The sequence below is a fragment of the Callorhinus ursinus genome, unplaced genomic scaffold, assembly GCF_003265705.2.
Source record: "Callorhinus ursinus isolate GAN/ISIS: 27379988/994484 unplaced genomic scaffold, GSC_fseal_2.0 scaffold8, whole genome shotgun sequence".
Classification (NCBI taxonomy): domain Eukaryota; kingdom Metazoa; phylum Chordata; class Mammalia; order Carnivora; family Otariidae; genus Callorhinus; species Callorhinus ursinus.
In genome coordinates, this window is record NW_027397070.1 from 25,142,912 (window position 1) to 25,205,334 (window position 62,423).

Here is a 62,423-nt window from a genome sequence, read left to right on the forward strand (position 1 = left end):
AAAATCCTCAAAAAATATTAGCAAATCAAATTCAGCTACATATTAAAAGGATTATATACAATTACCAAATAAGATTTACTCCCAGAATGCAAAGGTGGTTCAGCATATGAAAATCAATGTAATACATCACGCTAATAGAATGAAAGGGGGAAAAAAACCCACATGGTCATCTCAACTGATGCAGAAAAAGCATTTGATAAAATTCAACACTCAGTAAACTCAGGATTGAAGGAAACTTCCTCAACATAATAAAGGCCATATATAAAAAACCCACAGTTAACCCAGTGGTGAAAGACGGAAAGCTTTTCTCTTAAGATCAGGAGTAAGACAAAGATGTCCACTTCTATTCAGCACAACACTGGAAGTTCCAGCCAGCACAATGAGGCAACAGAAAGAACTAAAAGGCGTTCCAGTTGGAAAGGAAGGAGTAAAATGATCTTTGGTCACAGATGATGTGATTTTATATATAGAAAAATCCTAAGGATTACACACACACACACACACACACACACACACACACACACACACAACTCGAACTAATAAACAATTCAACGGTTGCAGGATACAAAATGGCACACCAAAATCAGTTACATTTCTGTACAGTAGCAATGAAAACTCTGAAGTTGGGGCGCCTGACTGGCTCAGTCGGTAGAGCACGAGACTCTTGATCTCAGGGTTGTGAGTTTGAGCCCCACTTTGTGTGTAGAGATTATTTAAAAAAACAAAATGTTAAAAAAAGAAAGAAAAGAAAACTCTGAAGTGGAAATTAAGAAAATAATTCCATTTACCATGGTATCAAAAAGAATAAAATACTTAGGAATAAATTTCTAACCTGGGAGGCTAAAGACCCATACACTGAAAATTATAAATCATTGCTGAAATAAATTAAAGAAGACATAAATAAATGAAAAGAGATCCTGTGCTCATGTATTGGAGGACCTAACATTAGGATGAATACTACCCAAATGGTTCTAAATAGTCAAGGCAATCTCTATCAAAATCCCACTTTTTTTAAAGAATAGAAAAACCCATTTTAAAATTCACATGGAATCTTGAAGGACTCTCAATAGTCAAAACAATCTTGTAAAAAAAGAACAAAGTTGGAGGTCTCATACTTCCTGATTCCAAAGCTTTCTATGAAGCTACAATAATCAAAGTAGCACAGTATTGGCATAAAGACAGACAATATAGACTGATGGAATAGAATAGAGAGCCTAGAAGCAAATCCTTGCATATAGGGTTAAATGATTTTTGATAAGGGTGCAAAGACCATTGAATGGGGGAAAGGACGATCTTTTTGACAAATGATGCTAGAGAAACTGGACATCCACATGCAAAGGAATGAAACTGGAACCCTTACCTGATACCATCTATAAAAATTAAAAATAGATCAAAGACTTAAGAGCTAAACTATAAAACTCAAAGAAGAAAACATAGAAAATAATCACAACATTGGATTTGATAATGATTTCTTACACATGACATTAGAAGTACAGGAAAGAAAAGAAAAAATAAAACAACTGGACATCCACAAAATTAAAAACTTTAGTGCATGGAAAGACTATCAAGAGAGGGAGAAGACAATCCACAGAGTGGGAGAAAATATTCGCAAATCATATATCTGTTAAAGGATAAGTATCCAGAATACATTAAGAACTCCTATATCTCAACAACCAAAAACTAAAACAACCTAATTAAAAAGTGGACGAAGGACTTGAATAGACATTTCTCCAAAGAAGATATATGTATAGCCAATAAGCACATGAAAAGATGCTCAACATCGTTGGTTGTTAGGGAAATGCAATTCAAAACCACAATGAGATATCGCTTCACACCCCTTAGGATGGTTATTCCAAAAACCCAAAACCAACCAAACAACCTCTCACCCTGTGCCAGACAGAAAATGACAAGTGTTCATGAAGATGTGGAGAAATTGGAACTCTTGTGAACTGCTGGTGGGAATGTAAAATGGTACAGCTGTGGTGATAAACAGTATGGTGTATCCTCAAAGATTAAATATAGAATTACTATATGAATTTCACTCCAAAGAATTGAAAGCAGGTACTGAAACTGATATTTGTATACCAGTGTTCATAGCAGCCTATTCACAATAGCCAAAGGTAGAAAAAACCCATCTGTCCACCAACAGATGAATGGACAAACAAAATGTGGTATATAGATACAATGGAATATTATTTAGCCATAAGAGGAATAAAATCCCATACATGTTGTGACATATATGAATCTTGAAAACATCATGCTAAGTGAAGTCAGCCAAACACAAAAGGGCAAATATTGGTGAGTCTATTTTTATGAGGTACTTAGAAAGTAGCATAGAGGTTACCACGAGCTGGGGGAAGGGGTATGGGGAATTACTGTTTAATGGGTACAGAGCTTCTATTTGGAATGATGAAAGAGTTCCAGAAATGCATAGTAATGACGATGTCTCCACATTGTGAATGTACTTAATGCTACCAAATTGTACATTTCAAAATGGTTAAAATCATAAATTTCATATTATGTATATTTTACCATAGTAAGAAAAATTTTTTTAATACACATACCAGGGCCTTACTATTAAAGAGGCTGAGAGGCTGCTATAGTAAATATGAGTTGGGAACCTGGAATCTGGATTTTTTTTTAAGATTTTATTTATTTATTTGAGAGAGAGAGAAAGAGAGAGGGGGAGGGAGAGGAAGAGAGAATCTGAAGCAGACTCCGCACTGAGAGCAGAGCCTGACGTGGGGTTCAATCCCATAGCAGGAATATCATGACCTGAGCCAAAACTAAGAGTTGGTCGCCCAACCAACTGAGCCACCCAGGTGCCCCTAGATTTTTTTTTTAATGCCTTCCTGTCTTTCACAGGCATAGCCAGGCTTAGAAATTTATGATTTAGTATCTGCCTGTTCTTTCCAAAGGGGACTGGTGTCAGTCTGTGAGGAAATGTTCACCAGTCTTTGTGAAATATGTGTATTATTTGTAAATCTAAGTGTATCAGATTTAAAGTGCTGTTTTGGAATCCGAGATTGCCATGACCACATTGTTTTGGTGTTAAAGTGTCTACTCATTTAAGAAGGGATGGTGACAATAGCTCAGGTTGTTTTTTAAATGCCTATACTTGGCAAAATAAAAATGAATAATCCAGGGGTGCCTGGCTGGCTCAGTCAGTAGAGCATGAGACTCTTGAGCTCCGGGTCCCGAGTTCAAGCCCCAGGTTGGCCTGGTGCGTACTTAAAAAAAAAAAAAGAAGAAGAAAGAAAGAAAAGAAAAGAAAGAGCAATCCTGTGTTAGTCCTCTCAAAATTTTTTTGAAAATTTAGCAGCTCGTTAAATTCCAAAGTCTGGGAACCTTTGTAACCATTTGAGAATATTGTAACAGAGACTGTTCCTGCTATTAACTTATTTGTACAATAAGAAATTGAAAGGATCCATGCATTTTCCTATTGTTCATAGGATCCTTGAACAAAAAATGGCCTCGTTGAAACTGACAGTATTAAGATGCTATTTCTCCGGCTGCCTGTTGCACTGTTCTTCCTCAGATGAGGGAGGAGGTAGGTAGAGGTGGGCCCAGGAGAGTGGCGAATGATCTAACTCTTCTGGAGAACATACTGTCAGAAGAAGTTGTCGCCCTGTCCTGGGCGCTGCCTCGAAGGCCCTCCTCACCCTGCTGAGTTTGGGGGCTGAGGTAGGACAGGGGCTGAGGAACACCCATTTCTAGAGGATGTCTTTGCTTTCTGGAGAAGGGCAGCTGGCAGCAGGAAGTGCCCCATCTGTGGGAGCCACGCCTGCCCCGGCCATTTGGCGGATTAGTTATTGAAAAAGTGCTTTGGAAGCACAAAGATCTGGAGAGACTCCACGTGCTGTTGCTCAGGCCTGTGTGGGAGCCGGCATTTCTGAGAAGCTGAGGCTCTTCTAGGACAAGAAACAGTTCTTTCCGGGTGGGGGGATGGGTTAGCCTGGTGATGGGTATTAAAGAGAGCACATTCTGCATGGAGCACTGGGTGTTATGCACAAACAATGAATCATGGAACACGACATCAAAAACTAATGATGTAATGTATGGTGATTAACATAACAATAAAAATTATTAAAAAAAAAAGAAACTTTCCTGTTGTGGTGCAGTCCTTTTGGGGTCTGTCTCAGGATGCAGAGACAGTTCCAGAAAATTCCCATGCAGTGCATTCTATCTCAAGAGAGAAGTTCTTTTTTTTTTTTTAAGAGAGAAGTTCATTTTTGTGGTAGGACTTGTCAGTTATTTAGATAAATGAACCACATCAGATTTTAGTTTTGTATTTATGTTTGAATCTTTTTGTTTATATTCAAGGCATTTATACATACACAAGATCATTTAACATGTTCTATTCTGTGACTTACATTTTTTTACTTAACAATGTTCCCTGGAGATGTTTCTGTGTTAGTGCATTTAGGTTTCCCCATTTTCTTCAATGGCTTCATTCCTTCCCGACTGTATAGCTGTATGACAGTTTCTTAACCTACCACAGGACACAGCCGGAGAAATAGCATCTTAATACTGTCAGTTTCAACGAGGCCATTTTTTGTTCAAGGATCCTATGAACACTGCTCCATACCATTACAAACAGTATAACAACAAACATTCTTTACACAAATTTGTGTGCTTATGTATAAATATTTCTGAAGGATGTATTTCTAGAAGTGGAATTTCTGGACCAAAGGGCATGCACATTTCAGTTTTTGGTAAATAAGACAAAGGTTCTCTCCGAAAATTCTGTTCTAATTTATATAGCTACCATGACACTCCTCAGCACTGGACATAATCAATTTTTTAAATAATCGCTAGCATCACATGCAGAAAAAGGAACATCATTTAAAATTGCATTTCTCTGGTTTACCAGTTAGGTTATGCATCATTTCACATGTCTATTGACCATTTGGGTTTTTCTGAACTTTTTTCTTGAAGTATAAAATTACAGAAAAGGTACACAAGTCATAAGTATACTGCTGAATGAATTAACACAAGGTGAACTCTTCTTGTATCTGCCCCTCCGGGTTAAGAAATGGAATGTTATCAGACTCTTTCGCAACACCCCAAAAGTAATCACTATCCTGATGTCTAACCCCTATCGATTAGTTGTGCCTGTTTTTGGATTCCATACAAATGGAATCATAAAACATGTACTCTTACACCTAGCTTCTTTCATTCAACATTATATTTCTGAGCCATTCATGTACTTGCTTATTGCCATAATATATTCATTTACATTGCTTATTATATTCCATTATGTGTATATACCACAATTTGCATATCAATAGACATTTGGGTTATTTCCAACTTATAGCCATTTGCAAATAACAATGCTGTGAACATTCTTATGCATGTCTTTTAGAATACATGTGCATACATTTCTGTTGGGTATATAACTAGGAATGAGATTTTGGGGTCACAAGCCATGTTCTATTACCCTGGCCATTTATATCTGTGAATTTCCTATGACTATTCCTTGCATATTAATTATTGTGTGGTTTGTGTTTTATTATTGATTTGTATGTGTTCTATTTATCTTGGATGTTAATTCTGTGTTATTCTATTGTAAATATTTTCTCTTGGTTTTTATTTATATTGCTTTTTATTTCACAAAGTTTAAAATTCTTTTGCAGTCGAATCTGTAAATCTTTTTATGGTTTTTGAGTTTTATTTCTTGCTTAGAAAGTCCTTCCCTATCTCAAGATTATAAATATTTATGTTTCCTTCTAAAAATCATTTATTTTGATTTTTATTTAGGCTTTTTAATTGACCTGAAATTTAATTTATTTTTATTCATTTTATTTATTATTATTTCTTAAGTAGGCTCCATACCCAGTGTGGAACCCAATGTGAGGTTTGAACTCATGACCCTCAGATCAAGACCTGAGCTGAGATCAAGAGTCAGATGCTCAGTCAACTGAGCCACCCAGATGCCCCGATCAGTCTGAAATTTTAATCAGTCTGAAATCACCCTTTGTGAGGGTGAGAGACAGAGGCTAATTCATTATCTAACACTCAGAGAGATGAATAAAGTGATACCATTTGCTGTGTAGGTTTTTAAATACTTATTTTTTAAAATAGGTGATAATACCAAAGAGCTAAGAAACTGTCAAAAATAAACTTATTTATTTATTTATTTTACTTTGGACTAGTCTCCTCTAAGTTAAGCCTGAGTTAGATTCTAACTGGAGCAAATGTTCTAAATTGATGTTTGCCACCCCAAATACCAGGCATATACATGGTCAATGACTATTTATTCACTTACTATGTATTTATGGAACTTTAAAGTGGGTTCTCATGGACTTATGGTCCAATGAGGAAGAAGAAAAACCCCATTCTGGCATCTTCAAGGTAGCCTGACTGCACACGGGATATAGATTCTTGGGTCAGGAAAACCATGGCTGCTTTTTTTTCCTCCTAAGTCCCCCCCACTCTCCGAATCTGAGTAGATGCCCCCAAATCGATTCTGTGCTCTGAGCCCCTCCTCAGTATAGACAGAGGCCCAGCTCGAACTTTACTGACACTCTCCTGGGGCAGCTTCTGGTTAGAGACATGACTTCCCCAGCCAAGCTGCCCACTTGATGAAAACTACTTTCTTGGCTGCTGGGTGATTGGTATTGGGCCACTACATGGGAGAAGGGTGTTTGAACTCGGTCTGTCCTCCCCCCTTTGTCTGAAATGAGTAGCAGCCTGTCGTGCCTGTGGACCAGCAGGTTCACTGCTCAGCATGGGATGGTTTGGTTGTGGGCTGCCTCCCCAGTGGCTCAGTGAGAGGCGGTTGTGTTCACTTTGTCCCTCCTCTTTCATTCTTCTTGACACATTTTTGGGAAGGCCAATTGCCTGTGACTTGGCAAACATGTTGTAGGCCTGGAGCTTGAGCTAGGGGAAAGAGAAGCGGCATCTCCCTTCGCTTGACAAGGAACTTGGTTTTAGGCTGGTGAGCTGACTGTGCAGCCGTCAACTGTCTGCTTGGAAATTGCTCTCCTGGCCAAGCTCCAGAAATGTAATCAAAAGTGGCCTCAAATCACAAGTTTTTTTGCTTGCATTCTGAGTTTCACAATTTAAGGAGTTGGCTGGTGCCTGTCCTAAAAGCATGGAATTTTCTACTGTTTGTAACACATGATGTGTGTGTGTGTGTGCGCGCAGTGCACACTGGCTTATTGGCACAGGCGTGTTTTATAGCTAAACCATTTATACCTACAGGCAGGGAATGATTAAAGAACACAGTGTATGGCAGATTTTCTTTGATTTCAAGTATCATGTATTTGGATTTGTAGGTTGGTGTCTTTGAAGAAATGCCATGGAGAATCTTGCATATAAGTGCAACTGAACCACTAGGTACAGGACCTTGCCTCAGAGATATCTACGGATAATTTACTTAGGAGAATTCAGTGTGCCATTTTTGGAGGCACAGGTGTATTTGGCCCCACATTGGGGGAAGTGAAGACCTGAACTTTGAGGAAGTCAAGTTTGAGGCCATTAGAGGCTGTTATTTATATCAGAGTGATGTGTATTGAAAGCCGAAGACTTTCATTCCACCACCGTCACGGAACTAGTTTAGAGAAGAGGAAGGGCGTGCATTTTGCCTTGTTGAATATCTATTGCACTGAGAGCTTCTGGTGTGGTTCAGAGTTCGGGTCATTTGTATCCAGGCTCTGTTGTGGACAAAAGGTGCTTATACACTCTCTTCCTTCAGCCTTCCTTGTGGATAAAATGGCTCATTTCTGATTCGTTGATAGATGTGTGACTTGATTCCTGCCCCCTTTCCCAAGAAGTTAGCAGCCTGGATTCCTGCCCCCTTTCCCAAGATGTTAGCAGGACTGGATTCCTGCCCCCTTTCCCAAGATGTTAGCAGCCTGTTTGGGGGAGAAGAGGGACCTTGCACCTCTAAACTCAGAATGAAGACATTGGACTCTAACAGCCAAGAAAAACAATACATGAGGAGCTCTTGTGTTTGTTATTATAATACATGAAGTCTCACGTAACTAGCTTCTATTTTTATATCTTTTGAGTTCTAAAGATTCCCCCCGCCCCCCGCCCCGCAACACACCACAAGGCTCTTTGGTTATGGGAAATAAGTGTGTCTGGGGACAAACATGTCAGAATTATTAGGGAGAAGCTTGGCAATGGAAGAAACAATGCAATATGCTTGACAAAAATTGAGAAACAATACATCTCAGAATTTCTGAGACAGTCTTTAATTTTTGGTTCAGAAATATGACAAAGAAACCACAGAAAGGGAAGCACCATTGCAGCCCTATTAAGGTCATTAACAGTTAATCTTTCCTAAGGAGCCAGCCAAGGATATTTCTTCACAGAAAGATCAGGTGTCTGTAGGGCGCCTGGGTGGCTCAGTTGGTTAAGCGTCTGCCTTCAGCTCAGGTCATAGTCCCAGGGTTCTGGGATCCAGTCCCGCTTTGGGCTCCCTGCTCAGTGGGGAGTCTGCTTCTCCCTCTGCCCAACGCCCCTCACCGCCATTCATGCTATCTCTCCCAAAAATAATTAAATAAAATCTTAAAGAAGGAAAGAAAGAACAGGTATCTGTAGGAGAAGAGCTTAGTCCCAGGATTGGTGGAAATTGGAAAGAAAAAACTTGTAGGGTTTTGCTCTAAATAAGACCGGGAGATAGATGTCCAAAAAGCAGAGTGCCCAGAATGACCCCAGTAAGGAGGTAGTAGGTGGCGGGAAATAACAGTACATTTGCATAAAGGTTGAGATTTTTCTGGGCTTGCCTAACCCCAGTCCTTTGGAGTTGGCCTTTTACGAGGGTAAACATGGTTTACATAGTGAGCAAATATTAGTTCACATAATTAAAACCTGTTGAGTGGAACAGGAAACCTTCAAGGGGAATCTGCAGGTGCCTGCAAGCAAGGGTGACACTAGAAAGATCTTGGTATGTCAGCTCCTTCTCCCCCAAGGGGAGTGTCTCTGGAATGAAGCCACGAACGGCAGGAGAGGAAACAGACGGCTTGTAAAAATAGGAGCAGCGTGGCAAGATTCTGAACTTATTAATAATCTGCTAGCCCTGGGGAGAGTGTAAAAGGCATCTGGAGTATTTGCATTTTTGCTTATTGAAGGGAGAAAGGCACTTCACAACTCTCTCTCTCTCTCTCTCCTATTCATTCAGGACAGGAAATTTCTGAGTTGACTGCCATCTTAGGCGTTGAATCTGTTCTCAGCTTCACTCTGGGTTTCACCACACGTATGAAAGAAAGACGATTCCAGTAGGACTTAAAAAAGAAAAGCCAGCCTGACTTCTATGATCCAATTTTGCATTGTGGATGCGTTTTCTTCCTGGAGGGAGTCATGTGATTTCTCCCCTTCTCACCATCCTGCATTCTTTTCATTCTGAGGCCTGGTCACGTCAGGACAGAAGCCCTCATCCTCAGGCTCTGGGGGATGAGTGGGAGGCGTGCCCCACTCTGGCTCTGCCTTAAGTTTTTTCCAAACAAGAGTGGAGACAAACGGTGTGTAACTCAGCATAATCCGGGGCAAGATATGATCCAGACCATGAGAGAAAAATAAACAGTGTGCTGATAGAAAATTAATCTTATTAGAGAAGATTTATTTGTGGTGACATTTGAAATGAGCCTGAAAAACTAGTCGGATTTTGACAGACGGTAAAGAGTGTCACTAGTATTATTATGGTATTCATGTCCAATAATAGCTAAATGAATCTGTATCTGTTGAGGACATTTGGAGGCTTTTGGCCTCCACACGATGTTCTACTGGCAGGAATACCCCAGCTATCCTTTGGAGGATCACTTTTCTCTCTCTCACTCTCAACCCAAGTGGTTTGAGTTGGGCTGATCCCGCCCCCTCCACCTGCTCCCTTAGGCATGTGACCCAGACTAGCCAATAAGAGAACCACACTCTCTTTACCACAGTGATCGGTTTGGGGGTGGGTGCGTGACCCAAGTTGGACCAGTTCTGGAGCTTTTTCTAGAACCATTGCCCAAGGGGCATCATCTTTCTGTTGGGATTGTCATACTGGTAGGTAGTAATTTAGGAGGTGCAAGGGGCCTGTTTTGTTACCACAGAGGAGAACCCGAGAGATGGAGAGATTCCTGAGCACCTGGATCCAGTCATGCCTGAAACTCAGCTGTTGGAGGTTTTAGTCAGTCAAGCCAATAAATTCACTTTAGCCACTTTGTGTTTTTTTCCCTTGCAAACGGAAAAAGTCCTAACCACTACAGAATTATTTTTCTTTTTTAAAGATATTTTATTTGAGAGAGAGTGCGAGAGCGCAGAAGAAGGGGGGAGGGGCAGAGGGAGAAGCAGACTCCCCGCCAAGCAGGGAGCCCGATGTGGGGCTTGATCCCAGGACCCTGGGATCATGACCTGAGCCGGAGGCAGACACTTAATGGACTGAGCCACCCAGGTGCTCCACCAATACATAAGTTTTAAATAAGCTGCTTAAACAAACCAACACAACCTGTGGGGGTAGAGGATTGCAGATTCACAGAGCAAGTTTCCAGCAAAAAGAAACCTTTCTGTTGCTAACGTTTTCCAGGTCAGCTTCCTAGATTCCAGTAATGAAGACATTGGAAACTGTATTCTTAAACCCCCCGGTCTGAGGCTTCTCACCAATCTAGCCGACTCCTGTGTGCTGGATATTTTTCCATGAATCAGAAGTGAAATATGCAGCACTCTTGCCACAAAGGAATGAAAACAGTTCATTTGCCTTTTGTATCTCTCCAAGCTTTGTTTTTTCTGGGTCACACGTTGTAAGTGAAGGGTCATAATGATAATGCTGTTTGGATTTATGAACAGTTGAATAGACTATTGAGAAAAGACTCGTTAATCATCAGAAGCAAATTCACTGTGGAAGAATTGCAGAGAGCAGGACAACTGCCTTGAGCCAACTAATTTTCTGCTCCTTCAGGAAAAACGGCTGGATGCTTGAGTTAAGCGCCACATCTGCAAATCCAAGAAAGAGAATGATTTTTATTGAGTGCTTACTATGTCCCTGGTACTAAGAAAAATATTGTGCCCACATTCCTCTCTTAATCTCATCCACTGTTCGAGGTAGGTCCTCACTCTGTTTTGCTGGAGAATGAGGCAGACATTATCAGTGCTTACCCAACATCCATTCTTTCCATGTTTTCTACAGAGACAAATCCAAGTGGTTACTGCTTCTCGTTTAAAGTTCAGGCTCTCTGGGCAATTACTGCAGATATTTATCATTTTGCAAACATTTTTTTCATTTCTGCCCCACAGCTTTTGATAGCCAGGTGATATGGTTCTGGCCAGTGAGTTTTGAATCGAAGTCTTCTGAGGATTTTTGTAAAAGTGTTGCTTTCCTGATTTGGGCGTAGCCCCTTCCTCCTTGTTCCTTCGTTCTCCTGCTTGGACCGTGGGTATGAGGCAGGTGGTGGAAGAGCCATTTGTGACTTCAAGGCAACCATGGGGAGGGCAGCCATATTCTGAGGGTGGTAGAGCAAGAAGATAGAAGGGAACCAGGATTTTCTGACATTGCAAAACCAATGTTTCTGTCCTGGAAGGCCTACTTCCAGACTTGTTATATGAAAACAAACAAACAAACCATTATTTGGCTAACTCAGTGAGGTTGGGTTTCTGTTACAGACAACTGAATGCACTCCCTGACACATAGAAACTGAACTAAAGCAATTTAAGGGACTTACTTGCATTTCCATATAAAGTGATGCCTCAAAGCTGAATAAGATGTAGAACCCACCCTTAAATAGGTCAAGCCTAGTTTGGGAGGCAGATATGTAAAGAAACAATTACAATGTAATGTCATTAATGCAACGATAGTGATTTGCCTGGGGTATCATGGGTGTTAGGAAAAACAGAAAATAAGACAAAAGTGGAATAAAAGTTAGCCAGGCAGAGGAGAAAGGTGGGAAAAGGTGGGAAAAGAACCCAAATGGGGGGTGTATTTAGATGGAATGGCAAAGGGTTCTCTCATGCTTAAAGACATGGAAGTGAAACACAGCCTAGTAGGTGCAGAGAGCCACAGGCTGGTCTCAGTTGTTGGAGCATAGAGTATAAGGCAGGCAGTGGTGAGCCCTGCAGCAGGAGAGGTGTTTCATCTAGCTAGTGCTGCAGAAGAGGCCAGCCCCAAGTCTTAGTGGCTAAAAATTATAATATTTTATCCTTTCTCATAATTCTACAATCTGAGCTGAGTTCTGCTGGGTGGTTCTTCTGTTCATGGAATATTTTTGGGGGTTGGAACATTCAAGAAAACTTCCTAACTCCCATGTTTGGTGCCTCTGCTGGGATAAATTAAATAGCTGGAACTGGCTGGCCATCTCTCTCTCTCTCTCTTCTCCTTCTCTCCTTTTTTTTCTTTCCATGTGAGTATCTAGGACTTCCTCATAGCATGACAATCTCAGAGTGGTTGGACCTCTTACATGGTGGATGGCTTCCAATTAAGAAGAGGAAGCTGCCGTGCCTTTAAGGTCTAGGCTCAGAAGTACCAGAACATCACTTCTACTGCACTTGGTTGATCAAAGCAAGTCACAAGGCCCATCCTGAGTCAGGGAGAGGAAGTAGCTTCTACTTCTTAATGGGAGGAGCAACATGACCATACAGGGAGAGATGAATTAACAGTGACCATCTGTGGAGACTACCTACCACAAAAGTAAGAAGGGTGCAGATGCAGGACAAACTTTTCTGCTTGTCAGGTAGGTTGATGTGAACATGAGATCTGGGGGATATGCCCTGCTTCATATTTGGGATCTGAAAGGAAAATGCCTCTCGGACTGACCTGACCCATCACAGTAAAACAGACCAACAAATGCGATTAGGCCGAGAAAGGGTTGGCATTTGGCTTCTCTGAACCCTCTTCAGGTTCCCTGTGGCACGGACAGGACTCAGAGGTTCCCACATGTCATGGGAGATTGTTGAGTTGAGAGTCAGAGAGTTGACTTGAGTCTGCAATGGTGAAGGACCAGGTGAGCCCATAGCAAAGGCTGGGTGGGCAGCATAGGCCACAGGCTGGAGGGGAGACTAGCAGAGAGCCCTTGGGGTCAGAATGGTAGGGGAAGCTGAGCAGGATGACTGAGCCCTGGCTAACCTGAGAGACCAGAGGAGGAGTGACCAGCCACCCTGTAGCAGAAACCAGTGAGGATCTGGAAGACATGTTATGGTTTTAAACACTTTGTCTTCAACCCTCTCAACCTCCAGTCATATGTCACAAAAAACAGGACCCCTCCCACCCAGTGAATTACCGGGACACCACTGTTGGAGAGCAAACAAAGGGAAGGAGGGGCAACAGAGAACCTGAGAATGTGCCTGAAGGGACTCCATATTTTAAATGAGCCCTTCATAGCATTTCCCGGATTGTACCAAAACCCAAAATTTACCCAGCAAAAGAGGCTAACAAGGAAGAATAAGGTATAAGGAAATAAAGAAGCCATGTTAAGTAAAGTTGCAAAGAAATAATAGGAATCATGACAAATGCAGGATGGCAGTGACTTCTGTGGGAGAGGAGGGGGGTGTGGGAGTCCACAGGAAGCTTTGGTTGTTCTGGTAAGGTCTTGTCTCTAAAGTGAGGGGATGCGTACATGTGTGCTGCTGGGGTCCTTCTTCCTTTTTGTGGGCTTGAAGTAGTTCATAATGGAACTTTGTAAAAAGCTATACTTCTGAATAGAATTGTGAGCCCCCAATGCCAGGCTTAGGTCTTGAACATGGTATATGGGAATGGGGATCTAGAAAGAGGCTTGAAATAAGTCAGATTTGCTTGTTAGGAAAATCACCATGGCTGGATTTGAGGAAGACAAGAGGAGAGAAAGGGAGGAGGCTGCCATACTAATCCTGTGAGAGCTGACAGTAGCCTGAGCTCCCAGGTGGTTGTCGGTGTCGCTTAGGAGTTAAGTTGGAAGGACTTGGTAATTGGCTAGATGGGGTTGGGAGGGTGGACAACTAAATGCACCCCCCATTTGAGTGAGTTGGTGGATGTGGACCCTCCCTCCTGCATTGACTGAGATGAGAGAACCCAAATGGGGGGTGTATTTAGTTGGAACGGCAAAGGGTTCCATCAGGACAGGTTGGGTTTGAAGGGCCTGTGGGATGTCCTTGCGGGGATGACTGGCTGGAGGGTGGGTGCATGAGTCTGGACTGCAGAGAAGAGATCTGGGAAACCCCAGCATTGATGCAAATTGGAGCTGTAAAAGTGGGTGAGATGCCCCGAGGGAAAGTGACAGGGAAAGGAGAGCAGAAAAGAGGACCCAGGACAGACCGGATGCAGCATCCCTTTAGCCACAGAAAGGGAAGCTCTAGTTGTCCCCAGCTCTGTAGACACCCGCTTGCAATCTCTTCTGGTAAGCAGAAGAAACACCACCCACCACCCACTACCACCACCACCACCACCCCTGCTCTGAGTTCCCCCTTCTGGTCTCCCCCTGTGGTGGCCCGTCCCTCCCTGCCCCCACCTATTCCGGTCTCTATTCTCTGTCCACATTTGCCTGCCGGCCTGGGGGCTTGCTTCCTTTCTCTCCAGAATTATTAAAAGGTGCAGAGAGGAAGGCTTCCCTCCACAAACAGATGAGGCCCTTATCCAGGGAACAGAAGGTCCAGCACCCCACAGAGCCTGGTAAGACCCGAGTTGTGGGAGCCTCCTCTGAAGTACGGCCCTCAGTCTCCCAGATCAGATGGCAGCTTTCTCTTGGAGGGCCCATTCTGTGAAGAACGACAGAAAAGGAGAAGATGAGGGCTGCAGAGTACAGCTTGGAGACCCAGGGGTGCCTTGGCTTCTGTCAGCTTCCTTAGTCACCGGGGTGCCCACTCTCCTGTGTGTGCCAGACCTTTCCTAGCCGATGGCCTCTCCCTTCCCTAATCTCCAGACAGGCCTTTAGGAAGTCCTCTCCTATGGCCACCACAGTGCCTTTGATTTGAATTTCTAAACACTGGTGTCTGTGGAAACCTCACAGTCCTGAGAAGCCAACACTTGATGGGATGTTTCTCCTCTCAACCCCTTCCTCTTTCGAAGAAGGGATATAACATTTCCCTCCTGGTGGGTTCGTTGGCAGTAACGGAACATGCAGAAGCTGGTCAGAGCAGTTCGGGTTGATAGCAAGCTTAGGGGACGTGGACATAACAGGGGGTTATAGCCTGGCCGGCCCCTTCCCGTCAGCAGGCCATTTCCCTTTAGTTTTTGTTATCATAAATGCAGGACAGTGAGTGCCAGCCTTTGTCTCTCCTTGTTGACAACCTGGGCATCCTCTCCTCCACCCAGACCTTGGAAATCTCTCAGTTTTTTTAAAATTTGGTTTCTGATGTGAAGTTTACATTCTGGGTTGGACAGGGAATGGCTCAAAGCTCTGGAGAAAAAGTGTTTCTGGGGGCGCCTGGGTGGCTCAGTCTGTTAAGCATCTGTCTTTGGCTCAGGTCGTGTTCCCAGGGTCCTGGGATCGAGCCCTGCATCGGGCTCCCTGCTCCAAGGGGAGTCTGTTTCTCCCTCTCCCATTCCCCCTGCTTGTGTTCCCTCTCTCGCTGTGTCTCTGTCTGTCAAATAAATAAGTAAAATCTTAAAAAAAAAAAAAAAGTGTTTCTGCCCCCAGATTGGATTAAGAGAATTCGGGAAAAGCCAAAACAGCAAAGTTGTCCTTCAGAAATATTAGTCTCTCAAAGCATTTCTCTAAAAAAGTAGATTTCAATGTATTCGTAGGAATGTTAGAGGGTTTTGGTTTCCTAAAACCAACCCTATAGTCAAAGTGATCCAGCTGCAGAACAAGATAGTTGAGAAAGGAAAGTTTTCGTATAGAAAACATGTTAAGGAATCATTCCAAACCATTGTGGTGCATCTCCTCTGAGAGCTTAGGACTGCTTTTACCTGTACAACTGTAACCTTCTGGTATAAAATATATGCCAAGAAGAGGAGGCATGTGCAAATAAGCAATGTGCATTCTCAGGATCTTCGTTTTCACCCCATCATTCGTCTTTTATTGAACTGGGCAGGGGATAGCCAAAGGTCCTTCAGCTCGTTCCTCTGCCTCCAGACTGCCTGGAAGCCACCTCAGATAGCAGGGCAGCCGCTCCCTTTAAAGGACTCTTCTGGAAACTTGCCCACTGCTTTGGATTTTGGTTTCCTTATCTTGAGCATCTGATGATTTTTGATGTGTCTTCCTGCTCTCGGGACCTTCACTGTCACCACTCTTATTCTGGGCTTGTCCTTTTGGGATGGTAGGCCTGCCCCAGACCTTCCATCTATCCTTATTCTGGGCCAGGTGTTCACAGCCAGCTGATTGGATCAATAACCTGGGGAAGGGGTGTGCTAGTGGGTTCAATGTGGTACTTTTCCCAGGGAATATATTTGCATTTTGATAGGAGTTCCCTGGGTGGAGTTGTGGGGGGGTTGGTAGGGGGTGTTAATTTAAAGAGATTTCCAGGCTTTGGAACAAGTGTGTGTGTGTGTGTGTGTGTGTGTGTGTGTGTGTGTGTGTTATGGGAGGAAGAGAGGAGGAGGAAGAGAGGAGGATAGTGGCTACTATTTATCAATGTAGCAAAAGAACAGAGAGACCACCCTTCGTCCCTCCCACCCAGAGAGGACTACTGCTACTATCTGTGTATGTATCCTCCCGAGCACCTAGTGTTGTAAATGTGAATGAACATACTTATCTCTCTCTAGCAGTCAAATTGAGACACTTTTATGAAACTCAGAAGCTTACATACATGGTTTCTATGTATACCTCTTAATAACCCTCTCCTGGTTCCGGTAACCCACTTCTAGGAGTTTATCCTAAGGAAAAATCTAGAATAATAAGACTAGCATTAGCTATGGTGTATGGAGTTTTAATTGTGTACCAGGAGTTTTACACACATTGGTTCATTTAAGTCCTGCACCAAGCCTGCAAAGTAGGTAACCCCATCCCTCACCTGAGGCTGGAGAGGTGAAGGACTTTGTCCAGGGCTCTCTGCTAGCCAGCTGGTTTGGAGCTGGGGCTCAGGGTCAGGGAGGGCACCCCAGGGAGTATCGTCCACCTGGATACTCTCAGAGATGAGTGTATCCTCTTGTCTCAGGGTCTCCCATCCTCCCCAAATGTTCCAAAGGCCCTGGGTGGTGGGGGGAATGGGATCCCATGTCTTGCGCTCACCTTCATGGCTGGGGGGGTGGTGGTGGCCGCGGGTGACAGGGCCAGCTATGCCTCCCACCTGTCTAGTTGCAGCTCTTCTTTGAGAGCCCCTCTTCCGATGAAGACCTCCCTTGCTTCCTCTGACCAATTCTGCTTCTCCTTTCTCGGTTCTACATCAGAATAGCCTAGAAGAGATTTCTACTGCCTTCCAACTCATCACAGTGGTTCTAAAAATGTGTTCCTACGATCCCAATCAGAATCCTCTGGGAAGCTGTGAGGCAGACCAATTAAATCAGATTCTCTGGTGGTGGTGGGGGGGGTGCCCAGGACTCTGCATCTCACAAGCATTTAGTGGTGCAGGTAGCACGCTCAAGTGAGAGAAGAACTGCTCTAGCATTTACACCCCTGCAGAGCGGGGACTCTGTCGCATCGCCCTTGTGTTCCCTGTGGCTTTAGCGCGGGGACGTACGGCAGCTGGAAGTGGTGAATTCGATGCAGCGGTGAATTTCTTAGGAAGGAAAGGAGAATAAAGGAGGTGGAAAAGGTGGGATTAAGGGTGGGGAATAAAGGAAGGGGGTGCAATGTGAGAACTTCTGCAGGAGAGTCGAAGAGATAGGAAATCTCAGGGCTGATTTGGGAGGCCCACTCTTGGGGTCCTTTGAGGACTACCAACAGATATTCAGTCAACATCTTTCCCCCTCCTTTATTTATTTATTTATTTATTCATTCATTCATTCATTCATTCATTCATTTATTTATTTAATTATTCCCGCAGATGCATACTTCAGTCCCAGGAATTTTTTTTGGAAACCTGAACTTTCAATGCCAGCATGAGTAATTGTGTATAAAGTGGGTCACAAGGAAGTGATAACGAATGCACAGACTATTTTAACTGCTGAATCAGAAATCTCTGTGCTATATTATGAAATATGCAGGAAGGAAAATAAGCAGATGATAGGAGTGGAAGGAATCCTAAAATAATATTTTCACAAACAAATTCTGGCCCAGCATCTGCCTGGAGGGTAGGGGGTAAGGGAGCTCTGCTGATACACACTCCTGGGGGTTAAAGAACTGGAATAAAATTGCAGAACTGGAAATCTTTCCAAATGACGTAGAACCTCCTGAGGCACATGACCGCTCAAGCCCACAACGTGAAAGGGTTTGGCAATGTGGTAGGGGCGTCTCAGTCTGCTTTGTAGCCCAGGCCGGCAGGGCTTAGAGAAGGCAAAGACAAACAAAACAAAACCCACAAAAATTTAAAGTCTGTTCTATTTGCTCTTCCTAAAACAAACAAACAAACCACACCTTTTTTGGTTTAATCTGTTTTGTCGATTTTTTTTTCATTTGGTAAAATATACACAACATAAAAATTACCATTATAACCATGTTTAAATGTACAATTCAGTAGCATTAATTACATTCACAATGTTGTGCAACCATCACCACTATTTCCAGAACTTTTTCATCATCCCAAACAGAAACTGTGTACCCAATAAACAGTAACTTTCCATCCCCCAACCTCCCAGTTCATGGCAACCGTCATTCTACTTTCCATCTCTATGAATTTGCCTGCTCTAGGTAAGACCTTGTATAAATGCAATAATATTTATTTCTTTAGACAAAAATAATGCAATATTTGTTGTATTTCACTTAGCACAATGTTTTCAAGGTTCATTCATGTTGTAGGGTGCATCTGAATTTCCTTCCTCTTTATTGCTGAATGGTATTCTATTGTATGTACAACATTTGGCTTATCCCTTCGTATACTGTTGGACAGTTGGGTTGTTTCCACCTTTGGCTACTGTGAATAATGCTGCTATGAACAATGGGGGTACAGGCATCTGGTTCAGCCCTTATTTTCAATTCTTTGAGTATCTGCCTGGGAGTGGAGTTGCTGAATCCTATGGTAATTCTATGTCTAACTTCTGAGGATCCACAAGCTGTTTTCCATCGTAAGTGCACCATTTTCCTGTCCCATCAGCAGCACACAATGGTGCCAGTTTCTCTTCATCCTCACCAACACTTGCTATTCTCCTTAAAAAAAAAACACAAAAAAAAACAAACAAAAAAAAATAGATGCTAATGGGTGTAAAATCGTATTTCATTGTGGTTTTGATAAATTTTTAAACAGAAATTTTACATATTATAGGTAATTTCACATAGTTTAGGTTTTAAAGGCAAACTGTGAATCATAAAATGTATCAAAAATAGTACTAAATAATTACTGTTTGTAATTCATCTTATTGGGCACAGTCTCTTTTTGGTTATCCTATTTTGGTAAATTTCTAAATCGCCCTCCTATATTTTCATCTTGTATATTAGTTAATTTTTATTCTTGTACAAGTTTCAAATTTTATCCAGTCTTTCAAAAATAATTTTTGTAGATGACATCAGGTATTTTAAGGTCTGACGACAATTATTATCATTTCTAGTATCTTATTAACCAGCCTTTGAGCTTGAGTTGATTCTTTTAATTCCATTGTTATGCTTCACTTTGTAGTCATTAGGGACAAATATAAGATGTTGTTTCTTTGAAATTGAGCTGTGGTATTTTCTCAAAACATTATAGTCACATGATTGATCCAATGTGTTGAAATACTTGTTAAATCTTAATTTTCTTTGGGCCAACACATTTGACAAAGAAGGCATTCATGAACACTTGGTCAAGAAATACTTGAGGGCCTAATATGAGCCAGCTGTGGTACTGGGTGCTGGATACACATGGGTGACAAGACAGACCCTGTGGCATGTGTTAGAAGCTTGAAGAAAGAGTCCTATTATTTTTATTGCCTTCTTGACTAATAACTTAAGGGATAACTTGTAAAAGTTTAGGGATAACTTTGTCCCAGGACCAAATTGTACTTATTAGATTGATTTTACACATGGCTTTCCTCAAAGGATTTGAGTTAGCTTATAAGAGATAACATATAATAATGTTAATATGCAAAGAGAATCAAGACCAAGAAGAAAGGAAGGTAGTAGCATGCTAGAGCCCTAAGGTGCACATGTTGGACACAATTGCCATTATGTAATTACTATGTTACTACGTTTGACACAAGCTCTAGGGATGTGCTTGCATGGGGAAAGAAAATTAACATTGACTTGAACAAGTGGAGCTCATGTATCTCATATTAACAAAAAGTCTGAAATTATGCAACCCAGGGCTAGCACAGTAACTCTCTATCAGGGACCCAGTTTCTTTGTCTTTCTGCTCTGCCTTATTTATTTATTTACTTATTTATTTTAGATTTTATTTATGTATTTAGAGAGAGCAAACACGAGTGGGGGTGGAGGGGTAGAGGAAGAGGGAAAAGCAGACTCCCCGCTGAGTGGGGAGGGCAATGCACAGCTTGATCCCAGGACCCTGAGATAATGACCTGAGCTGAATGTAGCCACCCAGGTGCCCCATCTGCTCTGCCATGTTTAGATGTACACCTTTGTCTTCATGCTTCATGACCATATGATCCCAAAATGGTTGCTGCACCTCAAGGCAGGAAAAAAAGGAGAAGGGCAAAGGGCCAAGAGCTTTTTCTTATCTTCATCTGGAAATCCAGATAGACCCTCGGGAATGCTTGCACACACAGTGGGTTGCCTTACAGAAGAGGAACCCTGCGCTTAGGGACCCCAAATCTTATATAATAGCAGGAGGCAGGCCTGTCCTTTGCTCTGGAGTGAAACATTATTTCTGTCTTCCCAGGTTCCAACCAAGCCTTCCCGTTACTCTGGAGAGACAGTATGTCTATTTTCCAAGGTTGTATGCCTTTCAAACATGCCTGAGAAGATAGTCTGAAACAAGAGAGAGTCAGGGCCCACTGCTTGAAAGATATACAGAAATGTGAGACCATGGAGAATCGTCTCCCAATATTACCCTCCTTGGGACATCTGCCTGTATGTTACTGGCTGGAACTATATATATGGCCACCTCTACCCGTAAGGGAGGCTATGAAATGAGTATTTGGGGTTTGGCACATTGCTGTGCTCTAAATAAAATTTTGGTTTTGTTAGTAAGAAAAGGCAGGCAAGGGATGGAGCTTCACAAGAGCAAGGCAAAAACTGTGCCCAGGTGTTTTTATCTGCCTGGCCAATGTATTTTCCCCATTGCTTAACAGATCTTATCACACTGTATTTACTGATCCTGCCAGAAATAATTTATAAAACCGAGACATAAGAAAACTTCCAGTCAACCACCATTTTACAAATCTCAAATAAGCTAATGGTAGTTTAATGCAGAATTTTAATGTCACAATTGTGTAATATTAGATCCAAGTGTACAAGCCCATAATTCCTTAGAATTCTTCCCATTAAAAAAAAAATCTGTATTTTTTTATTTTGACAAGCCATTTTGTGGAGGGTGAGAGTAAAAGTTCGTTTAATTTAAGAAAATGTTTATGTCAGGAAATTTTCCCTAATCTTTGAGTATCTCTTGCTTAAAGAACACATTCTACTTTGTGAACAGATAGGTGTTTGGTAAGAGGTTTATAAATATACTTTTTCTGGTTTCATTTATTTTAAGAGGATATTTTCACCCCATGACAGTCATTTGGGGCTGACAATGTTACCATGGTAACCATGCTCCAAAATGCTGGTTGCCAGTGAATATTGATCCTTAGCACCTCAGCACCTTTCATGACAGTGCTCACTCCCTTAGCGAAGGAGGCTTTGCTCAGAGCACATTTAGGTCAAGGAGTCCACACTCCTGGTGGTGGTTAGGTACTATCACAGAAATCTATTGGATTTTTCTCCCAGGAACCAGTCTAAGGATTCCAGTAAGAAGCCAGGCCCGCCCCACATCACGGTGGCTTGTATTTTCACTCTAACAGATAGAGGCGAAACTTCTTTGTTTTGTCTTCAGCTGCATTGTTCAAGTTCAGAAGCTTGGTCAATGCAACACAGGAGGCATGGAGGGAACATTTCGAATGTGAATGGACATGCCTTCCCCAGAGGCAAAGAAGTTTGTAAACTACTTTTCAAAGCTCATACTATATGGTTTTGAAATAGAAATGCTTCTCCCCTGAAAGGGAGGGCAATGTTTTAATCTGGGCAGTGCACTGGGGAATTAAAGATTGAGCCCAAATCAGAGTCCAGGGGTGTCGTGGAAGTGATGGATCTCAGGGCTGTGGAAGGGCAATTGCAGATGGAGTTTGCCCTTTTTCTCGATAAATGGGGGGAGGCCCCTCCCTTCAGCAAGGTTTCGTGCATGAGAAAGGGGAGGCTTGTTAGAAAGAGCAGCTTTGAAACTTAATTCTCTTTGCCAAGAACTAATGGACTGTCTTCAACGGGCATGAAAATATGTTCAGCACAGTGACCAGAGAAGCCAAAATGAGGCCTCCACAGACCTAATTTGGCATCAGTTTATCTCCACGTGAGAAGATCTGGATGCGCTTATTTTACTCTCTGCTGTAACTAAGAAAAAAACAAACAGAAACCCTGCAAAGGTTCACTGGAGACAGCAGTCAGTCACGAAAAAGGAATTTGAACCAAGATAACATTAGTTACATTTTACCCACATGTTCCTGAAGCCTGAGCACTACCAGTTGAACAAACCCGATTTCGCCATGACATTAAAACTTCACCAAGTCAGCAGAGACTTTGTGTAACTCAAAGAAGCCTCGCACACAGACACATGCACACACAAACCTCTTTGGATACCTCAGGGATACTGTCAGAACTAAGGGATTCCAAGGCCAGGTGAGACATTTCACTTTCTGACCATCTTTGTTCTGTGTTTGGAGAGAGGCCAACGTGTGCCTTATTGAAGTGGAAATCCAGGGAGAAAACGTAACGGAAGAAGTTGCTCCCCTATTTCTCGTAGCAATAGCTAGCCTTCATGGAGCTCTGAGGAGGAGCCAGGGAATGTTCTTCGAGAGGATTTCGGTGACTGCCATTAACAGTCCTATCAGGTCAACGCGAGGATAATATCCATTTTACAGCTGTGGCAGCCAAGGCACAGAGAAGTTAAGTGACTTACCCAACATCACACATTATAAAATTATAGACCCCCCTTCCCCCGCCCTCGCCCCAGCTTCCGGGCTCAGGGTCCTCTAAGCAAGATGCTACAGTGGGAAGGAGAGAGGCGATCAGGTGGTGATATACTGGAGGGGAAAACAGAGGGAGGCTCTTCAAGTCAAGGCAAGCACAGTGTCTCCGAGGACAGTGGGATTTCTCCTCAGTGAAGTATCGGTCAAGCTCCCCAGCCTCAGAGGCCTGTCCAGGGTTCCTCGGTGGCCAGGGTCACATTGCTCAACTGCCTGTAGGTAGGGGTGCTGCAGCCCTGGAAGGAAGCCCAAGCTGTAGGGCTGCCAGGCCCCACTGGTCTTCTACCCAAAGACAGAGAATGTCTTTCCTGGGTAAATTCTCCTTCCAGTGACCTTCCTGAGGTAAGTCTTGTCTGTTTCCGTGTCCGTACTCCTTAGAGTATCTCCTCTGACTCCAAAAAGACATGTCCCCTGATAGCCCACCAGTTCCCCTGATGTGCTTGTGTACCGGTGACTGTGTGCTCATGGGGGCGGGGGGAGGGGGTGGTAGAGTCATTCCCACTCTTCGTTTTTCTGCAGTGATCCTGTCTTTACTGACAGTCCAGGACGCCCAGGACTGGCTGGCTTATCAGCAAAATGCACCTCTTTTTAATTTATGCTGCCTGTTTTCCCTGAAGAGTGAAGCTCTGTCTAATCCAAATAATATAGGGGAAATGTTTGTAACTGTGATGTCACTGTCTGTGGTTGGAAATTAAAAAGCAGAGAGGACATATGCCAACATCTGCCTCTGGGATTTCTTTACCTGTCTCTCAATATAGTAGCAGAGCTTCTTAGACCTCAGACCATTCACCGTTATCATTGGTCGTCAAGAGGACAAACACCTCTAGCCCTAAAGCATGCATTATCACAATCATTGGGTTTAAAAATATATAGTTTCAATAAAAGGGATGACTAGATTTAAAAAATGTTAACTAAAGATTTATTTGAGAGAGAGAGCTCACGTGTGTGAGCAGGGGGACAGGCAGGCAAAGGGAGAGGGAGAGAAACAGACTCCCTGCTGAGCACGGAGCCTGACCTGGGGCTCAACCTGGGGGTTGGACCCCATGACCTTGAGATCATGCCCCTGAGATCATGACCTGAGCTGAAATCAAGAGTCAGGCACTCAACTGACTGAGGCACCCAGGTGCTCAGTTAACAAACTTTCTGAATCCAAAGTCAAGCCTTCTTGGTTAAACCTATTATAGACTTTTTTTTTTTTTCAACAGGAAGATTCCTTTATAACGGTGAATTTGATAACACACAGGGCCAGAGTGCAGCCTCAGTCACTGGTCCACAGCAGGCAGGAAGGGAGCAGTGAGAAGAACCAACACATCCCAGGACTCATGTCACACTGACCCCCACATGACTGCCACGTACCTCCCTAAAGCTCCGCCCACCTGCTAGTGCAGTCAAGAACTATGTCGCTTTTAATTTGTCATTTTCGCTCATTGAAGATAAAATCCACCATGGTGACAGGATTTCAGCACAACAGTCTGTTGAAATATTTGTATATACTTAAAAAAAAAAAAAAGACAACTAACAGTCCATTCTGTGCTCTGTTTCCCTGGAGGATTTCTCATGATCTGGGAACCAAGAATTAACACACTTCAAAAGAAGCAATAAAAATTCTAGCGCCGTACTCAGAAGCAGATGGTGGGCTTGCCAGGGTTGGAGCGGGGAGAGGAGCAGGTGCTCTGCTTGGGGGCAGGGTGCAGCCTTTGGGACTGCTGAGTGGACACGCAGACAGAAGCATCCACAAGCAGGACACACTGCCAGGGAGGGCCTGTTTCCTTCCGTGCTCTCCCCAGGTATGGAGGGGGAGTCTCTGACTGACATGGGCTGAGGCCAGGAGTTGGGATCTAACTCTGGGGGACCCTGGTAGATTTGCTTCAGGCTATTCCAAGCAGGAAGGGCCTGGGATGCTTACCTCCCCAAGTAGCTGTGAGGCATGAAGGGAGAAGGCAAGGGGAGGAGAGGCTTAGAAGGCAGACGTGACTAGAACCACAGCAGCTGTGGACCCGGCTCAGCTTTGTGGGTCAGTCCTGCTGCCGCTGCCACCTTACCCTCGTGCTGGGGACAGACTATGAGAAGTCTTCACAGCCGGTAGCTTCCGTACGTGATGTGTGTGTGTGTGTGTGTGTGTGTGTGTAATTTTTACCTGAAATAAATGCAACAGATTCAAGTTCATTCCCCTTTGCTATAACTGTTCATGCCTTCGAGCCTGCCACCAGGCACACCCTGGCTTGTCATCTGCGCCCCCTCCCCCCAACCACAGGAAAGTGGCCCCAGGATGAGCAGAGAGGACCCACAGCACAAGAGGTGACTGGAAGGAGGGCCTACCTCGGCGAGATTTCTGAGAACCTAAGGAATTGTGAAGGACTCAGAGGGAGCTGAGGTTCAAGGTCACTGGGGTTTTTGTGGTGGTTGTTGTTCTTGAAGATTTTATTTATTTATTTGAGAGAGACAGAGTGAGAGAGAGAGAGAGAGAGCGCGCACAAGCAGGGGGAGGGGCAAGCAGAGAGAGAAACAGGCTCCCCGACGAGCAGGGAGCCCGATGCGGGGCTCGATCCCAGGACCCTGGGACCATGACCTGAGCCGAAGGCAGACGCTTAACCGACTGAGCCACCCAGGCACCCTAAGGTCACTGGGTTTTAACTGCCGTTGAATCAGACTCAGACAGGATGGTCTTAGTCTCCAGAAGGGACAGCCTGGAGGTCTTGAGAGCGCTCATCACAGAAGCCTGTCCACAGGAAAGCTTGTTGCTGAACTCCTTCCGGCAGGAATCTCCTAATCAGCACCCAGCCATGCCAGCCCGGCCACACCCTTCACCACACCTAGTGGTACATCAGTGGCTGTCACCGTGCCCCCACCCCCTGCATTCTGCACATCCTCGCCCATCTCCCCAGGGTCCTGCCTTCACTGTCCACCTGTGCTTCAGTAACTTCTCACTGGCTTCGGAGCAGGTGGTCACACACCCGCTCAGGCATCGACTGGGTCTTGAATGAACGGCCGTCACAGAAGCCCTCCCCACGGGCCTGGCAGTGGTGCTGGGGGTCACTATCTCTGAAGGATGGAGCTTACTTGGTGCAGCTCCAGTACGCACAGGCGAGCTGGTCCATCGGCCAGAAAGTCACAGACCCGGTGGGCCCATGGTTAAGTTCAGACACGGACCGAGCCGTGAAGTTCATCCCGTGCAAGAGGCACTAGGCAGTACTGTTGTTGACCTTCAGAAATCCATCATTGCAGGCCATGCGGGCACAGTCTCTGTCTGCACCCAGCTATCCCCAGGATCTTGGTTCCCAAACCAGAATTGCTGGCTACGATAGGCCGCATCACAGTTAGGACATTCGATCACATACCCAGACCCCAGGCACATTTTTTTGAGAACCATCCAGTGGGAGTGGGTGGAAGCCAACGTCCTGGGCACGAGGTTGGCTTCCTTGCCTTTCTTCCAGCGGGCCTTGTGGGTATAAACTCGGTTGTCCTGCCGGTGGGAGTACCTGGAGTGGCCTTGACTTCATGAAGTACTCCTTTCTTACGATTCACACGGCCCTTACACGCAGCCCTACAGCTGAGGCCCCAGGAGGAGGCTCCAGGGTGCCAGGGAGAATGAGCTCGGCCGCAAAGCCTGCCGAAGCCCGGGGAATTCCGTGGGAGGGTTGTAAGTCCTCATTCCCTTGTAGTGAATGGAACTGAAGGCTTCAGAGAAGCCACCCAGCTTCTAGAACAGGTCCTGGACGAGCTTTTCTGGCACCTCGAGGGCTGCTCAGAGCCCAGCAGATGAGTGTGCTCAGTGTCCTGGAAAATGACAACAGCAGTGCCCGGTGTGGACCAGGGGACATCCAGGCCACAGTGGGCAGGGCAGCCGTGAGCTCCTTGGGAGAGCGCTTCACATACGCTTCAGAGGCATCCCCAAGGCAATTGAAGGGGTCATGATGCAGCCCATCTGCATGAGTTCCAAGGATGACGAGGTCTGAGGTGGCCAGGCCCTTCAGCAGCAGCTGTGCTGTCTGGCTGGGACTCACCGGAGCCCCTGGGAGCCCCTCCACATCTGTTACTCCTGCTCTGTGGCCCAGGATGTGCACTGCCCATACTCTCATGGTGCAGGGCTCCCGGGCAGGGGAGGTTTTGAAGGCTTCCTGGCCATAAAAGATAGTGTGGTTGAGGTAGGAGACTTTCCTCAGCAGTATTTCTGAAAATGGAAACCACCTTCCAGGGCTGACTGGGTTTGCAGTCCAATTTCCTAATAGTCCCCTTCACTGGCGACTGGAATGTGTCTTCCTTTCTCTCTGCTTGGAGGAAACTCACAACTTCCCGACATCTTCTTCCTCCTGGTCTCATTCTGCTCTTCTTCCTTCAGTAACCCCTGGACTTTAGTGATGTGGTACACAGCAAGGGCGTGTCTCTCTTTGTTACCCCCCAGGTGAGTCCTCTCTGGCACCTCGGGCACAAGTTGATTTTACAGGTCTGGCTCCTCCTGGCGCCCTCTGCCTCACACCTGGCCCTGGTGAATGCCCCTTGGGGCCCTTGCTGGGGTGGCTAAGGGGTGTGGCTGGGTAGGAGTCCTGTTGTCTCAGGGCTTCTGCTGCCAATGAAGCTCCTTCTCACAGAGGAAACACCGCAGACTGCAGCACTCACCACACCAAAGACAGCTTGGTCAGCCCCGCCGCAGGCCTAACTTCCCTGGCACCTCAGCCCGGAATTCAGGCCCTTCTCTGCTGGGGGAATCTGGGCACTCATACTCAGATCGGTAAGGAAAAATCACCCACCATACAAGCATGCCTGGGCTTTCCGCAGGAGTGAAGACAAAGGCTTTGGGTCTGAAGGCTGCATGGAATTGCCACAGGGTTCTGAACACTTTAAAACAAAACAAAACAAACAAAACCTTTTGTGGTCCTATTAGAATACTCACAGATGGTCAAATTTTAAATTTTCTGCCTCCAAGACTCCTGTATCAGCAGCAACGTTGATTTGGTTTCATGCTTTCATCCTTCATAAGGGGTAGGCAAATAGTGGGTCAAAATGAACTTGAAAGGGTCTTTTACGGCTTTGAGAGATCTGATGGTTTCACTGAGGCGGCCTTACCAGCTGGGTCTCAGCCACAAGGTTTTGCTAATGAAAGAGAGTGGTCAGGAGCTTTTCAATATAGTCCAACTTGGAGTCAATATTTCAAGGGGTACCACAGAGCAGCTTGGCGAGGGCAGAGGGGGGTTGGGCGACAGTGGGGCACCCATGGGGACAGAGGCTGTTCCTCGGGGCACCAGTGGACCCATCCTCACCCCCGTCTCTGCCCCCCTCCTCCTTCACTGCCTCCCGGGCTCCTCCTCCCTTATTGTCAGCTGGGATCCGCTCCTAGGTTTAGTTTTAAACCAGTGATTCGAAGCACAATTTAGCTGTTCCTCTGAAGACTTTAACTCAAAAAAAAAAAAAAAAAAATCCAATGGGGGATAATTGTTCACATCTGCCTAATGATGTTTCTACGTGAAAAAACATAATAGAATGTAAGATTTTGAGTTACAATAGCTTTCAGTTTATAATTAAAATCAAAAGGGTAAAATTCAAGTGAAAGAACTAGATACTTCTGAAAGGTATTTCTTATATGAGGACTCGAGGCAAAACATTTTGTTAGCAATATCAGACATTGATTTTTTTTTTCCTGATTTTTTTCTACTTTTGTGCAGGTGAGGTGGGAAGGAGCAGATGTTTTGGTCTAGCAAGACAATAATTCACTTCATTATGACTACCTGCCTTCACCTTGTTTGTGCTGTTCATTGCGAACAGAGGCCCACAAAGCCGTCAGTGGGGCCTGAAATGTACCATATGGAACCAGAGGGCTTTGGGAGAACTGAAAATCATTGCCCTGGCCTCGCTCAGTCACCTGTCCCCAGGCAAAATCATACCCTGTCCTCCATGAGGATTCAGAGAGACCCAGCTTGGACTGAGCTGCTGTTGCTGACCACAGCCCTCGTTGCCCTGGGCCCACAACACCCTTAGCCATAGGACTGAGCGCGCTAATGCCGGCAAGATGTCAGAGACCAATGACTGAAGAGCAGGCTTGCCTTGGAGAGAACATAGCTCTAGGGCAAGACTGGTGAATGAGGTAGGGTAGGGGTGAGTGGGGTCTGACTGGGGCACGATGGAGAAGTCCAAGTGTGCTGTGAGTTCAACTGAAGCCAAGATTCCGATGAAAGACTAATGCGGTAGACAGTAGGTGCTCAATGTATGCTTCTTAACTGGATAAATCAGAAGATGCTGGTCAGAGGGTCCTGGGGGGTGGGGGGGTGGGCTGGGGAACCAGCTGGGGTTGTTAAGGGCCTGTAGAAAGACGTACTGCAGCTTGAACCAGGGGGCTTCCTTGGAGGAGCGGGCGCCAAGCTGCAGGATTGAACACAAAAGCCGGGCTTGTTTCAGTGAGGTGGGGCAGAAACTGCTCGTTGCCAACCCAGTTTCTACTCTCACCTTTTTCCTTAGTAAGGCAATGCAGATTTTAATCTCGGGGGCAATGTGCCCTGCTGAATGATACATTCATCTGCCATATTTGCTGCTGCGATGGCCATGGAGGAAAGCCTAAGCCCTTGCGTGGGTCTTCTGTGAAGATTAAGAGGTGCTACTCTACTGACATACTCATTTTTTTCCCCCTTCTCCCTTCCCCCCGTGCCTTCCTGGAATAGGAAGATCAGTGTGATGGCTGGTGCTCTAGCTGCTACACTGGACCATGAAGTGAATGTGAAGATGGAAGCCATATGCTAAGAATGGCAGAACAAAAAGAGAGAACCTGGAACCTTGATGACACTATAGCTCCCATACCAGCCAGACTTCAGCCTTCTTTCACGTGAGAGAGAAATAAGCTTCTCTCTTGTTGAAACCACTGTTACTTCTTCATTTACCTGGAACATCACAAGCCTAGCAATCTTGAGAAGCCTTTGAAGAGTGAAAAATTAGGGTTTTTATTTGTTTGGGTTTTTGGTATATTTAAGTTAGGTAGGCTGTAAGACAAAGGTGATTTAAAATGACAAAATACAGTCTGTCTCTCTGAGCTCAGTCATAAAAAGTAACCGAGGGGTTATGTATTATTGTGTTACGTATTTATTTGGCTTAAATAAAAATAGGTTTTGTTGTCTCATGTAATTAAGAAGTCCAGAGGTCACATAGGCTTCAGATAAGGATGTCAGTGAAGACATCAGTCCCACCTAATGACCACAAGTTCCCTGAAGCTCTTGGCAAAGTCTTCTTGTATCTGGACCGGGTCCCCAAACCAATCACTGTGGCTAGGATGGCTACGACAGAGGAACCCACCAGATGGTCCACTCAGAGACTTGTAACAAAGTTTTTCCTCCCAACAGCATGGTTGGGGAGGTATGGGACCTTGCTGGGAGGGAGGAAAAAAAGGGAAAGTGTGTGGGGAGGCCACCATGTGTCCTATATGTGTCCTCCTGGCCATCCTCATCAGCAAGTGTTATTAAAGGAGTGTCATTTAAAGGAGTTTTTAAAAAGGCAAAGATTTCTTGGGGCGCCTGGGTGGCTCAGTCGGTTAAGCGACTGCCTTTGGCTCAGGTCATGATCCCAGGGTCCTGGGATCGAGCCGGGCATTGGGCTCCCTGCTCTGCGGGAAGCCTGCTTCTCCCTCTCCCACTCCCCCTGCTTGTGTTCCCTCTCTCACTATCTCTCTCTATCAAATAAATAAAATAAAATATTTAAAAAAAATTTTTAAATAAATAAAAAGGCAAAGGTTTCTTGCTCTCCAATGCATTTCTACTAGCCTGGAAGCCAGTTAATAGGCTTATTGGTTTGAGGTAAGGCATAGGATTTCCCGATAACCTTTACTTTTCTTACTTTCATTCATTGATTCAATAGTAGGTATTTCTTGGGTGCTAGCCGGCAGGTGGTACCTGAGAGGATAGGCACACATTAAGCCATTAGGACCAGCAACACTAGCAGATGTGGGTACCCAGGCTCTTTAGGAAAGTCAGAAAGCAAGCATGAGGTCCTGGGAAATAGGACAGGTAAGTCTCTCTACTGATAGGGGAAAGGGACTAGCAATTGGGCATAGGGTGATGCCCAGAAAGAGCGCACCAGTGTAGGGCCCTCGGCAAGACCCCTGGGTAGGTTGGGGTTCGTGAACCTGAGAAAGGGAGAGTGGGGTGGGAGTGTCTCTGGGGACTTCACACTACGCCTGTTTTGCAGACTGACCAGGACTGGCTTTGCGATGAGGGTTCTGGATCTCCCTGGCTAGAAAGTCTCTGGGGGAAGGGATGGGTAGACTTAGTGGTTCCGAATGTGGGCTTTGGGAGTGTTTGGGAGGTAAAATGCTAGGAAGGAAGCATAAATCCCTGAAACGCCCGGGAAGAATTTTTCCCGGTCCATCTAGCTTGCTGCTGTCCTGACCCTGGAACAGCTCGGGTGTTTTCAGTTTATAGTGACACAATTCTTTTTTTTTTTTTTTTTCCTGCAAGAGTCAGAGAATAAGGGCTTCATAACCCAAATAGTTCACAGTATGGTATTTGTCTCTATTTAAAATCATCTCCCATGGGGTTCAATTAACAATGTACATGTCAAATTATGTCACACCCATTACCTGCTCTAATTTGGTCAGGCTGGGTCAGGCAGTCCCCGATCTGACAGGAGCCGTGAGCTTCCCAGCAGACAGCCGGGGCAGCAGCGCCCGGGCTGTCCTTGGCCTGAGCTGCGGCAGGCTGTAACATCCCACTGGGAACTACCAGGCAGCAGGACGTGAAGAGTCAGCCTCATGACGACAGTGCTCTGTGATAAAGCCCCCTTTATCAGAGCTTCACCCCTGGAGACTGTTGGATGTGGGTTTGAATCCCGGCTCCCTCAATCAGCAACTAGGTGATCTTGGGCAAGCTCTTTAACCTTTCTGAACCTCATTTTGCACACCTGTGAAATGGGAATACTCATCATGTTCATTCCTAGGGATGTAGTTGAGGATTAAATGAGATAATGCGTGTGAAATGTTTGACAGAATGCCCAGCACTTAATAAGAATTCCGTGCTAGCTATTAGTCATAGTATTGAATTTTTTATCTTGTGCAGTCCTTCAAAATTGGGGCTCCTCCCAAGATTACCCACAGGAAGTATTTCACCAGCCCTCCAGAAACCAAGAGAAGACAGGCAGCCCTTCCTGGAGGGCATGGAGGGCATGGAGGGTAGCCAGAGAAGCCACAATGGGGTATTTTGACCTCAGAATTATTAAAAATGTGGCAAGAGCAGCCTTGACCTTAAGAATAGCTCTGTGTGGGTACAGAAAGCTTTTTTTTCTGCCTAGTAGGGATCACAAAATGCCTTTGTGTGGCCATTCAACTGTTCTGCAGAGCTCCAAAGAAGCAGACATAAGGGTGCCAGGTCAGTCATTCTCTCCATTTTAAATAGAGGTAAACTGAGGCACAGAGCTGTCCACGTACACATGTACAGTTATTTCCCCCACCTCTCAAAGGACAAGTGAAACTGTGGTAATTATAGAGCTAGAAGCAGAAGCTCCAGCCCAAATAACTTGAGACTGAGGCATCTGGGTTATCAACCACAACGGAAGCCAATATTGGGGAAATTATCTGGGGTTACATGCACAAAGGCTATGCTTCTTACCCTCTTCCACATCCAAAATCTCTGGGGTAGTGTGGTGGCCCCTTTGTGGGTACATCTAGGAGGTGATGTATCAGAAAAAGCCCTGGATTATACTCAAGAGACCTGTACTCTGACCTGAGTCCTCCCAAACCAGCTACATGACCTTGGAAAAGTTACTTTACCTCAGATCTGACATCAGAAACGGAAGTGAAGGGTTTGGATGACATCAGTGTTTCCCAAGCCTGACAGCTCATGACTGTGCACTGTCGTGTCAGGGAGGGGCGGTGGGGGCAGATCTGAAGCCTGGAAATCTGTTTTTTGCAAGTGTTCTTGGTGATTCTAAAGAGCAGTCACCCATTGGGAGCTCTGGACAGATGCCATCTGAAGTGTCCCCAGCTCCAATGTTGTCTGACTCCAAAGCCCCTTTGAGCACGTTCCACACAATTCCACACAGTTTAGGCCAGAGATGGCAGCCCTTATCCATGAAACCCCATGAGAAAGTCAGTGTGAAATCCCTGGGAACAGCCAACATGGCAGAGCGTCTAGCCGGGGAGGTGCGTGGGGGAGGGAGGCTGCGCGTGCTGGGGCTCAAGGTCTCTGCCTGTTTCTGGGCCAGCTGGGTGTTGGAGCCTGTAACTCGGGCTTGCCAGGGGCCAGCAGTGCTTTGACCCCGACTGTGACCATTCCTTGCCTTGTTCCTGAGGGCCTGGGGCCTTTGGGCTACAGTCTCGAACACCGAATACACCTGTCCTGAGACTGAAAGACACATCAAGCCTCCCAACAAGACTGCCTTGCCTCCTTGAGGCTGGCACCCTTCAGTCATGTGGCCCCAGCTGTCCTAAAGCTACAAAGGTCCCTGTTTTCATGAGGAGCTGTGGAATGCTAAGGCTAAAGCTGCCTTTAGCTCTTTCAAAAGTTTCAATTATGGGTTAATCCTGACATTCTTTGGATTTAGTAAATGGGCAGGAGGTTTTTGTGTGTGTGGTGGGGGTGAGGGGAGGCCGAGGCAGGAATAAATCATGGCTCTCAGGCTTGAACTTGATCCAGGAAATGTGTGTCTAGACGCCCTCTGGGTGGCAGAGAGAATAGGGGAGCGGGGGTCCATGGCGGAAGCTTCGCTGGGGCCCCTCATGCCTCCAAGGTACCCAAACAGGATGGGGGGCTGCCTGGGCGTGCTGGTGGGGTGGGGGAGGGGTGGGGAGGGTGTGCCTCGTCCAGGGCGGCTGCCCACCCCTTGCTCGTGCACACTGCCGCCATGCACCAACAGCAGTCTAGTGTTGCTGACACTTCTGATTCTTGAAGAAAGTCAGAGATCTCCATTTTACCTGAATTCTACTAACTGTAAAATGCTGAAACGTTTCATTTAGAAAAGTCCTCAGACCAAGCAAATCACACCATCTAGCCACAGACTGAGACTCTGAGGAGAGAGCCTGGCCTCAGGGACTGATCTAGGTGTGCTCTACCATTCTGCTCCCAGATGAGCAGGAACCCCCCCCCCCCAGCTCCAGCCCGCCAAGGAGCTTCTCAAGTCTTCAGAGCTACACCCACCTCCTCCTTGGCAATTTCCACTGTTGGAGGGAAAGAAGTCCCTGGCTCTCTGAAGTTCTAGAAATCCCCTTTCTCTGCTGCAGTGTAACACCCCACTGCAGGGCCATGGATCTATAGTCCCCACCTGCCCTCCCCCTGTCTGCCCTTGCTCCCAGTAAGCCCCAATAACAGAGAGCCTACTCCCTGGACAGTACACAGGCTGTACCTCTGTCTCTGTTCCCATGCTAGAAAACATGCAGACCCAAGGACCAGAGGAGTACTTTATGACACGGACAACCTTGAGTTGAGCCATCAACTTATTTTTTTAGAGGTAAATCACTTGTGCACTTTGATGCTCTATCAAAAACAATTTACTCGTGACAACATGTCACAGAGGCTGAGCAATGGCCCTAGAATTTCTATATAGGAACATCTTGGAGGTGGCATTTTGTTTGGAAGCAAAGAATAGCTAAAGGACTTTTCCTGAAGCTACATTGTATATTGCACTCTCTTTTTACTTAAATGGCACATTTATGTAAAAAAACAAACAAACAAAAAAACCCAGAAGCCCTGTGATTGGTCAGGACACATGCAAGGGCGACAAGATAGGTAGAGACATTCCCCCACTTCTACACAGGGAGGGAAAGGGGCAGGACAAGGTCCCAGAACAATCCTGGGGCAACACAAGGCCCACGGCTCAAAAAAATACTCAGTTTGGAGGTTGAACCCTTTACGCCTAGTTCCTGAAAGTGTCCTGGGTGAAGAGGATGTATTCTCACCACCAGGCTGAGCCGTTCTGGATAAAACCAAACCTGTTCATTGGCAAAGGTCAGTGGTAATGTCAGAATGTCCCAGACACCTGCTCCCATGGGCTCCTCCCACCAGGCAGCCAGACGGCTCATTATGACCAACATGCAGCCTCGGGGACTGGTGCCCTGGCTTGTTGGCACCAGATGGCCTGGGGAACAGGGACTTAACCCCATTGCTCAGAATGTATCCCAGGGGATCCTGTCGATGGCCCCCTTCTTGGGATCAGCAAACTCAAGGGACACCAGGGAAGGTTTTCTTAGAGTTGATTTCGGAGTAACTTCTAAACTCAGGAAGAATAACATAAAATGTAATACTTCTGATTTGCCAGGAAGTGGTTGAATTCTCTGTCACCATAATGCCACTACTTGGTATTATTTCAAGTAAGTGATCCACGTATAACCCAGAGGTTTTCAATATATATATATATATATTTTTTTTAAAGATTTTATTTATTTATTTGACAGAGAGAGTACAAGTAGGCGGAGCGGCAGGCAGAGGCAGAGGGAGAAGCAGGCTCCCCGTTGAGCAGGGAGCCCGATGCGGGACTCGATCCCGGGACCCCAGGATCATGACCCGAGCCGAAGGCAGCCGCTTAACCAACTGAGCCACCCAGGCGCCCCGAGGGTTTCAATATTTAAAAATAAACAAACAAGCCATTGACGCTTCACTAAATTGGTGGTTGTCATCACACTTAATAACTGCCTCATGAGCACATCATTCTCTTCTGGAAAACCGGCCATCAGCAACTGGCCAGAAATCACACTGTTCTCGTTGAAAATTTCTCTGTTAATACAAGGATCGACTTTCCTTTTTTCCCTTTGACTTTTTAAACAGCAGTAATTCAACCCAGAAAGGAATGTGATGTTTGTAGCTTCTGTTTCTCCCCGGAAACAAAGAACTCTGGTAGGACATACACACAGGTGAGGGCCAGCCTTCAGAGTTAGGCACAATCGGTATTTTTTAGTTGTAGTGCGTTTGGTGAATCAGGGAGATGAGAAAGCCACTTCTGCAGTGGGGGTGGGCCACACTGCGGCTTCCTCTGTCCTCAGCCAGCTACCTGCAGTCCCCCGTGGGTGTGCGCACTGTGCTCAACGGCACCTTGTGGCCCGTCTGCCTCACTCAGCTCTCCACAGCACTTCCTCAGCCGCCCTGAGGCCGGGCCGGCCAGGAAACCCGGCCCCAGCAGAGGCTCCGGGCTGAGCATCTTCAAGGCCCTTCAAGGGAGGCCTGAGGCAGATGGTGACATCCAGGGCAGGACTGAGGCTTGGGACCCGCTTCACAGGACGCCCATCTTTTTTACTTTGCATTGTGGTTTGGAACTCTGTCAGGTTTCTTGGTCTCCAATGCCTTCCTCATCAGTCTGCAGGTCTCCTGGTTGGCTTGGGCTATGTGTTAGTCTGCTAAACAGAGATGATAATGTAACAGATGAGACATGAGTTTTGGTAGCATCAGTTCCTGGTGATTCGAGATGTAGATGATATGTATGCAATTTGCCAACATGCATGTAGCCTGTTAAAGAACCAAAGTTCAGCTAAGGAAATTTAAAGATCTAATTGGCTTTATTCCACAATTCGTGAGTCAGGCAGCATCCCGCCTAACCAATAGGAGGGTGCTCTGAGGGACATGGAAGGTATTTATAGGCAGGAAAGGGGGGGGACAAAGAATTATTAGTGAAAGAAAAGAAAGGATTGATTTAGGCAAGGTCACTTTCCCTTAGGGCTAAGGGCAGGGGTCTTGGCAGACGCCCTCACTAGTGCTGATCTGGAAACTGCAGACTGATTGGTTTAAAATCCATTCCTGGGAAAGGCTGAAACTTCAATAAGCTTAGGTGCTAAATTTTGGGTTGGGCTTAACATAAGTGACTCCATTTTGGGTCTGTGGTTTCCTTTTTAAAAAAAAAAAGATTTACTTATCTATTTTATTTTATTTTATTTATTTTTTTTAAGATTTTATTTATTTATTTGAGAGAGAGAGAATGAGAGAGAGAGAGAGCACATGAGAGGAGGGAGGGTCAGAGGGAGAAGCAGACTCCCTGCCGAGCAGGGAGCTCGATGCGGGACTTGATCCAGGGACTCCAGGATCATAACCTGAGCTGAAGGCAGTCGCTTAACCAACTGAGCCACACAGGTGCCCCTACTTATCTATTTTAGAGAGAGCAAGCGGGCAGAGCGGGGGGAGCAGAGGGAGAGGGAGAATCTCAAGCAGACTCCTTGGTCAGCATGGAGCCCGACATGGGGCTTGATCTCACAACCCTGAGATCACGACCTGAGCCGAAATCAAGAGTCAGTCGCTTAACCGACTGAGTCACCCAGGCGCCCCTCTGTTGTTTCTTTCTTTTCTTTTCTTTTCTTTTCTGTTGTTTCTTTTTAACAAGCCTAAACACATACAGCATCTTGAGAACGGAGAGTGACTTTAATTTCTTCTTTCAGGTAATGATAGTAATACAACAAACACAAATTGCCTAAGAATTCCCATTTTCCAGGCAAGACCATGAAATTCAATGTCAGAAAGTCCCTGTCCTCAAAAGTTTTATAGTTTTGTGAAAGACATTCTTGCTAACAAATCCAAATCCAAATCACTCTTCTTCTTCTGTTAGGGTCCTTATAAGCAGGGGTAAGAGTCAGCCTGCCAACACAAGGCAAGCAGCATGGAGCCATGGGCTACACATGGTATATACTTTCTTGGAATCAAAGGTCCTCAGAGACTTGGAGGGAACATTAATATGTTTTTAATTAAAATAACCACAAACCCCTACTGTGGAATAGCATGCAAAAATCAGATCGCCCGCCCCAGCCCCCACTTGCAGCCCCTCGTCCACCCGTGTCTCCTAGTGGATAGGGGGCTGCTACGGCTCAGGACCAGGGATGGAGGATACAGTGGTGGAGGGGTGGAAGGAAGCAGGGACAGCCAGAGCTGGGGGGCGGGGCGGGGGGGGCAGAGACACTACAGAGCTGTAAGCCCCCGTCCAGGGGAGGTATCACTGTGGAGGTCCAAGGGCCCTAGGTTAGAGGGAGAAGCACAGAAAGGCTTTGGGGGACATTGGAAACTTTAGTAGCACTTCATGTTCCAGAAACGGGGGCAAGGCATTCACTAAGAACTTCAGACTTGGAGAAGACCATCTTTGAAGCAACCCAGAGTCCTCTCGGTGCGGGCTTGCCTGCTTTGAAGTTCTCCACCCTCCTAGAGAAGTAGGGAGGCTCTCAAGTGACTGAAGCAGAGAAGTTGCAAAGAGAAAGAGCTGAGGGAGGGAGGTACCTTATGTCCTCCAGCACGTCAGCCAGGCAGGAAGCTCTGCTGAGTAACTTTGGTTTTAGTTGGAAATCTTTTGTCATGTTCCTGTCCACGCAGCAGTGTGGGGGAGTGTGGTTAGATTTCCTCCTTCCTTGGGGTGGACAGGGACGGTGCGGTGGGGGCATGAAGCAATGGATAAATGGAGAAGTGATTTCAAGAAGAGGTGGAGGTCACACAGAGGGTTTTTAATTCACAGAAGCATTTCTGCTGTGGGGAGAACGAGCGGTGTTTGCCTATGGAACAGGCCACTGGAGATTCCAGAGGAGGGATCCACCCAGGCCTCCTGACTTGTGGCTTCAATTATCCAGTTAGTCATTGGTTTACTGTCATCCAAGTTTAATAAGCTTGACTGTGACCTGTGAGCAAAAAAGTTGGCCAGGCTGGGGAAAAAAAAAAAAGCCACTTTGGGTCATCCCGCAGGCTGAGGCAGGATCCACAGAGCCCACCAGCCCCGGGGAAGTGGGGACCGCCTTCCTTTCCTTTTCTTCCTTTGCAGAAGTGATCTTGACACTGGGAAGGCCAGGGAAACTGGAAAATTTTAAGAACCAACAGCTTAAAACTAACTGCTCAGAGAAAAGTTTCACTAGCACAGAGCACCCTTGGAAAGCAGAACCTGATTTACAAGCCAGGGAGAGTGTGGGTGAGGTGCTGGGAGCCTGATAGTCACTGGGCTGCTCACCCAGTTTCCCACAGGAAGTGGCAGATCCCCTCAGCCCTGGCCCCTTGCCCTTGCCCTGGGGGGAATGAGTGTGTTTGGGTGGCATCCTCCTGGAGGGGAATAAGCAGGTTTTTGTCCCCCTGTCTGCCCCCCCCCCCCGCCCCCGGACCTTGGAGCAAAGCCTGAAGCTCAGTATGCACAGGTCATGCTTCCATTTTGAGAAACCTGATCCTTCCGACCTGAACACACTGCTCTGTGTTTTGCACAACAGTCCTGCTCCTAGCTCAGCTCCGCGAACGTTCTGGCTTCCAACTTCCCTCCTGAGCACCTGGTGGCTATCGCTTTACTGTGCCTCCCTGCCATTCTATCTGCCTGGGCTTACATTTCCAGCATCTCACCAGAGCTGCCAGGATCCATCTCCCAGGCAAGGTTTTCTACACAGCGGCTGCCAGGCCAGCAGGAAGGAGACCTCGAATCCATCTGTCAGCATTTGAATAATTTCATCCACACATACTTCTCTTCCAACCACCGGGGCTATTTTAGTTTCCCCGAACCGTGCAAGCCCAAGGCGCCTGTCAGCCTGCTTCCTCTCAGAAGCAGGGTGCATCCCCGTGAGCGCCCCAGAAGCCCCACCACACTGGTTCCTTTGTGAGGTCATCTTTGCAGTGGTTTCCGGGTCCTCTGGCCTCCTTCCTGGTAGCTTCACACCTTCTGGTTTGCCAGAGTTCAGTTCAGTCAAAATATAAGGGCCTTCTGAGGGCTCACCCCTCTGCTGCACATGGTGGAAGATACAGAAGTCACCACGGGGTGCTCTGGGGGATACAGTATAGCCAAGAGTTATCCAAGGTGGGCCCCCCAATGTGAGTCCCAAAGAGAAAGAATTCCATTGTCAGTTAGATTGGGGAATTTTGATCATTCAAAACACACATTTCTATACTAAAGGTTCTGAGAAGTCCTGTCATAAAGAAATTCTCTTCCCCCTTTTTAACCTACCATTTCCCCAACCCAGCATGATGTTGACCATGAAACTCTTCATATCGCAGCAGCTACATCTCAAGGAACGAATTCATGTTTTTTGTAATATATTTTAAGAAATGATCCAGCAGTGGTTTTCAACCTAAAGAGGCACCTCAATCTCAGGAGTATTTGGATATAAGTGGTGGCATTTGGGTTGTCCCAAAGATGGGGAGGTGCTATGGGCATTTGTGCATGGGGAGCTAGGGATGCCATACCCCCTGCAGTGCGGCCCAGCCTGTCCTCAGTAGGACTGCAAGAATCGTCTTGCCCCAAAGCCCCACAGCGCTCCCCTCCCCCACTGAGGAGCAGGGGTTGGACAAGCATTTTCTTTAAACCCTCTCTGCAGGTCCAAACACCTCCTTGCTATTTTCTTCGTCTCCAGATTCCTTGCTTCCTCTTGTTGTGATGCCTGCATCACAGTGCAGACTCAGTGAGTCTGGTCTGAGCTGGCGCAGGCAGAGGCTACCAGGTGGTCCCCTCTACCCTGGAGACGACAGAAGGATGTGCTCAGGTGGCCTTTGGGGGGCGAAGAGGAAAGGCGCTCGCCTACCCCCAAAGTCCTCTCACCTCACCTGGCCGGGAAAAGGAGGCCTCCTGGCTCAAGCCTGAGTGAAAACACCTGGCGCTCAGCCAAGGTCAGGGGACCTGAGAAAGACCGTGAGAACGGCGGGCACAGCCCCCCCCACCCCCCCATCCTTCTGGGGTGAAGCAGCGTAGACACCGACATCCACAGCCCGCAGCTCCAAAGCAGGGGATTCGCTGGGCCCCTGCTTCTGTCAAAACAGAAGACGCCCATGGCAACCGGCAAGTGTTGCCTGAAACTGCAGAGTGTGTGTTTACCCAAACAGGGGTGGCTCACTGACAGCGTCGCCCAGCGAGACTCTGGCCAGGCGCCCGCGAGGCGGCGGGTGGTCGCGGGGGGCGGGGACGCCGTCCCTGCGGGGAGAGGCCGGCGCCCGGCCGCGCGGAGAGCCGCAGCCGCCGCCACTCGGGGCCGGGCGGGACCCGCGGGCCATCGACCTCCGCCTGCCGACCCGGAGGTGCGACCGCCGCCGGTCAGCCGCGTGGCCCGCGCTCGGCGGACGCCGGCCGGGTTCTGTCCGCAGCCGCCTGCGGCTACGGCTCCGCGGCTGCGCGGGGTTTTCCGGAGCCGTCAAAACGGCCCTCTCCCCGCCCGGAAGGTTCGCGCGCGACCTGCTTCTGTGCTGTTTCCCCTTCCCCTGTCTCTCTCAGGATTAGTATGGTAAAGGGGGGGCGGGGGCGGTGGTGGTGCAGTTTTTTATTTTGAAAATGACTTTCAGGCCAGTGTCGTGCCAAGTGTGCAGTCCAATAGCCCCATTTTATGGATGAGGACACTGAGGTCCAGTGAGATCGGATCTGAAGTCACGCTGCTGGTGAGCGGCCAAGCCAGGTAGAGAACCCTGGTGCCCTGACTCCCCGGGCGTTAGGCTGCCCACATTCACTATTATTTTCCCTTCTTAAACACCCATTGAAGTAAAATGTCGTTGATTTTTTCTGTTAAGAACTTTTAAAACTTGGCGGCAGGGGGAGGGAGGGTGAGCAGAAAGGCCTTTCAATATTAAAGCAATATCTTAAGCTCACCTGGGGGGTCTTCTGGCTCTCTAGGGGAAGGTAACTTTGACTTAATATTTACTATTAATTGGAGTCCAGGCATGCATAACTCTGTAAAATTAGATGACACTGTGTAGAAACTGTTAAAATGTAAATGACTTTTCTGTTCAGTAGAGATGCAAATGATTTCTATCTGGCAGAAAAAAATAACCCCAAAGGTTATGGTTTTGTTGCCCTGTAGGACATTAACCAGTTTTGTATCAAACTTTGCAGCCTTCAGCATTCCTTTTGAGTGCACAACATCTTTGTTCTCATATCCTATTTTTTTTATTTTTAAAAGATTTTATTTATTTATTGACAGAGAGAGACACAGCGAGAGAAGGAACACAAGCAGGGGGAGTGGGAGAGGGAGAAGCAGGCTTCCCGCCGAGCAGGGAGCCCGATGTAGGGCTCCATCCCAGGACCCTGGAATCACAACCTGAGCCAAAGGCAAAGGCCTAACGACTGAGCCACCCAGGCGGCCCTCATATCCTATTTTAAACCAGCTTTGTTACCCTGCAGATTCTCTCATTAATAGAGTAATTAAATCATTGGCACATACTTATCATCTCTTGTCAAGGCTTCATGTTCCCCTTCCTCTATAGTCCTGCCCAATCCAATATCAGCTGGAATACACACTCAGCACCCATTGCTGATTTTCTGACCCAAGTGGAGCAGACACATGACATCAGGGGGACCTGGGATATGTGCTCACTAACTCTGCAGAGTCCAAGAAATCTCTGTGTTGTCAGAAACACACTAGGACTGTCAAAAGTGTACAAACTCCAAGTAATCTGTTCCCCTCCCATCTCATATTTTAATCACGACACGTCTATGATCAGAGGCTGAGGGCTCTGGCCTACAGGACACCTGCTCCGCTCTCAGCCCCACAGAAAACCTCTGCCCGCACACAGAGCCATGCCTGCGACTTCACCACACTGGGCTGCTGGCCCTGGTCCAAGCAGCAGCCCACTTGCTGATTGGTCGGCCAGTAGGGGCTCAGCCCAACTACACTCATGAGGTCCTCTCTCGGCAAACTGGACAGGGAAACCCTCGAGGGAACCCTTGGTGGTAAAGGACCCAGACAAGGCAGACATTTGGGGTCCTGAAGCAGCAGCTTCAATAAGCAGCAAGAACAGCAGTGGTGGAACATGAAGGCCAAGGCCTGCTTGGCTGGCCAGGAGCTGAAGTGTCTGTGTTTGAAAGCTGGGTTTGATCTTGAAAGACCTCTTGGTTCCTGACCTACCTCTAGGGCTCTATCAGGCTCCATATAGGTTCTGTTGCTCCTGTTCCTCCCAGGAAGTGAACCGTGTGGCTTGTCCTGGGTTGCCATTAGACCTGTCCTTTGGTCAGTGGCCCTTACCTTCTTATCTGTGTGTGGCCTTAAAATAAACCCCACAGTGCTGGAGGGAACCTAGTCAGTCTCTGCTCCTTCCAGTCAAAAGACCTTGATTCATCCTCTCACCTTTTCTAATAATGTAAATAATAGCACGAGAGTCTTTATTACCTTTTGTTCAGCCAACTCTGCCCAGGGACGTCAAGAATTTTCTAGGAAAGAGCAAGTTTACTTGGTAAGAGCTGGCCTTCCCTTCTGCCTCCTTCCATTCATTTATGTTTGAGCATTCATTCATTCTCTCCACATGCACATCATTGATTCTAAAGTGAATAAGACAATATTCACGCTTTGAAAAAGATCACAGTCTTGCAAGGACAGGGTTAAGGGACTGGGGCTGGTGCAGGAGTGAAGTGAGAGGATGGGGTGGGGAGGGGCACCCCCTTACTCCATGGCCCACATCACATCGGCAGCTTATCCTCTTGGCTCTCCCACGAACGCTGGCTCTCATGCCTCTGGCCTGGAACCACATGTAACCAAAGCCATATGTTCAACTTGGATTAATTAAATGGAGGCCTCAGCAAATTTCTGGTGCTGCTTCTGATGCTTTTTCATTATACTATTTTAACATTTGTTACTGTATGTTGTTTGTTATGTTTAACCCTGCGGCCCAGATCCTATTAGTCTGTACAGTTTAAATGGTGAGAGACTCCTGGTCTTGAATTTTAAAAAGAAGGATTATTTTTGGTTTATTCCATGAGAATGCATCATGTCTGCTCCAGGTTGGACTGGAGAAGTTCCCAGTCCTGATTTTTCTGGGAAAGGACTGTAATCTTCACGGATTTTAGGAAATGGTGTAAGAAGAGGCTGTGCGATAAACTCAGAGTCCTGATCCTCAGTTCTTAGCACCAAAGTGCAGAAAAAATTCCTAATCCAGTTTCTAACCACGGATGTCCAAATGGCAGGGGGAAGGGAAAAGGAGGGGCGCTTTCTGGGCATGGGCACCCGAGGCTTGCCCCAGCCCTGGGCAGCCAGCCGAGGCAGCAGCACTGCTTCCTGGATGGCAGAGCTTGGCAGAGGCCTGGGTGATGCTGCCCTGGCCGTTTCCCACTCACCCACAAGGACCAACACAGTGCTGGTGACATGATGGCAGATTGGGTCATTTTCCTTTGGGGAAGGGTGGTCCCAGGGACGAAGAGGCCCCCGACACCGCAGGTCCACGTCTCAGCTTCCTCCCCCGCAGTGCAGGCAAGAACACCTGCTCCATAAGGTGACAGTGATGGGGAATGGGGGGCGTGCAAAGAGCCCACGGAGCTCACTAGTCATATCTATGGGGATAATTGTGGGGAAGGGGCCAGAGATTGCCTTTCTGGTCCTCGTATCTGTAAATATGAGCTAGGGCAACTTGCAGACACAGATGGGACACTCCTGGCTGTGAGGCCTGGTACCTTCCTTGAGATGGGTCATCTAGGCATTTCCCTGAGGCCTACTGTCCTTTTTTCAGGGGGCAAGGGGGCTGACAGCATACTTCTCACCCCGCTGAGTGCCGTGAGATCCACCCACACATCTTACTGGGCTGGATCTTCAGGGAGCCGGGGTTCCCCGTGGGCCTACACAGTGCAGGGTCCTCATTCCCTCCCCTAGCTCTCTGCATCCAGCTCTTGTGTCCAGGGAGATTAGGCCGTGATTCCAAATAAACAATTACGATTTCAGAAGACATGCTTCTCCGTAGTTAGTGCCAAAGTCCCTGTCCCACAGTACAGCTAGTGACCACTTCCTTAGCATCTCCCTTGCTTAACCCTTCTTGCTTTTAGCTTGGAGAACAAGGAATTCCTACCCGTACAGGCTCCATCTTTCCCTCCCCCTTCTAGTCTCCTTTCCTGGGTCTCGCCCATGTGTTGGTCTCTCTAACGAAGAACACTGAAATCAGTAAGCCAGTTTCGCCTCCTGGGCAGGATTTATGAAAGCCAGGTGCCCCTGGATGTAACAGATTTAAATGCTTTGTTTTGGCTGCTCTGCACTGTCCTGATTTTTCTCCGAGTGCTGGCCCTCCCCTGTTCACTGTGCAGGAGGTTCCGGTGAGCACCCCCTCCATTCCCCGCCCCTCCCCCAGGCTCAGGACTGACACATGACCTAGTCCTGGCCGGGCCACATCTATCCCCCTGCCCATCAGCGGTGCATTCAGAGACAGGCCCAGGCTTAAGTCCATCAAAGAAGAGTCAGTTTCAGGATTTTTGCTGAGACTATTGGGAAAGAGGTTCTGGCTTTCTGCAGGGCTTGCTGAGCCCAAACAAGGTGGTCCTAAGGCGCCTGGTGGCCATTGTGCCACTGCTTGGGTGGGAGGAGCCGAGAGATAAACCCAATGATCCTGCTCCGGCCCCGGAACCCCCACTGCGTGTGAAGCCCCTGGACTTCCCAGCTCTATGAACTGATAAATCATTTTTCCTTAAGTCTGTTGATTCAGAATTTATATTGCTTTCAATTTAAAAACACTTGACTGCTAGCTGGCCAAAGTGTAAACTGATTTCTAGCCATCAAAGATGTGTTTCTCCAGGTAAAGGAGAGAAAAGAGAGGCAGGAGGAAAAGAGTAACAGAGAAAGCTGGGTGGAGAGGCTTGAGTCTGGAAAACACTGCCTTCTGTTTTCTTGTTACTTATTAAAATCATTCGCCTCTCTCCCTCATAACCCTGTAATCTGTCTCTACTGTGCTTCTCGAAACACACCCTTGGAAAGGAGGCTGAGAGACTTGCTCTGGTCCTGCAGAATTTGTAGACCGTAGTGAGGTTTTCTCCCCAAGGACCCTTTCCTTGAGAATCCCTCCGGAGACTATTCTGAACCCCCACGCCCACCCCAAGCAGATCTGCATCAGCCCTGTGACCTGGATCCCCCACCCACGACTTGGAAAACAATTCTTGGAGTAAGCGTTCCACTTACAGAAGCCTTCAAACCATCGGTGGGACAAGCAGCCCCATGCCCTATCCAGCCAGGGGCCAGAGAATGAGATTCGGCTTTTGACAACCCCACCGTCCACCCCTAAATGGTTTGAACAAGATAGAAATATGTTTCTTTCTCATGTGAATGAAATCTGGACATAGGCTTCATGAAGTTGTCCGGACCCAGTATCTCCCTATCTTGCCTCCTCACTGTCCCCAGCAGGGGCATCGGCATTCCACTACTCCCTCCCCCCACTCCAGCTTCCCCTCCCATCCCCCATACCACTTTCACTTCCATCATCGGGCAGGCGTGGAGAGGCAACCAGCAAGGGAGGTTGGAAAGGTGCCCTTTGCTCTGTATGCTAGTGCCATATTGGAGGGGTCTGCTCCTAAAAAAGAATGGTAAAATGGAGATTGGGGAACGCTAGGAGTCTCTACCGTATGGGTCACCCCATGACACGCCACCGTGAAACCCCTCACAGAAACAACCCCACGGCTGGTGGTGCTGATGAGGGCCACGGGAAAAGAATAATTTATAATTTACTCCAGACACATCGGTACAGACACCCTCCTGTTATAAAAGCTAAGAGAATGACCTGGGACCACCTGGGGAAACCTTCCCCATCATTATCTGTCTTTGACATTCAGGGGTCACTGCCCACAGGGAGTAAGGCCTCCAGTCCCATCTCAATTCCTCACGGACGCCTGGACTAGCAATGACACTAGAGCCACAGGAAGCCAGAGAGCAGGCAAAGGAGCCCTGTTCCTACCTGACCCCGTCTCAGCTGAGATTAGACAGTAGCAGCTTTCTTAGGGAAAAAATAAAAGTGGGGCGTGTTTCTTGATATATTTCACTACCATTTGATGTGAAGGGCCCGTTTATGAATAAGTGAACTGTGGGATTCCGTACAAGGTTGTTTCATCCCGGAGCTTTTTTGCAGCTCCTGAGAACTAGAGCCACATTGGCAGGTCATCCACAACCCTGGGACAAACTGTCTTTAGGGAAGGACCCCAGCTCACTGCTTAACACTAGCAAAGCTCTTAGAATGCTGGTTGGCACGTGGTAGGAGCTCAGTAACTATTAGTGGAATATGGGCCTGAGTATTCTGGGTGAGAAAAGCACTTATTATCATTATTATTTTATGAGATATTTATTACACATCTACTAGGTATAAGAGATTGTTCTAAGTGCCGTGGAGGGTCACAGAGGTGAAAAAGACACCATCCTTGGCCCCCAAGGAGTTTACAATTCTAACACACATTGTTTCAGAAGGCTGTTTATTTCACATCAATTATCAAAACAAAGCAAAACATAATCCAGCGAAGCTGGGGGGTCCTGTTTCCTGCACTTGTCGTTGTGTCTTTGAAGAGGCTGGTTTCCAAATCTCCACGTCTGCTCCTGGAAGATGGTAAAGAGTCAGTGTGGTTCAGTTGGGCTGGGGCTTGGGGAATCGCAGGCAGAATGCTGGCAGCCTTCTTTTTGTTCCCGTCACCTCCCACGTCCTAGCCGAGCCTCTGCCTCAGTTTACCCCTCTCCAAGGTGAGAGCAACCGCATTTGTTTCCTCCCAGCTCCCCCTCTCCCTTGCACTCTGAGCTGATGGAAGCAATGATATCTGAATCACGTGGAGCTTCCTGAGAACTCGTTTTACATTTAATCTTTCTTGGGAATGGGAGGCTGTGAAAGAGCTGTCTTTTCAAACTGGCTGTTTTGTTTCGAATTCATCTTTACACGAGCTCCTCCCAGGAAAAATGATGGAGGAGGGGACAGAGGGAAGGATTAAATACCCAAGGGAGAGTAAAACAAGATGGCAGAAGACCTGGGAGAAGATCAAAGATTTGAGGGCAGCTGTTTGATCTCTGGACACCCATATCCTCTGGACACCCTGTGCCTTGGGCACCACTATCCCTACCTCAGGGGCCACTCTCCTCCCCACTGCACCAAGTTTGCAATGGCCTAGATCAATGGGGGCTTCAAAATCATCCACCTTTATGTTACATTCATTCGGTGACTCATTTATTCATTCTATATTCATTCAATGTATACTGAGCACCAATAGCTACCCACATTTGCTATCAGGAAGGGTCTGTATTTGCATCAACCTTCTGTACAATTAGTTTCATTTCCCCAGAGTGGTTTTGGACTTGAAAGTAGATGTTGCTCAGAACCTTTTCTGAAAGTTGTGTCTCGAGTTCTCAGGGTGGGGCCCACTTCTCCAAAGAAGTCTTATACATCCTTGGCCCAGGGGAGCACCCATCTTCCTGCACATCCTCACAGACATTCAAACCCAGGATCCTCTCTGCGCAGTCCTGGGCTATCCTCAGGGTAGTCAGAGGTGCCTGGCTGTGACCAACAAAGACTCTTTGTGAAGCTGGGGCTAAGTCACCTGACAGGTCTGAAATGTAACTTCCTCCTCTGAGCCAGCGGAACTGACTCCGAAAGACTAGAAGGGTGGGTCAAAATGAAGATAAAACTTAAAGGAATAAAAGGAGAGTTTTGTACTTTGTGATTAAAAGGAAAGAAAAAAGACTTAGAAAAGGAAGACGAAGGAATCCCGTCCTGATGGTCTTGTATGAGAAACTGACGTAGAGATTTCCGTTGACTGCAAGCTCTGTGTGAACCAAGAGCTGAATTAGCAGCTGGAAACCCAAACAACCTTTGCCTGTGTTGGCAGAGTCACAAGTGTCTAGAGAGGGAGGTGGGAGCCCCCTGGGCTTGTCACAGGGCGGGCCATATCTGAAATGCTTAGGCTTAGCTCTGGGTCCACACTTTAACACTTTAACATCCTGGCAGGATCCCTTAGGAGGATGGTATGAATGTGGAGACCACAACACATGAAAAACCAGTGACGTTCAGTCTATAAAAACAATTTATGGACATAACAACTTTCTTCAAACAGTTAATCGGTCAGATGGCAGAGGGAGCCTGGAGAACTGAAGGTTGAATAGGGCTACGTCATTCTCAGATCATGGTAGACACCTTCTGACACGGACCTCCGCAGCATCCAGCCCCTTACACCTCAATGTTTGATTTGCATCTTCCTCCATCCTTTCATTTCCTCTTGCCTCAGAAGAATGGTCCCTCCTCCCTTAGGAGGTTCCTTTCACCCTCTCCTATCTCCCATCTCTAGGACACACCCCACCAATCACCACCCTTCCAGAATCTTTCATTTTCCCTTCTCTACTGGCTTCTTCCCACAAACCTGCAACTATGAGGAAGATAATGATTTGGGTACTTATTATGCAGCAGGTGCCTAGAGATTTATGTGCCCTGACCAATCCTCACACCAATCCAATGAAGCAGGTGATGTCTTCTCCATTTAGAGATGAGGAAATGGGAGACTTCGAGTTGTTCAGTGACATTCCCAAGCTCACACAGTCCAGGTACGTCTGTCTCTAATACTCTCAACTGCACTTGCGTTCAGGGTGTTAAGTGCTGCCCTCCCTTTCCAGCCCAATTCCCTTAAAGGAGCCTCTTCTTGTGTCTACTGCTTCATCTCCCAGCTGCTCTCCACTGCTCTCAGCTCCCCAAAGGTCATCAGTGACCTGACGGTTAATCCAACAGCCTTTCCTCAGTGGTCACTCTATCTGACCCTTCTGTAGCCCCTGGCATTGCTGGTCACCCTCCCCGCCCCCCTACATGCGTGGCTGAGCTCACCCATTCCCACCACTTCACCTCTCATCTTTTCATCCCCATCCAGGTCCCTCCTTCCACGAGTCGCTAGTCATCTTAGAGGATCTGAGGACTCAGCTGAAACTGGCAATTTCACAGGGATCTGTGAGTGAGGTTTCCCTGGTATGTGTAGGGGTATGAGATGGAGTGCATAGAGCTGAGCGTGCTGGAGAGCACAGTCCCAATGATCCAGCTGTCCTCGCACTCATATTGGGTGGAGTTATGGGGGAGAAACAAAAGGACCAGGAATGGGGATTGGTATAGTCTCAAAAAGCAGAAAAAAGCTGGGAGAGCAGAAGGCAGTGCTTAGGGGAAAAGATGGTGAAGTTCAAGGAGAAAGCAGGCTGAGACCCTGGGGAAGGATGACTGTGATAAAGAGCAGAGGAATATTGCTGGAGTTAACCAATGTCAAGGAATTGAGATTCTAGATTGTTGGCTGGCTCATCAAACACCCTAAAATCACGGCAGGAGATGGGTTTAACTTTCCTGACTTGTGCCTGCATCCCATGTGAAGCTGTGTTCTCAGCAGCAACAAGAGGTTTTATCCCTTGGGCTTGTCTTCAATTTTCTGGTTTGCCAACATTCGGCAGTCCTGTCCCAGTTAAACAGGACCACAGATCCAGTGCTGTGCTGAGTGGCATCACTCCAGGAGTGCCCTCTGCAAGAAAACCACTCGATAGCACGGTGCCTGGGCACTGAAGCACTTGTTGAATGAACAGATGATGGATACATTCGTTTCCTGTGTGTCTTATTCCACTTGGGTTCAGTGGCGCTGAGCACCCACTGGCGTCAGGCTATCTGTGAGGGACTGAGATCGAGATGGGAAAAGGGAGCAGGGAAGCAGCCCTGCCGCCAAGGTGCTACTATACCCACTAATTTTAAATTAGGGCAAAACCTTAGAGGCTTCCGGACAAAGCCTTAAGCTCCCTCTTCCGGGCTTGGCATTTGCAAATTTCCTTTAGAACCCCAGAAACTCTTTACCTTGGTAAAAGACCGTCTGAGGATATTTGGCCTGTCTCGGGTGAATCGAGTCCAAATGTGTGTGCCTGGGACAGAGCCGTACCGGGTCCTCAAGGGAAGACCCTGCAGGCTGTCCCCAAGAGAGCCCCTCTGGACTCCATCTTCCTGTTCCCCAAATTGAGAAAGGGGCATTTCCTGCTGATCCCCTCTGCTTCATCTCTCATCTCATTTTATTCAGAAACGGATCTGAGGATCTCTTCTCATTTTCACAAAGAAACAACCCTTATCTCTAAAACTCCTGGAGTATTTCTCAGAGACCTTTCTCTCGGCTGTTTCCGTGTGCACCAACAAGAACTAGAGCGTACAAGAGGCGTCTCCTCCTATTTCCTAGAAGAAGAGAACGGGAAAAGAGCCTTCCAAGGAGAGCCCCAGATCCCTACTTGCTGCTCCCACGGGAAGGTAGCTGGGTCCCCTTCCTCTCTAGGCACCGAGGCTTCCCTAGAACGGGGCTGGGGATTTAGCTAGACAGAAGCATAGATTGGGACAGCTGCCACCACAGCTCTGCCCTCAAAGACTCCCCCAAAAGCTTCCCACTCTGTTATTTGCCTGGGTGGCCATTAACGTTCCGGCTGTAGGCCCGGGAACCCCAGGCACATCCAAGTGCTATGGGCTGGGTTGGGGGTGCAGACTTCCTCTGCCAGCACTCCGCCCCTCTCCCCCTCAAACACAGACACAAATACAGCCTGCAGGGAAGAAGCCAAAGAAAGAAGCTTGGGGACACTGGTGAGGAGGGGACTGGTCCAACAGATAGTGGGGAATCCCTTTGCACAGAGGCCAGCTTTGATAAGCGTTGGAGCAAGGGAATCCCGAAGGACCTCGGTCAGAGTCCCAGGACTCTGGTTCTATTTAGACTCCCTGGGTCGTCCACCCCGGAGGGAAACTCGGCCACCGGAGCTGCTAGGGTGAAAACTGGAACCCTGGGGACACATTCATCTGCAGATAGGTCGCACAATATCATCAGAAATTCGATCCAATCCAGAATTTACAGATTGGAAGAGTTATAGATTTATGGCTTCTTTTGGAGGACAAAATAACCAGAAGATACTGCTCGCCTGGGCTCTCATGGCAAAACGAACTGCGCTATTTAGACAGAGTGTGGGTCCGACGGTTCTCCACACCCCCCAACTCCCCGTGACAGCCCTCACATGGGGCCAGGTGCCATTGACCTTGCACTTGCACTGCTGTTTTTCTTACAGTAGAACAGATTTCTCAATATACGCTTAGCCATCAAAAGTGATTTTTCTGCATTTGACCCACGGGTTCCTATTGGCATTTGAATTTGCAAGCCCTGATCCCAGGCACCTAGAAGAGCCAAGACTGTTCCTATTGCAAGGGACAGAAAATAAACCCAAATAAACAAAAAAGAAGAGAGGAGGTGGCCAGCTCGTGCGGCTGGAAGAGTACCTGGGCAGCTGCAGAGGTGAGGGAAGGGGCATGAGATTCACAGGAAAGGTCATGCAACCCTGCCAGGATGCTCTCTCCTGCTCTCCCATCTGCCGGTCTCGGCTGGTCTTTGCATGTTGCCCTCATTCTCTTTCAGCAGAGACACCGTGGTCACGTGGTGAGGCTCATGGCCATTAGAAGCCCCGATTTAGAAATCCCCATAGAAAAAAGAGCTTCCTTTCTCCACTTCTGAAAATCAATCCCAGGAAAGGATACCAGCCTCACTGGGGTCATAATGCCTTAGAGCGGCAGATGGTTTCTTTTTAAATCCAATATGTAAGTAGCTTGTCACTGTTCTCAGTAGGTTACAAATGTTAACTTATTTCATCCCTTTTCTTTTTTAAAAAAAAGCCTATGAGTTAGTCCAATTAACTATCTCCATTACAAATGAAGAATCCGAGACACAGAGAAGTGGCCTTCCCAAGGCCACAGAGCTATTACTTGGCAGAACTGGAATTTGAACCTTGGCAGTCTGGCTCCATTTATACCCCCATGTGTTGGTTGCACCCCCAAGCTGTGGTTGTGCAGGTTTGCATGGCCTAACTCTCAGGGAGCAAACCCTGGACCAAAACAGGGCATGACCTCACAGACAACACAGAGGACAGGGACAATTACTGGCTGTCGGAGTGAATGGGAGACCCAGGGGGGCTCATATCTGGTGGGTGCAGGGGATGGGTACTGTGACTGACATCCCCACTGGTCCACATTTACTGGGGAAGGAGCAGAACCCCAGGGAAAGAAGCCCAGGCAGATAGTGATAAGGTATGACTATCTCAGGAGCATCCCAGGTCAGCTATGGCTACAGTCTCTGCCTATCTTCCTGCCCCCTTAATATGTCTAGACATAAAATAGCCTCTGGGAAGGATATTCTGGCCCATGGTCTCTTCTTTAAAAAAAAAAAAAAGAGAGAGAGAGAGAAGAAAAGATTTAATCAACCAAACAATAAAAGACAAACAGAAATAGCTCAATGTCAACAACACAAAAAAGGCTTAAAAGAAAACTTTCATAATCACTGTTCACATGCTCTGAGCCTCTTATAATTCTACTTTTTAATTGAGAGATCCCACACAAGTTACCTAACCTTTCTGAATCTCAGTTTTTTCTTTTTCTTTTTTTTTTTTAAGATTTTATTTATTTATCTGAGAGAGGGAGAGAAAGAGAGAGCACAAGTTGGTGGGGGTGGGGAGGCATAGGGAGACGCAGGCTCCCCGCCGAGCAGGGAGCCCAATGCGGGGTTCGATCCCAGGACCCTGGGATCATGACCTGAGCTGAAGGCAGACGCTTAACGACTGAGCCACCCAGGCGCCCCTGAATCTCTTTTTTCATCTGTAAGATGGGAGATAAGACCTATCCAGGTTCTTAGAATTTGGTGAGATAAGCAGTCATAGCTCATGGCACATGGAAGTTTCTAGAAAATGGCAGCCATTAAAGGGCTAATTTTCACCCTGGCTCTCATGGGTAAGTGTCATTCAGAACTCTCTGCTCTCACTTGCAAGTGTATCTAGCGTGTCCCTCTGAGATTTAGGCAGACTCTGGCACCTCTCCTAATTTAGCCTCGGTTTCTCCGGATCAAACACAAGACCCACCCCCTGTTAAGGAGTCTCGCAAAAGGCAGTGAGAGAGTCGTGTGCTGGATATGGACTGAGGTTGTGGGGAGGGGGCCGAGGGGCACTTGGTACAGGGGACTGAAGGAACACCAAGAGCTCTCCCGATGAAATGTGGTGGCAATAAGTAAGACGATACAAGAAGGGAAATGAACAGAAAGGGGATGGGGGACGCGACTTTGAAATAAGTAAAACTGTGATCACCACATTTTGGAGTTAAAGGAAGCTTAGAGAGGATCCAGTTGAGTGGTTATTCTATCTTTTTTAAGAAATAAAATCTTGCCCACAATCAAAATCTGCAGAATAGATAAAGGCAAGCTGTCCTGGATAAAATGAAGGCTTGGGGAGCAGTTACTTTGGCCTCCATGCAGGGCTCCTAGGAACAAAGTTTGAAAACCAGGTCTGGGTCAATCCAAGAACCCAAGAACACCACAAATATCCACTCTACTTACACTCCCCAAATGAATGACCTCTTTCGTTGTCCACCCCCAAACTCAGTGTCTTAAAACAACGATTTTATTTGTTCCTGAGTCTGTGGGCCAGTCATTTGGGCTGAGCTCAGCTGGGGGTCTCCGGGGGTGCCTTCTGCAGCTGCATCATCTGGAGGCGTGAAGGGGGCTGGACAGGCTAAGGTGGCTCACTCACACATCTGGCAGTCGGTGCTGGCTCCCTGCTGGGCTTCTGTCCTAGGAGAGCTACTCTGAGACTATATGTAGCACTGAATTCTAAGAGGACAGGATTAGAAGCTGAAAGTTTTCTAGAGGGATGAGGTAGGAAGTCCCATAATATCACTTTTGCCACATCCTACTGGTCAAAGCAAGTCACAAGAGCAGCTCAGATTCAAAGTCAAGGTGTGGAGAAATAGACTCTTGATGGGAGGAATGCCAAAGTCACATTGAAAACAGTTGCTTGGACAGGAATGGGAGGCATTTTTGGTTATTTTTTTGCAAGCTACCACATCTCATCTTCTGCAATCTTTCAGTAAGCTTTCAATCATCTTGGCATATAAGCTGGTATACGAAGATGACAACTTGTATTATATGTGGGTGAATGTGACAAACCCTGCTATTATATAAACCCTCTCATTATTCATTCTCCCCTTCTTTCTTATTTACAGAACCTCAGTTCTTTTTTTCGGGGTGGCCATGTGCCCAGTTGCAAATAATCACCTTCCCAGATTTCCTAACAGCTGGAGTGACCACGTGACCCAGTTCTGGCCAATGAATGTAACTAGATGTCTCCTGGGTGGGGTCTCCAGGAGAGCTGTTGTTTTCTTGATCAAAGGGAGCAACTCCCTGGCACTGTCTTTTGCATTTTTCTCCACTCCCTTCCTCTCCCATCCCTGCCTGGACGCCATATGCAACACTTAGGGGTGGAGCAGCCATTTTGAAACCACAAGACTGGATGAATAGAAACATAGAAGAAAGCCTGATCTCCAATGGCATCATGGAACCTCTTCTCTGGTCATGGACTCCCTACTTCTGAGCTTCTTGTTGTCTGAAAAAAATAAACCCTACTTGGCTAACTCAGTTAGAGCTATGGTTTCTGCTGTTGAAACAGGGAGTGACAGTGAGATGAGACTGGGAAGGAGGGCAGAAGGCTGACCATCAAGGGCCATGACTGTTAGGAAGGCTCCATAGCCGCTATACAGACTGAAATGAGTTTCTGCCTTTTGCTATGCTCATGTGTGTTTGTGTGTGTTTGGATGAGCCTGAGTCTAGATATACGTGGTTTGGGTGTAGGGATGGATATTTGTATATAAGGAAATGCTGTAGTCTTCGCAAATTTAAAATCAAATTGGAGTCCAGAGTTTGAAAGGCTGAAATAAGTTGAAAGTGAAAAAATAAGTTCAATGGTAAGGATTATAAACTCTTGTACTTAGATTTTTTTTTTTTAAAGATGTCAGCATGGGAGAGCTTAGTTTCACAGCCTGAGGGTTGGAGTTGACTGCAAAGGCTTCGAATGAACTCATAGAGAGAGCTGTGAGTGCCAAAAGCTCTGGCTTACCCTCTATGATGATTATCTAGGATCCAGAACCCAGAGAGATGTCCCTCAGCGTCTCCATGGTCCGAGCGCTGGGGGTGAGCGTTGTGCCCCTCCTAGGACTGACAAATGGAGCCCAGCCAGAGAAAGATCAGGATGCCATCCAGGATCTGGGAAAGTTTAGCTTGGACAGAGAAGATATGGAGGAGCCTGAAATGATAATAACTATAATAAGCCATCTATCACTGTATACAAGCCACACCTAAAACTAAGTGGCTTAACCCCAACAATAACCATTCATTTGCTCAGGATTCTGCAGTCTGGGCTGGAGAGATTTTCTCTGCCCCATGTGGTGCGATGGTGTGGGTTGGGCTCAGTGACATGTTTGCCGCCAGCTGGCAGGTTGCCTGGGGCTGGAGGAGCCATGATTGTTTCCCTGGCGTGACTGTCACCGCGGCTGGGATGACTGCAGACTGGCTCCACCTCTCTGCTCGTTGGGCCCTTTCAACCTGCTTCTCCACATGGCTGTCATCCTCAAGGAGGCTAGCCCAGGCTTCAGGCCTTCTCAGAACAGTAAGACCATGACAGTGGATGCTACAAGGCTCCTGATGCTCGAGACTAGAATTTTTGTCACATTCTATTGGACCCGGCAAGTCATAAGACCCGTCCTGATATAATGACACAAAAGTGTGAATTCAGGAGTGTGATTTACTGGGGGCTATTTTGTAGCAGTCTTTCAAAATAACTAATATCTAGTTTTTCTATCATCTTTATGGTTTACAAAGGACGTTTTCTTGCCCTATCTTATTTGGTCATTACAACTACGTTGAGATTATGGAAAGAGGTATGCTGGTAAAACAAAACATACATCAGTAAAGTTTATGGCATCTGTCGCTTGCTTTCCTTGGTGTAAATACTCCCACCACGGCTCATTTCAAGTGGCCAACAGAAGATCCCTGAAGGCAGAGGTGAGAGGCAGCTGGTTCCAACACACCACCGTATATGGTGAGGGGTAGTTACTGTTTACAGATGGGGTGATGGGACTTTCTTGAAATTACACACAACCAGGAGTGGCAGATCCGGGACCCAGCCCAGATCCAAACCGTATGCTTTGGTTGGAACATCGCCCCATCTCACAGTGGTTTTCTTCAAACAGCTGAAGGGCTGCTATAGAGAAAGGGGGAGCAATAGTCTAGGTTGCCTCAGAAGGCAAAATAAGAGTCACCGTGAGTAAATTTCAGAGAGACAGATTTCAGTGTCAGAAGGTCAGTATGAAAATGGATTCTGCAATCACAGAGCCATCCAAAGAGAAGGAGTTGCTTGGTGCCATAGTGTTGTTGTCCCTATCCAAAGTGTCTGTCAGAAGCCAGACCCTTGAAGATTTCTGAATCAGGGGAGAGGTTGAAGGTTGAACTAGAGAGCCTCTAAGACCCCATCTAAATCTTAGATTCTGATTGTAAGAATGCTCTGAACTCCCCAATCGAGAATCACTCAATGTCCTATTGAGACCAAAGAGTATGAGGGAAGGGGAGAGAAGAGAAGGGAAGGGAAAGAGCAGGTGAGTGTTACATCCTGAGAAGAGCTTGGCCAGAAGAGACATGAGCCATATGACTTATAACACAGAAGCACAACTTTTATTTTATTCAAGTCAACTCCAATGACAGAGACAGCCCCCAGACCTTGAGTCTGAAATGGAAGGATGTTCTCAGGGCAGCAGAATGCAACTATTGGTATTGCCTGGCTCTGGAGATAATGCTTGCTCTCTAACTGGGCTTCTTTAATTTTTGCTGAGGAGTTAGCATTTAGTCTCCAGCTCAAGAGGAACCCACTGCTCCTGCCCCCAGCCCCCACTTTTTTTTTTTAAAGAGATTTTATTTATTTATATGACAGAGAGAGAGGGAACACAAGCAGGGGGAGTGGGAGAGGGAGAAGCAGGCTTCCCACCCAGCAGGGAGCCTGATGCGGGGCTCGATCCCAGGACCCTGAGATCATGACCTGAGCCGAAGGCAGATGTTTAACAACTGAGCCACCCAGGCGCCCTGCCCGGCCTCCACTTTTGCTTGTCGGTCTGGCAGTCTTGGGCACTTCCCTCTCAGCCCTGGGGGCTTCCTGAAGCAGTTCAAGATTCTAGTTTTATAATGAGAATCACAAAACTGGAAGCTTTCCCAAAGAAACAGCTCGAAACTTGAGGACTAAATCTCACCATTTGGGAATAAACACCTGGGATGTTTCCTGGGATGACTCAGGCGTCACCAGCCAAGCCAAGAAATTACATGGGTAATCATAAAACCTGGGAGCTTCCAGGGAATGCCCAACATCGTTACTGAAGTAGATAACTCATCTCTGAGAGTTCTTCGGCTCAAAAACTGTATAAGTCCATGCATCTCTGATTTTGAGGAGCTACTATTTCCCTGTGCTAAACCCAAAAAAAGGAAGGCAAGTTGACCGAGCCAAGCCTGGACCTGCTCCTTCAGCTGGCAGCTCCCCCCAAATGGGACCAGCCCCATCAGAGACTTTCAAAGATGCTTTCACATCAAGGTTCCCAGGTTTCCACTGAGTGACATGCTCCCCGAAGTCCAGTGGGTCCATCATCCATGTGTAGAAGGGTCTGGAATGGCTGGGCAGGTTGTGAAATAAGCAGTGATGGGGGGGAAGCAGTGATGGTCCCCAAATCCACTTCCCTGAACACACTCCGAGAAGCCTTTGGACAATAAGGAAATTTCATCAAAGTACACACAAGCCAGTACCAGCTCTAAAAACCAGGGGAACCCTCTCCCCAGGCTCAGAGTACCCTCCGTAATCTGTTATGTTCCTGCACAGAAATAGGTCTGAAAGCCTCAGCACAACAGGGCATCAGCTATTGAATTAGAGCTTCCCATTTCCTCACTCAGCAAATGACAGGACCTGGGCATCCATCCTGATTGTGGAACTGTGGGACCCCCGTGGGCCTGGGGCCTGAAGCCAGCTCAGAGCTCAGGTGTTGGGGCTGCTTCATGAGACCCAAGTTCTTTTCTCTGTCCACTCCTTCCCTTCCTCACTCTTCCCCTCACCAACCTCAAGTCACTAGAATCACAGACCATGGTGCACTTAAAGATCATGCTAGTTTGAGCACCTGACTTTACAGGAAAGAAAGGCCCAGAGAGGAGAAGCAGACATACTGGCTTTTGAAGGACACTCAAATGGTTAATAGAAGAGTCGCTCATTAGCCAGTTCATACCCACAAACCTTTTCAGTACATGACCCTCTGCCCTACTTGTCTCTTGCCCAAACGTCGTGTGGTGACCAGCCTCCGAGATGGCAGTCATGCCCTCAAGTAGCCCTTCTCCCACAGTGTAGTCTGTATGACCAACGGAATATAGCAGACGGGATGGATGTCACTCCTGAGAATAGGTTATAAAAACTGTGGCTTTTGCCTTGGGCTCTCTCTCTCTTCCCCTCTTTCTCTGAGATCACCTACTCTGGGGGAAGCCAACGGCCACAGGCAGGCAGGCTAGGACAGGCTCCCATGGTGGGGGACTGAAGTCTCTGGCCAACAACCAGTGAGGAGCTCAGGCCTGCTGACAACCACATGCCTGAGTTCCCAAGCAGACCCTTCCCCAGCTGAGCTTTCAGGGGGCTGCAGCCTGGCCAACAGCTTAACTGCAACCTCACGAGAGGCCATGAATCGAAAACACCGTCCGAGCCACGCTGGATTCCTAATTCACAGAACTTGTGAGATGATCAAGGTCTATTGCTTTAAACTGCTAGGTTGAAGAGTAATTTGTTATATGGAGTAGATTAAAAACACTGGGGTTTTTTCTTGGCTGTTTTCCCCCCCTGGGAAAGAGAGAGGAGAGAGAACCAGAGAGAGATATGAAGGCAGATCCCAGTTTACCAGTCAACAAGACGCTGTCCTACACTATTTTAAGAGATGAAACTGTGGCAAATCAGAGAAAAAAAAGGAAGCTTCCCTGGAGGCCTGGGGCAAGAGCCTCATTAGCGCAGGATTAAGTGTCTTTCTAGGCCTAAGTGAAAGAATCGCAGTCGCTGGGTTGCTAGAATGCCCAGCTCCCTTTATAGAAGTTGTGAGCCTGTGGCACGTGCAAGTGCTAACTACATAAAATGCATAATGTATAAACCTTACGAAGCTTTAGAACCAGAGTTACTCTTTGGTGGCTATTCTGCGACTTAAGGGTTCTCCCTTAAGTGAAAGGTGATTTCCTGTGATTCTGGCTTCCCCTCTTGGGGAAGGGGTTGGGATGGAGTTTCTGTGTGGTGTTTTTAGAGGGCTCGTCCTCCCCACCCCTAGTCACTCCCACTGCGGACCAGCCCAGCCCTGTCTGCTCAGCAGACACATCCAAGAGAAGCTCTTTGAAAGGTGCCTGAGTGGGTGCCTGGGTGGCTCAGTTGGTTAAGCGATGGCCTTCAGCTCAGGTCATGATCCTGGAGTCCCGGGACTGAGTCCTGCATCAGGCTCCCGGCTCGGCGGGGAGCCTGCTTCTCCCTCTGACCTTCCTCCGTCTCATGCTCTCTCTCTACCATTCTCTCTCTCTCTCAATAAATAAAAAAAAAAAACTAAAAGAAAGTTGCCTGAGCAAAAAGCATCCCACAAATGCATACATGCCACAGGATATTGTCACAAGTGCTCCTTCCGACAGACTTTCTTATTGGAGGGTCCAAAACTGTAGGGGCCTTAGGCAACAGTCTCTACCCTATATGCTCAGAAGTGAGCTCGGTCTTGTTTTCTATCCAGAAAACCTATAGCTGGAAGCACAGCGGGCTTTCCTGTGCCCAGAATTTGTTTCCTAAAATATAGCTAAACTAGGTTAATGTCTTTTTTTTTTTGCCCTTGAAGTGTAGATTCAGAGCTTCTGGGAAACTTCCTAGCTTCTTAAAGATACAACAAGAATACAGCTGCACCTTCATTTCAGGAGGCATCTAGAGCAGACAAGCCAGAGAGGTGGGCCTGACCGCCTCTCCCAGGTCAGTTAGAGGGAGCGAGAGGGAGCGGGCAGGCGGGAGCGAGCGGGCGGGCGGGCGGGGGCGGGAGCGAGCGGGCGGGCGGGAGCGAGAGCTCGCTCTGTAATGCCATGGTGGCTCACCGGACTTAATAATGCCAAGTTCATTCGGTGTAGCTGGGGGAGGGCTGGAGGCACTTTCAGAACTATTGTTTGTGAGCCAACAAGCTCATCTCTCCAGCTGTTCCTTAAGTCTCTTAAAGAGACAGGAAGTAGGAGAAAATGAAGAAGTTGGGGCCAGAAGCCAGTTTCCGCCAACAGGAACAACGGGTGCAATTGTGTTTCTCACGTAGCAGCCACTGCCTCAAGGACGATCAGACGCAAGAATGCTCATGCTGTTACCATCATGAGAATCCCACCATGGGACCTTCCAGATGTACTTTTCCGGAATCTTAGGGTACTGGGAAGACCATTCTGGTAGAAGAGAGATTCTACAGGAGAGTCAGAGAGTGGTCCATTCTTGGGTGACCTCTCCAAGCAAGAGAAAATGTGAATATGTGCTTTCTTCAAAACCAAGGCAGGGCAATGATGCTGTTGGAAGGTCTTCATTTTAGTCCCTCCTCTTTCCTCTGTCTGGTATCGCTTTGTCTCTTTAACATGGTGTTCCATTTCTCACAAGCTGCTACGTTTACAGATCAAAAGACAAGTTTCCAAAAACTCACTGACCCAACTCTCTCGCCTCTGCTGATGACTCTCAAGTGTCTATCTCTAGCCCTGACCCCCTTCCCAAGTGCCTGCTAGAAATCACTGACTAGATGTCCACCCTACCTTAAGTTCCATTTTGAAAAGGACATCCTTCTCTCAAAATGGTTCCAACTCCCAACTATGATAAACTAGTAAATAAGGGATAAATTTATTTATTAAAAAGAATTAACCAAGGGGGTTGCCTGGGTGGCTCAGTCAGCTAAGCATCTGCCTTTGGCTCTGGTCCTGGTCTCAGGGTTCTGGGATCGAGTCCCACATCAGGCTCCTTTCTCAGCGGGGAGCTAGTTCTCATCACTCTTTACTTCCAGTCTCTCTCTCCCATTTATTTGAACACAACGTGATCTTCCTATCCGTCAGAACAGGCTAGGCTATGCTGCCATAACAAATGGCTCCAAAGGCTCAAGCTTAACAGAATAAAGGCTGACTTCTTATTTACATTATATAGTCATTCACTCTGGCTCCCTGGCTCCACTCCAAGTTGTTGTCATTCTGGGACCTACCTGAACGGGACAGTCCCTGTTTGGGGCCGTGTTGTTCCCAATGCAAAGGGGAAAGAGAGCATGGTGAACCACAGTACAATCATCAAAACTTTTGCCTAGAAATGGCATAGATCCCTTTGAAACTTTCATTGACAAAAGCCTCACATGCACAAGTCTGATGTTAGCTAGGTAGGGATGGGTAAGCCCTTCACAGGAAAAGGAAACAAATGATTGTGGCTACAGTTGGCCATAGGACTCATTCCTGCGAGAGAAATCATGCTCAGCGTGATTTCTCTTTTCCATGACCTTTAGTTGACTTTATAATCAGTAGCCCCCCACACTGGAGTTGTTTTGGGTGCCTACCTGCCCATGGCCCTTTAGGTGGTCTTGTGATCCACTCTCCTGGCCACAGTTCACTGGATCTTCAGGGATGGCAAGTGACCCAAGGATAGCCAAGATACAGGCTCACAGAAGCCTAGGGGCTGGGCCGATCAAATGTAGAAAGAACTACCAAGCAACCACCAACTATGGGAGGAATATACCAGCTGGGGTGGTCGTTAAGGCTGAAAGGAGGCTGAGAGGTAGAGTCAGAGCAGGCAGAAGCTCTGGTTGAGGAAGCTGAGGTTAGGGGAGAGCAGAAGCCACAGGAACAGAGGAGGTGGCATCAGAGAGAGGAGCAGGGATACCACGAGAGGAAGTGGGGCCTC

The 62,423-nt window shown here is 47.0% G+C and overlaps 4 long non-coding RNA genes and 1 pseudogene across 6 annotated transcripts; 2 read left to right on the plus strand and 3 right to left on the minus strand.

The window, feature by feature from the left end:
- Positions 1-22,596: 22,596 nt before the first annotated feature.
- Positions 22,597-23,787, plus strand: LOC141373163 (uncharacterized). Its single transcript, XR_012378864.1, has 3 exons — positions 22,597-22,730; positions 23,297-23,419; positions 23,597-23,787. It is a non-coding gene; the product is annotated as an uncharacterized lncRNA (long non-coding RNA).
- Positions 23,788-25,084: 1,297 nt separating this feature from the next.
- On the minus strand, positions 25,085-27,796 carry LOC112821904 (zinc finger FYVE domain-containing protein 1 pseudogene; annotated as a pseudogene).
- A 7,829-nt stretch (positions 27,797-35,625) lies between these two features.
- On the minus strand, positions 35,626-41,166 carry LOC112822423 (uncharacterized). Of its 2 annotated transcripts, none has more exons than XR_012378980.1 (3): positions 39,319-41,166; positions 38,227-38,642; positions 35,626-36,368 (listed from the first exon to the last, which is right to left on the minus strand). It is a non-coding gene; the product is annotated as an uncharacterized lncRNA (long non-coding RNA). The 2 variants fall into 2 exon arrangements; XR_003207706.2 differs by having other exon boundaries at positions 35,626-36,371.
- A 5,927-nt stretch (positions 41,167-47,093) lies between these two features.
- LOC112822421 (uncharacterized) lies at positions 47,094-60,695 on the minus strand. The gene is made up of 3 exons (XR_003207703.2): positions 60,617-60,695; positions 55,560-55,745; positions 47,094-47,213 (listed from the first exon to the last, which is right to left on the minus strand). It is a non-coding gene; the product is annotated as an uncharacterized lncRNA (long non-coding RNA).
- On the plus strand, positions 49,106-55,081 carry LOC112822422 (uncharacterized). 2 transcript variants are annotated; one of them, XR_003207704.2, is made up of 3 exons: positions 49,106-49,196; positions 49,514-49,590; positions 54,670-55,081. It is a non-coding gene; the product is annotated as an uncharacterized lncRNA (long non-coding RNA). The 2 variants fall into 2 exon arrangements; XR_012378982.1 differs by lacking the exons at positions 49,106-49,196; positions 49,514-49,590 and adding an exon at positions 52,598-52,710.
- Positions 60,696-62,423: the final 1,728 nt, after the last annotated feature.